Raw genomic sequence first — 72,089 nt, forward strand, 5'->3', positions numbered from 1 at the left:
GTTTCTCCACTGCTGCATCTCTGCTTCTTCATCTCTGCTTCTTCATCTGTTTCTCCATCTCTGCTTCTTCATCTGCATTCTTCAGACTATTTCCTCAAAAGGGCAGAGACTCCGCGCACATCATGGGATTGGATGAATAGAGGAGAGGTTGTCCCCGTGGTTTGCACAGAGGCTCCGCCTTTTGCAGAAGTACTCCGTAGAGCAAACAGTGAAGTGGAGCAGGAGAAGTGGTTAGACGGATTAGTGGAGAAGGAGGAGCTGAGAAGAAGCAGAGATATGGAAGCAGTTGTTGGAGAAGGCAGGGAGAGAGAGTGAGGAAAAAACAATGTTGTGTCATTGCGGCTACCTCCCGGTGGGCCGGAAGGTCCGTGGGCTGGGACCAGGGGCGGGCTGGGACCAGGGGCAATTGCCCCCCAGGCTGCCCGAAATCTAATCTGAGCGGCCGCTGGGTGCTGATGCGGCCGGCGCTACTATAATACTTTTTTCTTAATTTAATATGGCAAGCTGGTCCGGCTTGCCATATTAAATTTTAAAAATGTATTACAGTATCGCCGGCCGGCCGCATCGGCACCCAGCAGCCGTGTGCGATGGCCGCCTAGTGATGGGAGCAGCGTGAGGGGTGAAAGCTCCGCCCCCTCGCACTGACCTTTCACCCCTCACGCTGCTCCCATCACTATGCGGCTGTCAGATTGCTGGGAATGTAATCTGAACGGCCGGTGCGTGCTGATGCCGCCGGCCGGCTCTGCTTTAATACTTTTTTTTTTACTTTATATGGCGAGCCGATCCTGCTTACCATATAAATAAAAAAAAAAAGTGTTAAAGTAGCTCCGGCCGGGGGCATCAGCACGCACCGGCCGTTCAGATTACATTCCCAGCAGTCCGATGGCTGCATAGTGATGGGAGCAGCGTGAGGTGGAAGCTCCGCCCCCTCGCACTCAGACTGCTGCAGCACCGGATGTCAGGTCAGTGAAGAGAAGTAGAAGGTGAGTAAAGTAATGTATTTTTTTGTACAAAATGTATAATATTTTTTTGAATGTGTTTTCAGCATGTGTGTGTATGTAAGTGTATCCCCCTATATGCCACTCTGCCTCCAGAAATGCCTTTTACCCCCCTATATGCCACTCTGTCCCATGACATGCCTTTTAACCCCCTATATGCCAGAGTGTCTCCAACTCTGCCCTGCACCCAGCCCTGCCCCCACATTCTGCCCTGCCCCCACACTCTGCCCTGCACCCACTCTGCCCTGCACCCACACTCACACCCTGCCCTGCATCCCCACCCCCACTCTGCCCTGCACCCAGTCTCCCACTCTGCCCTGCACCCACACTCACACCCTGCCCTGCATCCCCACCCCCACTCTGCCCTGCACCCAGTCTCCCACTCTGCCCTGCACCCAGTCTCCTGCCCTGCACCCCCACTCACACCCTGCCCTGCACCCAGTCTCCTGCCCTGCACCCCCACTCACACCCTGCATCCCCTGAAACCCCACCCCCACCCCGCCGTGGACCCCCACCCCCGCGAATCGCTCTGTGCGAATGGAGCCACTCGCACAGAGCGAACCGCTCTGTGCGAATGGAGCCACTCGCACAGAGCGGTTCGCTCTGTGCGAGTGGAGCCACTCGCACAGAGCGGTTCGCTCTGTGCGAGTGGAGCCACTCGCACAGAGCGAACCGCTCTGTGCGAATGGAGCCACTCGCACAGAGCGAACCGCTCTGTGCGAATGGAGCCACTCGCACAGAGCGAACCGCTCTGTGTGAATGGAGCCACTCGCACAGAGCGAACCGTTCTGTGCGAATGGAGCCACTCGCACAGAGCGGTTCGCTCTGTGTGAATGGAGCCACTCGCACAGAGCGAACCGCTCTGTGCGAATGGAGCCACTCGCACAGAGCGAACCGCTCTGTGCGAATGGAGCCACTCGCACAGAGCGAACCGCTCTGTGCGAATGGAGCCACTCGCACAGAGCGAACTGCTCTGTGCGAATGGAGCCACTCGCACAGAGCGAATCGCTCTGTGCGAGTGGCTCCATTCGCACAGAGCGATTCGCTCTGTGCGAGTGGCTCTGTGCGATCTGTGCACATAGACATGAAGAATACTTACCTCCGGAACGCGTCACATCCGTCACGTAGTTAAAAGAAGGCGGAGACTGCAGAGCGTGTAGCAGAAGCGGGGAACGCTCGCGGAGGTAAGTAAAAGGAGCCGAGTGCTCCAACAACGAATCGATCACTCGATTAATCGATAACGGAAATCGTCGACAACGATTTCCGTTATCGATTATTATCGATTTTATCGATTCGTTGTTTCAGCCCTAGGCCTAAGTGAAATTAATAATTTGAAAATCACTTGTAAGCAGTGTTATAGGTGAAATGAGAACAACAGATCTTCAATACTGTCCTAGTTTGTCATATTTAATATATAATCTCTCTATCTAGAAGAGCGTTAACAAGGATTCTTGGCATCGGGGGCAAAGTAAGTCCCAGGCTGATGTGACATCCGACATCAGATGACATATGATGCAGATGGAAGCACAAAAGAAACACACGGGCATTGCTGTCTGGTTGTTTGAGCGCAACCCTTGCTTTTCTGGGGGCAGCTACCTCTCTTGTTCCATGGAACTTATGGTCCTTACTGCTGGGGAGGGTCCTGTGAAGCACAATAGGCCAGGAAGCAAGAGATGAGGACCTAGAGACGAAGCAAGTGGAAGGCAAGAACCAAAATCTTCCACTGAATAGCCAAGGTCATATGTAGCCAATTCAAAACCAGAAGGACACGTTAAGCATGCCAAATCAAGAACAGCAAGTATTGTCAAAAAAGTCCGGGCACAACAGGAAAATCAACCAAAACAGCACAAGAATAATATGAGAATTTTACACCAACCAAAGGCAGTTGTATTCTGAAGGCTGCCAGGGCCAAAAACAAGTCCTTGATGCTTTTCCTCCAAGATGGCCACCAAAACTGTTGTCCCAAGAAAAAAGGAGTAAAGCCTTATTTCAGTATGTCCAGCAACCTTGGAAGTATCTCTTCCTTGGTGTCTGGAGGCATGAATAGTATACCAGCTGGGATGCAAATAATTAGAGGGGAAATCGTAGATGTTAACGTGGAAATTATACAGTTACTAGGCACTATGAATTTTTGCCATACAGGAGAGTGCATCAACCTTGGTGTTTTTAGATCCAGGGTACTAAGATATAGAATTGAACCATGACAAACAGGTTAAGTCTTTTGGTGTTACTGATATACTGGAGATTTTTGTGGTCAATAAAAATGGTAACAGGAGTGCATGACCCTTTAATAAATGTCTCCATACAGTCAAAGCCAGTATGACAGCAATTAGTTCCCAGTTCCCTATGTCTTAGTTTCTCTCTGCTGAGGACATTTTGAGAAGAACCCACAGAACCAATGTAGCGGTCCATTGTAGGTCCTCCCGCTCCTATCTCATATTCATCTACCTTAAGAACGAGGCGTTGATTGATGTCAGGATGAATTTGGAAGGGGGCATAAGCAAACAGTCCTTTCAATTTTTGAAGGCCAGGGTGGCTTCAGGAGCCATATTGTAACAATCAGATCTGTTCTTGATAAGGGCAGTCAGAGGAGCTACGACCGCCGTAATAATTAGCAAACCCTAGGAAAATACCGTAATTGTTTTAATCCATGGGGTTAAGGCCATTGTAGTACAGCCTGATTCAGGGTCCATCTCAAAACTAATGGCACTGATGACATATCCCAGAAAGGTCACTTGAATACCTCAAACTTGCATTTTTCAAGCATGGCATACAACATTTTCTCTCTTAACCCACGTAATACTTTCTTAACATGCCCCGGTGGGAAGGTAGGTGAGAAGAATAAATCAGGTTGTTGTCTATATAGACAATAACGAACTGTTGCAAATGGTTTCTGAAACAGAGATGGCGGGGGCATTGCATAATTCGAAAGAGATTACTGTATAACTATAGTGAGTGGCGCGGGTGTTAAAATCTGTCTTGCACTCATCTTCCACTTGATTTTAAGCTCCTCGTAGATCCAATTTGATGAATACCTTGGACCCCCTAAGTCTATCAAACAACTCACAAATAAGAGGAGGGTATTTTTAATTGTACTACAGTTAAGCCCCTGTAGTCAATGGCAAATTAAACCTTTTTGGAGGGTAAACATAAACTCAAGAGTTACTGTGGCAGGTCAAAGTGGGCACCCTGTAGACAGTGGCAAATTAAACCTTTTTGGAGGGTAAACATAAACTCAAGAGTTACTGTGGCAGGTCAAAGTGGGCGCCCATCGAAGGCTTCAGCATGTACTAAATTTGCTTTAGTAGTCAGGGGTATGCGGGCCTGTCCCAAGCACCCACTACCTCAGAACGTCATTTAACAGGGAGGGTCACCTCTGTGGGGTCCTGCCGCCATAGCAGCTGGCAGGTGTTGGGACAGATGCATTGTGGCAGGTAAGTTGTTACACATCTGTGTATGTCTGTGTGAGTGTGTCTGCTCAAACCTCTTATATTACTTACTAAACTTTACCATTTTTATATTAGAGAATGGATAGGTTTTAGACCTGAACAAATAGGCATACGTGTGTTTTATTTGCTTACTATAAATATGCAATGATGCTATGAATGATACTATCAAAGGATGCTTCCGGTTTATCCTCAAACATTATGATTTCTTACTGAAAAATTGTCCCAATGACACATTTTGTAAATCACATTAGGACAATCAGACCACCCCAAGGCTATTAAATGACAATGTTTCTTTTCCAATGGCTTATATGTTTTGTGGTTTAAAAGTAAATGTCTTCCTGTTTTCATATTCTGTGGAAAGGTTTTTTTCCTCTACCGTTTTTAGCAGGACAGATGGTGCTGAGTACTAAGGCTGACGCTTTTGATCTTCCCTGAAATTTAGTGGATAATCTACTTCTGGTTCCAGCTGTTGCCTTTGATTGCTCTTCAATGTTCTGGTCACTCATCATTTTTCTGTAGCAATGTGACCTTTCATGAGTTTTGTAAAGAGATGTGCCCACAGCTCTGCATCAACAGAAATAAATGCATTAACCTTCTACTACTACATGGATTTCACTTATGATATGAAAATGTGTTAGATAAATTGTGCATGTACTTATAATGACAATTTTATTAATTTGGTTCTGTGTTTTACCAGGAAGTGTTCACTGATTTCCCTTCCATTTTAAGTATTCCCTTGTGAGATTTAATACGCAGATACAAAGTTTTACATGGTTATTACCACAATTTCTATGAAAAAAAGTTATATTCTGTTTTTGTTTTGTTTTTGTTTTTTTTTTTTATGGGAACTTTGGCTTTTGTTTTTTTTATTAAAGGGAGAATTAGAGGACATCACAACACATGATTAAAGTTACCACCTTTTGAGCTTCTGTTGTAGGAAGAGCTTGGCAGAGCATGTATAATGTATAGTTGAATCGATTGAACTATATATATTATGAAAGAACAGCTCAGCACTTCTAGCTGGAGTAGCCAGATAGTTTGGGCCCTTCATAATAAAAAGTGAAGTGAGAGAATGAAAGCCACAACTTTCCTACAAACTTAGCTGACATCGTTCTCTTTAGTGAATAGTCTCTGTTATTTTAAAATAATTATATATATATATATATATATATATATATATATATATATATATATATATATATAATATTACATTGGAAGCCTGTACATCATGTTTTGAGCTTCCTACTTATGCTGATAGATGAATTTCATTGTTACATGATTATTAAATCTATCCAAGAGATCCATCCTTATTTACACTGATCCCAATGAAGGCAAAACCTGTCACATGCCAGGCTTGCTTTTGGCAATCAAAATATAATCTTCACTGGAGTATCATATGAAACTGAGAAAATGTACATGTGATTGTCTGGCTATGTCTAGGAAGGCAGATGTTTGCCAGTCTGATTAGTTTAAAAATAAAATACTGAGAAATAACCAAGTGAGAAATTATTTTTAGTGGCAGATTCAGTTATGATTTTATCTCATAAGAATTCCTCTTTTAAGGGCCATAACAATCGACAAACCTTTTTAATGCTCATTTTATTACACAGAGCACTGCATTTTATTTCAGGCTAATCTATGCAAGCATTTTTAAGATTTATTTTGAAGTATGACATTTTGGAGGCTATGTTGCTTATGGTTTGTATTATAATCAATGCAACCAATGCAATGGTCAGTCAGCAGGAACACGCTGTATAGAATGTCAGCTCAACTCACAAGCTTAGCTCCCACTGAAGTCAAAAGGAACAGGGAATAGGGGCTCAGCGTGCAACCCTGCTCGTTGCGTTCATGTAATTTGCTAGTTTGGTTCAGATTATTTTCAATGACTTCACTTCTGTAAAGACATATTTTGGGTTGTCATAACTTTGTGCTATCTGCTTTTCAAAAGTGAAGCTTAAAGTAAAAATTTGCCCCACTATTTCTTTTGCTAAACCTTATATATATATATATATATATATATATATATATATATAGTTGAAAGGCTAGTGTTGAGATATGAAAACATAACACTGATATAATGTAAAATCCATCTATTGCGTGAGGATAGTATAGAAAATCGGTTAATAACTCTGCTCCATCACGTTAGGCTACTATGTTTAGTAGACCTGGCTATCTCTTGGCATATGTACATACTATTCATGCCAGGGGAAATCAAATGAATCATTAATTCTTCTAACAGTAATGCCATTTTAACCATAAGCGGGACATTCAATGTGTTTTACTGCAGTTTGTGTTAATCTGTATTTCCCTACAGGAGTAAGCTGCTTATCACTTGCTGCATCTCTACATGGCTATATTAAATTGCAACTTCACAGTAAATTGATGATAAGGGTATTTGTGCCAATCTCTGGTTTGCTACTGTGTTTAAAGGAAACTGTTACAGGAAGACTGTCTAATATAAAAGATAAAATGTAAAACATTGTTCATATGGACCGCTGCTCTGTCATTTTTAGGCAGTGTTTGCCTAGTAACTGCTGCAAAATTCTGGGCACTCATATAGTCAAAGAGGGCATAAAGATGCTTAAAGATAAGACAGATTGGTTCCCTATGCTTGAACCTTTAACTTTAATTTAACTCTTTCATGACCAACTCTGCTTTTTGACACTTATAGACATTTTGTACCATATGTTTGTGCAATCATGGTTTCTCGTTTTGTGTTTTGTGCACCCATACAATTAATATATTGTGTGTGTGTATATGAGTAGGTTAGTGTGAGTGTCTGGGTATGTTAGTGTGAGTGTCTGGGTCCGGGTGTGTGTGTTAGTGTGGGATTCAGGGTGTGTGTGTATTAGTGTGGATCAGGCTCTGAATCTACCACTGACCTGTGCCACCAAGTTATTAAACATTAAGAAAGGGCTGCTGCTAAACATTTGTGCTATTTTGTGTTATGTGAATAAAAATAGCGTGATGGCATAAGTTTACCAATTGTTGCAATGTGTGGTATATTTTCTTTTATTATTTGAACTCGGACTATTTAAACATCTGCACAGCCGAGGTGGTGTTATATACCTACATTAATTTCTGATGGTAATAATTACATACCTTGTTTTTTTCTATGTTTTGTTAAATAAAACAGGTTTTTGGTATTTAAGTTATTAGTTTGGGCACAAGGAATTATTTTTTTTATTTTATATCTCATATGGAAGAAATAAGAGGTGTTTGAGTACCTAACATTCTTTACTTTAAATTTTTTCACTTTATTATATTTGTAATCATTGTTACTATTAGCTTCTACTTATTGTATCTTGTTACTGAAGATCCCTTTGGGGTCTTTAAAACCAAATGGAGACATCATTTAGGTCCTTTAGTTTATTTTTGTTTCTTGTCTTCAATTTGATCCCCATTGCAGCAGTGTGATCAGCAAGCAGGACTCTATAGCCCAGATATGCTGATCAGAGTACCATTGGGGATCCTAGCAGCATCTGGAAAGCCCCGCTGGGAACTATTATGAAACTATTATGTTTTACAGTGTTTCCAGAGGTGTTACCGCTGGAAGAGAGTGCTTAAATTGCATTTATACTCTATTGAAGTGTAACGGCTCACAGCTCGTGTCATTATACTTGCGATAATGACTCCACTGACAGGGAAGACTCCAGGCTGCCATAAGACTGCCTGATCTCCTATGCACTGGTGAATGCAAAATACATAGGCTGCACTATTACATCCTAATAGTTGTCTGGGCCACATTCCTTAGGTTGTGAAGCAAGTCATTTAATGACTTGGCAACCGTGGGTAGAGAAAGCATTTTCTATTTTTTTCACTAAATGGTGAGTTTCATTTGTTTAAATGAGAAGAAATTAGTTCTATGATATAAAGCAATGTTTTTCTAGCAGATTAAGGTTTCTCATTTTAAGTTGTAAAACCTACTCAGCCATAGAGAAGTTCAGGATAACCTCGTGCATCCGCGGGTGTATTTGTCATATCCTAAAATCCTGCAGTGTTGTTGGGCCCACACTGAGAAATGACATGCCAGGTGAATCTAAAATCAACAGGAATCCCAATGATTTCCACAGACCTAACAAAAAGATACTACATAGTATAGAACTGGATGACCTAGTACTTTGCATCTGTTGCTAGCATACAACTGTCGTTAACTTTGTACAATAATGAATAAAGTAAATGTTGTTGGGAGTTATCGAGAATAGAATGTTATAAAAACTTTTAATCAATGCAGGCATAATGTAATGCAATATGTGATGGGATAATTTCTGCTTGATATTCTGCACAATAATCAATAATAAAGTAAACATTTATATGAATATGTATTGACCTTTGCTCATCACAGTCACCCAATTTCACTTATCAAGGCTGAATAATCATAACTACATATTTTTTAATTCTTCTATGATTTAACCCTTTAGGTGTTAGAACAATAAATAGATGTCATTTTGGATTTTCAATAACACCAGGGACATTTATAAGAAAATAGTTTTTTGTTTTTTATTTGTTCCTGCTTATAGAAACTACTTGGTCACCATAATTTCAATGTAATCACCTGGAACCAGCTATATGTATATTAGTATCCTAAGTAGAACTCGAATTATTGTATTAGGGAAAACTTACATCAAAAGGTAATGTTGGGCATAACTCACAGGAACTTCCAAGTGGTGAGGGGTGAAAGTGCACTGCAAATTTACCATTTACAGGGCATTCCGTGGGTCTGAGGGTTGTTGCGACTTTGAAAGAAAAGTGAATGTTCCCTTTCACTTGCAGGAATGCTCCATTGGCCTTAGCAAGCAACTATGGCAAGTTTAAAGAAAGGATAAGGTGGCCATTCACAGATGTCGAGCTTTGATGTTTTAATCAACAAGAGGATTTATCGCCATAGCAAAATATGGAATGTTACTTCTGATTGGACTATTCCAATGGTTGCTATGCAGACCTCATGATTCACTTTTTATACATCACCCCCATTGTGTCATCATTTCTGTATCAAGTGGTTATTATCTCAGTTAGTAAATGGAAAAATATATATACACACATAAATATACATACATATACACATAAATATACATACATATACACATAAATATGCATACATATACATATACATACATATACATACATACTTACTGTAGGGAAAATAGGATGGCACAGGAGGAAAGTATTACCATTGGGAGAAGGCAGTAGCCCAAGACACTGGCCACACATCCATAGGAGATGCCTGGTATACTCATCAGGTTTAACAAAGCATGGATTGCTAGGCAGCCAAGTATACTCATGGTATACACATAACCAAAGTGAATCTTTCCAGCCTGCAAATATAGAGATGTCTAATTTGCAATAATAGCATAAACAACTAATTTTTAAAACACATATTACTATTCGATAAAAATTAGAAAAATTAAAAAGGAAAATGGAATTATATAACATGGGTTCTGTCTCACAACCTAATATGCTGCATATAGAGGACCTTAGTATTATGAAAATATAACCTGAGCTAGACAAAAAAGCAGTAAATCATATAGTCCTATCCTAGATTATTTGACTCAAAAAGTCTGCCAGTGTAGTAGACACTCATGTCCTTGGATTTTAAGTCAGGATAACACAAATCAGGGCTGGCCCTAGACCAAATATACCCTAATACTCTTTGGTGCGCCCCTATTTTTATTTTTTACATATTGATAGATGCCACTTTCTGGAGAGGTGGATAATGGTGTAATGTAATATACTCGGAAGGGTTTCAGATTTCAGAAGAAGAAGCCTGTTCATTTGGTGTTATAAATGAAGTGAGGGATTTCATGCACTAACGATGAATGTCTATTTTAGAATGCATCTTTTCATTACCTGAAAAAGAGAAAAATCTAGAGTGCAACGGTCTGCATTTTGAAGAATATGGGGAGAAGTTTGCACTAGAACTTTGTCTTGCATGAGGTTGACCCTGTTCAGCTAAAAATAAGACAGGTGGCAATCCTACTAGTGATCCCTTATTGCAGCGCCCTGGCAGTTGCCTAGGATGCTTGGCACGACAAAATGACCCTGAAGCAAATTCAATTATCCTTTTGGAAGCCTGATAAATGTTGGCCACACAGTTATTTGTATTAATGCTATTATCTACATGGCATATATATTAAAGAATAAACACTTAAGAAATAATGGCAGGATCTATTTTAAACATCATAAAAGTTCAAGATTAAAAAATTGACCTGCATAATCAGTGCATATAATTACACTGATCATAGGTCGGCATGAGTTCCAAGCTGTGGAACATGTTAGCATCTAATAATAATAATAATAATAATACATTCTGAAATATTCTATTTACAAAATAATAACAATGCTTAATGTAGTGTCAAAAATACCAATAATAATGTTGATCCCAGTGCAAAGCAGAAAACCATAGGTCCTGTCAGATCAGTTTCATTCATAATACCGCCATCGGCAGGTTTCCAAGGGTTTAGGACTGTTAAAGTCTTCTGCCAAATATGATCAAAATTAATGCCCAGTTCTGTAATAAAAATAGACCATACATTTTAGATAATAGTCCCTGTATTACATTTAAAAAATACAATATTTGCATTGCACGTAAACATTAAAACTACCAGGTCCTCTCTTCTTGAAATAAATAAGTGAAAAAATGATGGCACAGGGGGCATAAGCTAGAACCACACAGTGATAATTCAAAAATGGTTACAGGATAACCAAATAATGGCTTAACAAACAGTGGTGTATTCTGGCCTAAGTGCTGCTCCATGGATTGGGTGGGAAGATCCGAGACCCTAGTAACCGGCCCATATACACCGAGGAGCACTGATCTTACTCTGCACCACATGTCTTTAAAGTCAATGCGCATAGTTATGATGTCATATCCTGATGTTCAGCATAGAGGACGAGGGCCATGAAGGTAAAAGATGGCTGTGCTGTGCTGCCAAGGGCAGTTCCCAGCAAGATATGCCACTGTTCACAGTGGTAACCAAAAGAGTGTAGTAGCCAAAATCACTTTTAAGATGCTCTCGTTAGAGGTACATAAAAATTTTCACATAAATTTCAAATATTTTCATTTGGAGGACCAATTTTGTAGCATTTTTATGGTTGTGTATTTGTATACAAGTTACCTTCTAAAAGAGGAGGCTCGTTGTCAAAGTTTCCATTATGCTCTGAGGGAAATGGTGGGTTATATGGTACTTCATATAGGTGGCCTCCATAATGGAGTGGGGACATTATGATTCCAGGTTGGCTAACTTCTGCCATGCTTGATATAGTCCTGCAATTAAATAACCAATTATAATGAAATATGACATGTACAGTATATAGCCAAAGGGTTGAGAAATGCTGGGAAACTATATATTTAGTAGCCAACCTTTTTATTTGCATCTGTATTAGCATTATTTGTAATAGTAAGTGTCAGCATCCATCCATATTTTATTTAAAATACTAAATATGTAGTCACCACCATCATTAGCATTTTTAGTAGTTAAGGATCTGGGGCTTCTTGATTGTTTCCATTCAGTATACACTAGGTCATTTGTCATTAGAATCTCTGATGTAACTATATGTGTGTGCTTGCGTTACAGGTGTAATATTTAATATTGCTGTTGAAACCTCAGCCTGTCAAGCAAACTAGCATGACAGAGGGGGGTGTATTGCTCTGTTGCACTATATGTGTGCTGGTTAGCAACATGTGAAATGTATGTGTCTCCTGGAAAATATGGCCAATAAGGTTACTAAATCAGATGATTTTTGCCTGACATCAAGGGGCAGTCATCATGAAAGCTTTCGAGCAATATTTGTAAATTAAATGCTTTGCTCAGTTTGCAGCTAGTTAAATGTGATGAGATTAGATTTTTCATCTGCAACTTCCTTACAACTCCCTACTTATTAAATACTTGGATGACAAAGGAAAAATGATACATGGCCTAGACAGGCGTATTGCTTATTGAAACTGTTGTGTTTAAACTCAAAACCATTGACAATATTTAAAGTTCTGATTTTAAGCAACATTGAAAACAGGTTAGGAAGACTAAAAATGAAACCATTAGCAGGAAATCATTTTCATCTTCTCAACCTACTGTTGGCCTGTGACCAGGGCCGGCCCTATAATGGGGCAGACTGGGGCAATTGCCCCAGGCGGCACTTTAGAAGGGGCGGCACTTTGCCGCCCCAAGCGCTTTTTTTTTTTTTGGTTTTTTTTTTAAGCGGAGGAGAGAGAGAGAGGGGCACCGAGTGGTTTTCGCTTACCCGCTCGGCACCCCTCTCTCTCTCTCTCCTCTGCGGCGAGTCTCCCTGTTCGGTCCCGGTGCCGGCTTGTAATGCAGAGCGCCGGAAGTGACGTCAATTTCCGGCGCTCAGCATTACAAGCCGGCACCGTGGCAGAGCAGGGAGACTCGCCGCAGGACTGTTTAAAGGTAAGTACCGGGGGGGGGATCGTAGATTATTGTATCGGCGAAGTTTAAAATGCCCCCCCCGGCGTCGGCGGGGGGGGCGGCGTTTTAAACTTCGCCCCAGGCGGCGTTAAGTCTTCGGCCGGCCCTGCCTGTGACTATGTCCCACCAGTACATGTTCATTAATTTGTAGTGTATTTAGTCATTAATTTGTAGTGTATTTAGTCAAGTGCAAGAGAAAAGATGTTGGTTAGAATCATCTTGCAGGAAAAAGTCAATGAGGTTAGTCATTAATGAAACACATCTCAGTGGATGATTCCATAAACAAAGCAGATCATGTTCATGAATTAAGAGGTTCTTGTTACCACAAAATCAGCACTCACCTACGCCTTTCATATAGCTTGTTTGTTCTGATTTCATCGGCAACCGGTTCCGTATCAATTGTATAGTCTGACTGATAAAAATCGACATCAACTTGATCCATTTCCCACACTTTTTTCACCTGAAAAGATCATATTATTGTCATGTATTGTTTCATTCACTAGCATCTGCTTCATTGATTAATATGATAAGTACAGGTGTAAGTACAGTAGAAATACTCTGATAAGTGAAGACAAAATCTATAGTAACGGATGATCATAGGATTTATGTAGTATGGATTCAAGTTATTGGAAGTAGTGTCCAGGGTCACCTGGGGGCACTGTTATTATGAATGCATGAGAATGCTGGTGTTGTTAGGTAGATTATATAAGCCATTCCTAAATTAATGCTAAGACCACTCTATTTTTTGTTGTTATAAAATTAATTTTGTTTCACAATATTCAATATGTTTATGATAATATGTTTGTTTCTATAAACTAACAGGTAAAGGAGAGCAGTAGAACCCTCCTAGTCTGTCATTCTACAAACAGGTACCATGCTAGTCAATGATGGAACTAATAAAACAAGATTTTAGAACTGAACAAGATTCTTAATACACACGTTTCATATTTCCCCTGATGAAAGGACTAGCGTATGCCTAGGAATATATATATATATATATATATATATATATATATATATATATATATATATATATGCATATATATATATATATACTGTATATATTGTGAGAAGAAATGAATATGGGTTTTTTCTTGGTGGAGACTAAAAATTTTATTTCTAAAACTGCTTAATATCCACCAATCACATAGGGGGCTGACAATTTCCCACTTGGCTGTTTTGATGTGATAATGAGCGCGCATTGGATATGATATGTGCTGTTATATTAATTTGGCTTGGTTTGCATCCTTCACAGAATAACTCCAGTCATTTGTCACAATAGAGTCCCCAGGGAAACCAAGTATAAAGATGTCTGAGGTCCTAGGCCATAGGATAAGCCTTTCAATGTAAATATTGCAGGGCAGCAGCAACCTTTGTGAGGCCGAACTACAGGTACTGCTGAATTAGGATAGCCTTAAGATGTAAGGAGATATACTGTAAGTCCCTAAGAAAGCATACAGGGAGTGAATTGTTTTATTGTTTTTTTCCGGGTTTTTTTTTATAGACACATAACAGCGTGAGCACAGGTAAAAGGCCTAATCGGGAAGTGATTAGAAGTGATAGGAACATTAGTAATGTGTAATACCACAGTGTCTGGTATAAGCCTAACAATGACAAAGCTGACATAAAGCAAATTGGGCAACCTCAGCATTCTGATTAGACAGTGGTAGGTAATAGGTAAATAGATGAGCACTCTCCTCTCAGACACCTGGCTTAATTCTGATCTAAAGATTGTTTGACCAGAAAGCAATCAGACTATCGATCATAATTTTCAATACTCAGATTACCATAAAAGTTACAAAGAAACTTAAAAATATTCAAATCAAATAAGCATCTTAAATAAAAAATAAAGATTGATATGGAGCAGAAGGACAATATATTACCAAAACAGAGGGACTATATAATTTATTTCTGCTGGCATTTTTCAGATTCCAAGGAACTACAAGGTGTGGCTGACATTATCAGAAGCAGTCGAGCCTTTGATTTTAAAAAGGAGATGGAATAGTATTCTTAATGACACAGAATAGAACTGTATAACAATCAGGGTGAAAAACCATAAATGTATCAAGTCGGAAGTATCTTATAATATATTTCAAAACATTGCATTCCAGAGGGGAGTGGAACAAATTGTGAACTATGAAACTAGTTATATTAAGTGTCATATATCAAAAGCTATACAAACTCATTTTTCACAACATGGCACAACATGGCACACATCACATAATAAGGACAATAGGACACCGTGGCTCAAGTATATGGAATTATGGAAGTTATTTTTGTCAAAAACATATGATCACCTGAACTATTCACTAAGATGCCAACCGAAATGCCTCAAAGGTAAGTTTGAGTCTGAGAGGAGGACCATGACGGATTCATGGAGAGACTCCTTGCCTGCCTGCCCAGTCCCATCATGTCTAAGTCACCCCTGTGCTAATTGGGGGCATATGGAAAAAAAAAAAAGGATGGTTTGAGTGGCCAAAAAATCTTTCAGGATCACAGCTGGAGAACTGCAGAAGTAAGTAGCGTCTGAAATTCTCCAAAACTACAATCCCTCATCGCCTCTATCACCATAAGTTGTTTGTATGGGTTTCAATAAAAAAAAAAACTTCTATCCTCATCCAAAAACAAACTTAACCGTCTTTGGTTTGCCAGACACTACTGGAATTTAAAATAGCACCAGCTTCTATGGTCAGATGAAACCAAAGTAGAGCTTGATGCCAATAAACACCAGAGGTGAGTTTGGTGCACACAGAGAGGTAGTCAAAATGAAAGTACGTCATGCCCACGGCTAAATATGGCCATGGCTCTTTCATTTTTGAGGTGTTTCTGTGGATGTGGACATTTTGATAGGATACAAGGCATCATGGACTCTATATCAACAGATATGAATGCCTGACTATCTCTGCCAGAAAACTTAAAATGGGCCGTGGTTGGATCTTGCAGCAGGCCAATGATCCAAAATATACATTATTGTACCAAAAAGGCCAATAATTGTGCTACAGACATATTTCACATTTTTGTGTTTTGTGTATGAACCTGTGTTGTGTTTGTAATTGTTTAATATACATAAGAGCAGAGAATTTTTGTGTATTTGTTTTAAGAAAACATCAAAGGGTTAAACAATACATTTTTTACAGCTTTCTTTGCTCAGATTTACCAAAGGTGCCAATATTAGCACTGTATTTTCACAGAAGCTGATAATAATACAGAAAAAATGTATTCTACAACATGGCCACTTGTCACCAAAGTAGACTTGCTGTAATTTGGGGATTTTAAACTGAGTTCATTCCATTTTTTTAACAAAAGTTTGAAAAATAGTTAAAATCCATGTTGTGTATCTGAGGTCCAATGTAAGTTGACTAGCAGCTCAGATTTGATTAAATCAACAGGATTGTTTTGTCAAACGAACCCACTGACACAGTGTGGAATGTGGAAGTATAAACATTTTAATTTAAACCATACACGCTTTATTATCCAATGAATGAGTAAAGATCCATTTATAGACCTGGCACAATGAAAACTTTCAATAGAAAAACCTTCCTAGTGGGTAGGATCAGACAATACACAATAAAGCAGCCATGCACCTGTTTCTTTTAGTATATGTACCAACACAAGAATATTGCCCACTCAGGAAATGACACTAATTGGGGCATCAGACCAGTGGTACCTTTGGGTCAGGACTGTCCTTTCTCAACCGGTACAGTTAGCAAGTATGAATTATGATGCGTGGTTTGTGCATTTCAGAAAGCTGAAGGTATGCAGAGTAAAAAGATTATTATTTAATAGAGATGTAGCTGCGTATAACAGTTTGAATAAAATATAGTCGAAAGCTGTCGCATATTTCAGAGTAATATACTATACTTGCATTTCCTTGGCTTTTGAGATAGAGCCAGGGAGGAAAAAAAAAAACAGCACGCATATTCTTTAATAATTCAATAAGCTTGTAGCTTTCAAGCATGTCCTCGGGTAACCTGTATCTCTTCAGGATTTAGAACCATCCCTGATTGAATAAAGATAAATCAGATGCTCATTTTATATGACTTGACTCACCCTTACGCAAGAATATCCCTAAATCCTGGTCTCCTAAGAGTTTACTGCAGACAGATTGGGAGAACAATTCCATTGCTCCAAAGTGAACATATATTTGGATTCAATTCAGTCAGTACGTACCTTTAATATTTGCTAGGGTTCACGGGCATCATCACTTAGTGGAAAAACAAAGATGTACAAAAATCAATATTCTGCGCTTACAATGATGAGTCCAGTTCTATTTTTACTGTTCTAATTTTGGTTGCTGAGCACATGTTTAAGCCACAGAGCTCATCTAGTTACACTGCTTGTTTGTACGTCTGACCTTCATAGCAAAGATGGTCTGCTGAGATAGAAACCTGTCACAGAGTGAGTTACTCTTAAACAGGGTAGGGCTGGAAGCAGCTATCAGCCCAGGAAGGGGCAAGTTCAGATAAAGTGACCCTGTATTTAAGCAGCTCCGAAATAATATGTGTCAGATAAAAGGCTTAATATTTTTTATACAGCCTTGTGGAAAACATATTTACAGAAAGGCAGTAATTAAAAAGCCAATAAAAGGATCACAGGAAGGATCTAGTCAGGATTTAAATGCTGCCTTAATTCCTCTTTACCATAGGCATCACTGCAGAAACATGTGAAATTACAAGAGGAACACAAAAGAACATCAAGTATTGGCCCCGGATGTTTAAATCAGAGCAGGCCCAATTGCACCCCTAACCGGTTGTCAACCCTCCCCTATATACAAATTAATTATGTCACAATATACATTGAGGAAGATTAAAAAATAAGCTTTCAAAAGCTATATACTCCCCCTTATTACTTGTATTTTTGAATACAAGAAGTAAGCTGTAAACATACTGTATGTCCCCCATCATAATGGAAAAATATGTTATGTTATCTACTTGATACATGCCAAGCACATCCTTGTTAAGGATCGGACCCGCCTTTTGCATTACAGTTCTAGTGCTTAAAAGCTGTTTATGAAATATGCCACTTTCATACTTTTTTTTATTATATCAATGTTCCTAATTTGCTACAGCTATCGTGTACTTATGTGCTAATTCTGGCATTTGTTTAAACATTGTCTCTTGCCACTTATAACACAAGTTTATTTTTTTAGGTTTGACTACTTTTACCTATGGAAAAAGTTTAAACCTAAGTATAAAACTGTAACTCAATTGCATACACATACATACATATATATACAGATACAACAAAACTAAAATTCAACTCTTTATTAAATAGGTAGTAGACTTTAGTAGAAATTTACAGAATTTTGGTAAATTTGGTACAAAATTTGTCGGTCCACATTCACTCACATTCTCCCTCACTAACTCTCTCACACTCACTTTCTCTTTCATGCTCTCTCTCATGCTCTCTGAATGTTTCCCAGACTTCTCTGTCAATTTGAGCACAGTGCTGTATACAGTGATATCGGTTGGTATCAACAAATCTGTAGACCTGGAGGTTGCCATTCTTGCCATGTGATATTGTGGGTGACTTTCCATGCTCAAAATGCACACTGGACTGATTTTGTATGGCAATGCAAACAGAGTCTGCTCCTCCATAGACTCTCATTAGTCAAAGTGTCAGAATGGCTGATCAAGACTGATCCATTCTATTGTGTAGCACAGGCAGTATGCTAAGGAGTAAAGGTTTGTCTCTAGGAGATTGGGATAAGGTAATACAGGTAGAACACATACAAGTAGCGAATATTTAGCTGCTTGAACATATTGTTCTATACAAAAGTTAGAAAAGTTTTAAAAAAGAAAATGGGAGTTCTTCTTTCAGTTACAATGGAAGGCAACACAGGATAAAAATTTGCCTGCGGTAATTGTGAATAACGATTAAACTCATACATTTTAACATTGAAGGAAATTAAAAAAAAACTGGAAACATGAATTAGAAAGTGTAAGTGTTATCCCAGCATCTTCTTTTACTAGATTTATTTTATGACTCTTCACCTTTGATTTGTGCGTACATTTGAACCTATGGGCTCCCTGCACATTTTTCATATAAAAATCTTCTCTTTGGTTCTTTCATTTCCACTCTTTCTTTTTCATGTTACTTTCATTTTGTCAATTTCTACCTCTAGGTACAAAAAATGACATGGCACAGAAAATGTGTATTGCACGATTTTTAATTTATAGTTTTACTCCTTTTTAACCCAATACAGTGACAGCCAAAATTACACTTTTTATTATCCCTTTTGCATCTTAGGAAATCCATGCTGATGATCCACATGATTATGATATATAAGGGCATTTCTACATTCTACCTTAAAATTTCACCTATTACTGCTAGGTTGGAGAGGAAGGTTATTTTGTGATATTCTGGAGTGATTCATGGCAATCCAAAGAGTTAACATTAAATCTTCCTCACCCATTAGGAATTGCCTGGGCATTTTTTTTTAAGAGATTAAATATTTATAAAGCCTTGTGAAAGGTGATGGTTTATGTGGTCACAAAATTGCTTTCCTTAAATAATAACCTGTAATAATTCAGTCACCCGTCATATTACTCTGGCTCTTGCTGTATGATGCCCTGATTTATCGCCAGCTCCTCTGCTTGTTTGAGAAGTAATTCAGTCACCACCACCTTCGAATATTGATGGCTTCATCATATATACTGTACATATATGTAGGTAATATTTTAAAAATGTAATCTATAGCCTGCCTAACGGATTCAGGTTGTAAGAGTATATTATATTTTACCTCCATGGTGATACGGCGAAAAGTAACTTTTAGAACACAAAGATGTATGAACCTTTTATAAATATTTCAAAAGATAAAATACCAGAGACTTTGATGGACCCAAGAATTTGTGGCTTTTATATTAAGCACATGTAGACAAACATTTGAACCCAACAGGTCCTTAATTAACAAGTTTTTTTAGCATCAAATGTCAAATACTATTATAAACATCTTAAATATTTAAATATCAAAGTGCTGAAAGTACAGTAAGTAGATAATAACTTGAATTTGTTTAAACAATATTCTTTTAAGGGTTAGTAACCGATAACATGAAAAAAGAGAAGAATCATATCATGGTATCTATACACTGTGTTACAAATAAGCAGGGGCGTAACTAGAAACCTCAGGGCCCCGGTGCGAGAATCTGTTAAGTGCCCCCCCATCTATCCCTTTCTCACTAGCTCCCCTCTCCCTCCCTACCCCCTCTTCTCACTATCTCCCCTCTCCCTCCCTACCCGCTTCTCACGATCTCCCCTCTCCCTCTCTACCCCCCCTTCTCACGATCTACCCTCTCTACCCCCTCGTCTCACGATCTACCCTCTCCCCCCCAACCCCCCTTCTCACGATCTACCCTCTCTCTCCCTACCCCCCCTTCTCACGATCTACCCTCTTCCTCCCTACCCCCTTCTTACGATCTACCCTTTCCCTCCCTACCCCCCTTCTCACGATCTACCATCTACCCCCCTACCCCCCCTTCTCACGATCTACCATCTACCCCCCTACCCCCCTTTGTAGGTCACTTACGTCAACTCCTGTGTTGGGAACGTGAGGCGTTTGTCTCGGGTGCCGGCGCTTCACTGCTGAGCGCCGGCATATGACGTCATATGCCGGCGCTCAACGTGAAGCGCCGGCACCCGAGACAAACGCCTCACGCTCCCAACACTGCACTCTGGGCAGCGCGGGGGCGGAGGCGGCAGGAGGCGTCAAGCGGCGGTGGCGGCAGGCGAAGGCGGCCTGGATTTCTGTCAGTCAGGGGGCCCAAGAGGTGCCGAGCACCAGCAACCGCTCGGCACCCCTTGGGCCCCCCTGACTGGCAAAACTCCAGGGCCCGGTCGCAGTCACGACCCCTGCGACCCCGGTAGTTCCGCCACTGCAAATAAGTATGGATTTTGTGTTTATGGTGTTGCTCTCGCATGCAAACTAGATATAAAAGACCCATCAATTAATATCTCTAAATGGCAAAACAGCGGCAACCTTACCCTAAGAAAGTTAGCCCATGGAACAGCGCAGCTAAGTGGAAGGGTCCTTGACTGAGTGAGGAGGTGGCTTAGGATAATGGGACATAAGGGACATTGGTTAAGGGCCTTTGGGAGGTCCTGTATAAATAGGTTCCTCCATTTTGTAACCGTTTTTAGTATCGTGAACAGGTTTTTTTCTCACCAGTGTCACAGTGGCAGGGCTGGTCAGTGTAAGGTGGGGTGGAATTTCGGTTGGTTAATAGGAAATAGTGTGTCTTTTTGTTTGATTGGTGTTGGTGGTTTAGAGCTGGTCTGTGCTCTTTCCCGATTGGTTTTGTTGTTGGGGTTAATTGAGGTGTTATATGTATGGGAAGGGGGTGTCATTGTAAGGGTGTGAATGGAAAACAATAGGGGGATGTATTTATTGTTTTATATAGCGCCATCAAATTCCATAGCGCTGTACAATGGGTAGACAGGACATAACAAGTAGCATGTAACATAACAAACTGACCTTATTCTGACAGTGGCTTTATCATGTTAACAATTTGTTGTGGATATGTTTCCCATACATATTAAATATGCGACCAATTTGTACCCAAAAAGTTTGTGTCTGTGTGTTTATTATGTTGGAGTGTTGGGTATCCGGGTGCTATGTTAGTGCTAGGTTTCACTTGAAAGTACTGATGCAAGGAGTGTGTCCTTATATGAAGTCATAGCTGGTATTCTCCATTGCATGTGGGTCAAAAGAAATGGCCTCCCACTTGGTATTCATTGTCTCAAAGGTCATGTGACAAGAAATCAAAGCCAGGTTATGTAGCCAGGTTATGTAGCCTTAATACAATATGTGACTGAATTAAAACCCAATATAACAGCCAAAAATAGGAAAAAATACATTGCAACACTCATGCTTCCCTCAGGCTGCCACTTCCACAAGCTAACAAACATAAATCCAGACAAGTTGCTGGTTTTTTTTTATTAACATTTACAGTCAATATATTCAGACATGAAATTACAAGATAGATCAATAGATACATAAAATCCAAGATATACCTGAAAAAAGAGAATCATACTATATATCAATAAAAATTAAAATTACAACTTTATCACATTTGCTTTAAAGAAAAAAATGAAAAGTTCCTGAAAAGAAACCTAACAACTTAACCAGAGGACTCATCAATATGAATTCACTGCTTGAAAGCAGGGATTTTTAAAAACTCATTCTACGACGGATGAACGGACCTACCTGCCAGGATGCTGTTCCACTTATTTACTACACATGAAATAAAACATCCGTATTCCATATGAACCTACTACACACAAGTGCTTTTGAGGACCATAAGGAGGTTTTATTCAACAGCTGAGTGTGTTTCACAATACAGAAGATATGTTAGATAACAACATACCGAAACAATATTTCAAACTGTACAATCTAACCCATCCTTGTCATTTAACAGTAGCTCTAATCCTAAAACCTAAAAGTCTTTGCGGTGGAGAAACATAATCTTGGAGCTGTCCATCGGAAATAGGCTGTGAGTGACATTTAATAAACACAAAATATCAATTGTGTTACATTTGTTTTCCCCTTTTTATGAATTCTACTTGCAATATCTCTAAAGGCAATGGATACGTCGCTACATCTTGGCTACACTGACTAGTTTAAGTGTGATAGTTGTGATACAGCGTTTGAAAGCATTGCTTTCTATTAAGCATTATATCGTTATATCATAGCATTATATATATATATATATATATATATATATATATATATATATATATGTATATATATATATATATATATATATATATATATATATATATAAGGACAATAATGAAATGAAGTAATACCTACAAACATTAGAAAAAATACAGGTGAAAATAAATAATCCTAAAACAATGCAAAACCTGGTGAAACCTTTGGTGTACTCAAGCACTGATTTGAAGAGCATTGACATACATTACCTTAAATGAAAACTATTCAAGGTGTCACTGAAAATATAGAAACCTAAACCTAATACCATGTGACAATTGAAAGATACCAAAGATAATTATTTAGTATATAAGAATGAGACCCAACAAATTCATTACAAAAGTAATATTACTCTGATTTTATATATATATATATATATATATATATATATATATATATATATATATATATATATATATAATATATTTATCTATATATATATATATAGATATATATCTGTACAAATAGATTTAGAGGAAAATACTAAGATATCCCACAGGGTGGCGCTAAATCTATCCTTATGACTGCAAGGGCTTGTGCGGTGGTTACTTGATGGGCGATCAAACGCTACACTTTCTTTTCCGCCATCCAAAACATGGCGATTGCGTTTGTTTGACGCGTAGAAGGGGCGGGATACGCTCACGCACGATGAATGACAGTGAATTCTGACAAGTAGCGGAGCGTGTGACAGTTGTCACGTGATCTATGTAGCCGCTGCGGTCGGCGTGAATTGGTGTTATTTGCGCTGAATAAGTTGGTGGGTTCGTGCGTTCTGCATTTACGTCGGTGTGTTATTCCGAATGCGTCCGCTTTATTTATGTATAACCTGCATTATCCGAAATTCGCAATTATTCTATATGTAAAACGACGCATTTGGTGCTTTCGTTTATGTGAGGTTATACGCTGAGGAGTGCATGGCCCTTTAAATGTATATTCCCTTATATTGGGAAAGCATTACAATAACTCTGCATGTATATAACTAACACCGCGATCCATCGCTTCCCCCATTCATCTGTCTCACTGCTGTGTTTGACAAACCTGCCTCATTGGCATAGCTATTTTTGGATGTTGCCTAAACTCCCTGTTGATGTTCGATGACTTATTAGGCAAAGTCACAAACCTATTTAGGTGCTTCCAATAAAGGTTGGCAATATATTAAAATACTACATTGAAATAGATTATATTATTAAATAATTACCTTTTTTTATAAATATATACTTTTTAAAATGTCTAATTCATTGGTGTTTTACCTCCCTATGGCGGTTACATAAATAACTGGATCGGAAATATACTAATCAATAAGTGATTCTTTAGGAACGTCCGTGTATAGTATTTAAATCCTACCAAATGTACCTTTTTCTTTTAAAATGTATTTACAGTTCCTGAGACGTATGTTGACCAACCTAGACTTTTCAAGAGAAAAATGAGACTTGTTATTCTCGATGACTATGCCCTGGCCAGCGAGTGGGCTGCAAAGTACATTTGTAATCATATCGTTCAGTTTAATCCTGGACCAGACAAGTTTTTCACATTAGGTTTACCTACAGGTAAGAGATTGTTTAAACTCAGCTTTGTAAATTTTTTATTTATCTATACAAGCCTAAGAAATACGTTAAATGTTACTGTTGAGCGGTAACAAATGTTGTGAGTTTTATGTATATATTTTTTTGTTTTTCTCTTTCTTCTTTTTTTCTTTCCTTTCGTCTCCCGTGACACCTCAGAGAAACTGACATTGTAAGGCTAGGTTTCCACTTGGGTTTTTGTCCTGCGTTTTTTTCTTGATGAAAAACACCAGGAAAAACGCCAAGAAAACTGCCACTGCATTCTCCTGCTTTTTGGTGTTTTTTCTGGAGTTTTTTCTGGCGTTTTAGCCTTTCTGTGGAAATTGCTTTTTTTGACTTTAGGCAGTTTTTCCAGCCTTTACAAGTTAGAAGTTTCACCCAGCTAAAATGGATTAGGATAAATGGCAAGTATCTGCCCCCTCCTGATGTAATTTCCTTGGTAGCGGACCAGCGGACCCTTTTGTCTCTTTTCTGTGGTTTGTAAGGCATGCATTATTCCGAATGTCTGCTCCTCTAGGAAGATTGGCCCCAAATGATGGTGCAAATTGTTTGCTGTTGCTTTTGGCACGCAGGATCCAGTTGATGCGTCGGGTATGTTTGTTTGTAATGGCATGTTTGTTCCCAATGGTGTAAAATTCAATATGAACTTTGTTTTGTGTGAAACTGTTTGTTTCCAGCCTATTTCTCGTAGGAAACACAGATACTGGGTCCATCCTCTGCATTGTAACTGTGGAAAAAAACGCCAAGGCAAAAAACCCACATGGCTTTTTCATGGCGTCTTTTCTCTCCCATAGACTTCTATTGGAGAAAAACGCCAAGATTTCCTTGCAAAAAACGCCAGAGTGTCAACATGCTGCGATTTTGAAAAACTGCCACAGAGCCCAAAAAAGCAAAAAAACGCCAAAGAGGACTGAAAAAAACGCCAAACAGAAAAACGCCAAGTGGATATGGCATTGTGCGATTTCCTATTGAAGAACAGCTAACATCTGGCTGCAGCGTTTTTTCATTAAAAAAACGCCGTGTGGCTCAATTGGCATTTTTATGGGCGTTTTTAGCAAAAAAAACCCAAGTGGAAACCTAGCCTTAATACTGTTATCGGCTACTTCACTATACAGTATGACGGATCAACCCCATTGAGCTTTTACTAAAGGAAGAGCTTATTTGGTCCTGTGTTTTAAATCAGTGAGATTTCTTCTTATTCATTGAATTACCGTATTGGCTAGATTATAGGCTGCACCCTTAAAGTTTGGTGCTATTTTAAAGAAAAAATACACATTAGTGGAATAGTAAAACAGCATTTTACCTAATAAACAGGAATACATGTATTGTAACATTTTTGGTATCTATTATGCAGTTAGTCAGCATATGTTATATATATAAACAGACATTTGGAAAACCAATAGCCATTTTACCCCCCCCCAATTGATTATGCACCTTACTTATAGATTTCCCCCTCTGCTCCCCTGATATGCCACTCTACCCCCCCCCCCGACTTACCAATGCACCCCCACACTCCCTAAAGTAGAACAACTCTATGGGATTGCTTCATGGTGACCTCTTGTGCAACTCATCTATGAATCAGAATTATCTTACTGTGAGACGCCACTCTAAACCATGTGATGCGACAGCAAATCGCAGCTCCCATATACATCTTAATAGAAAATACAGAGCCAGTTTTGCATCATTACTTAATATGTACTTTTATTAAGTGTAAAAATGTGGAGTATGACAGTTCATCTTTAAATGATGCACCAACCCAGCAAGTGCCTGCTCCGTAGGAGTCATTTTTGCAGAAGTAGCTGAAAATATCTTCATTTCTTGCCATATTTTTCCTTTACAGGAAGCACACCACTGGGCTGCTATAAAAAGCTGATAGAGTATCACAAGAAGGGTGACCTGTCGTTTAAATATGTAAAGACCTTTAATATGGATGAATATGTGGGTAAGTAGCTGATAACTGATAAAATTGAAAAAAAAAAACAACTAAACAAACCATGCACATAGGGAAATACATATTTACTTATGTTTATTTGTGTATATTCGTATTATTCATTTAATCATCCTGTCCACTCTGCCTCACGCCCAGAACACTTGTGTCCTGATATATACACCTTAAACGTTGACGTCTATTGATAATACCATGTACCGTATTTACTGATGTTGCCACTGGGAATCATTTCTGCTGCAGTTTTGCTCAATTTTTCTCTAAATATTTATTCTCATGAATTGAACCGAATTCTCTGAATTTGTCTTACATTTGAGTGAATAGCCTTTAACTCCTGCAAAGATTGTTTTCTGCAATATACTCAAGCCATCCTCATATAGGCATATACCTAATGTAGTCCTCCTAAATAGTGTTTAAAAAACACTAATTACGCTGTCAAATTTGTTAAGCAACTAAACCTTACCCACTCTGTCATTTTAATCTTTCCCATGAAGATTTAATCGCATCTTTAAAATGTTTTAAAATTGTTTCTGTAGTAACAACCTATCAGTGCCCATTTTTGTGTCAGATGGTAATCACTTAGTCAAGTGTCCCAGCAAAAATATTTTTTAGAAATCTTTTTTCTGTTTTTCTTTTTTTTTCTTTTTGTAAGCTTGTAATCTTAGGGAGATTAAAATGTTGTAGGTATAATTTTTTATGTTTCTAATGGGTGCATTTAGTTACATTTTTTTTAAATGCTGCAGAGTAGATGGAACAGCACCTTTAGCTTGTAAGGCATGCGTGGATTTTGGTTCCCAGAATGCATAACCTTACATTTATCTATGTTAATTTTCCTCTACCACTGGCTTGCCAGTTTCCTATTAAGAGAACAAATATCAAAAGTGTAATGCCTTCTACAGCTTTGTATCCACAAACAGACCTAGCTTTTAAGAGCCCACTACAAGATCAAACATTAAAAAGATGTGGACCCGTTACAGAATCCCTATGGACTCTCTTTACCATTTTTGTCTTATTTGATAAGTTTTCAACAACGATAGCCAGCTCATAATTTACACAGTGATCTTTATTGTAGCAGTGGATCAAAAACATTGGCAAAACCAGAGGAGACCACATCTACTGCAGCTCTGCAACCCATACCTTCACTCTTTTTTTTAATAGAACCCAATTAACTGTATTCACACAACTTATCTTGCATCAATCTAATGCTGGTTATGACTATATTGTTGTACAAAGTAAGTCTTAAATATTTTCTCCTAATAATTCCTGAAACATTTCCCCCACAAATGTTAAATGTATCAGCCTGTATCTCTGGGACCATAGTTTCAACCTTTTTAAATATGTGCACTGCTTGGGCTCTCGGCTCCGTACCAGAAATAGAGAAACTCTTTTCAGATTAGTAACCGTGTTTTACTAAAGTCCATTAAGTATCCATTGGTGTATACTAGTATTGCAGAGGCTTTATCGATTATAATTTGTGATTCCTCTGTTGTTTTATTTTTGTTTACAGATAACATGTTTTAGTCATTTCTAACTTTACTTATATTAACATTTGTTTTGTCTGTTTTCTTTTTGTGAATCATTTAATATGTGCCTATATACTAACTTTAGAAATAAAATATCTAGTAAGTTCCTTAGAGGCAGCTGTATGGTATAAAAGTCCTAGAATATGAAACACACCAGGCGTTTAGCAATTACTTGTTTCCCTTTTTACTGAACAGAAGTGATTTCCCCCCCACCATTCCCCCCCACCTTTTTTTTTTGTATAATAAGCTCCAATTTCCTTATAGGACTTCCCAGGGACCATCCTGAAAGCTACCATTCATATATGTGGAACAATTTCTTTAAACACATAGACATTGACCCTAATAATGCTCATATCCTGGATGGGAATGCTTCCGACCTGCAGGCAGAGTGTGAGGAGTTTGAACGGAAAATCCAAGAAGCCGGAGGAATTGAGTTATTCGTCGGAGGTATGGCACGTGTTCAGCCTTTTAGATAAAAGCTGCTGAATTTTTAGCATTGGGTACTTCTGGTAGATGCCCTTTTGGTTATTAAAAAAAAAAAAAAAAAGTTATATCCTATCCTATATTTGATGGTACATGACTTGAATATGCTGTCATATATGCATGTATTGTCTGTTCGTATGATGACAATATTTAAAGGTATTGTGCAATGGCGCACTCCAACTTCCATCGCAACCACTGTGGCAATAGTGCCCGCTTTTGTGTCACATGACACTTAAACATTCCCTGAAAAATATGAATAAGGTAACCTTTTACATGATGTATTTAAATGCTGTATTTAGTTATCAAAATGTTTAACTTATTTGATTTTTATAAGGATTACCATAATTTTAATAGTTATTTTTTGTTTCCATAATTTGTAGGTATTGGTCCAGATGGTCATATTGCCTTTAATGAGCCTGGTTCAAGTTTGGTTTCAAGGACAAGGCTAAAGACTTTAGCCATGGATACCATTTTAGCAAATGCTAAATATTTTGAAGGCAACCTTTCTAAAGTACCCACCATGGCACTGACCGTGGGAGTGGGAACAGTAATGGATGCCCGAGAGGTAGTGATTTACTTGAGGTAGAATACATATGTGGGTGACGCTATTGTGAGATTGGCCACATTTGTTCCTAATAATGCCAAAATGTTCGTATATTAAGGCACAGCGGCAGTTTTACTAAAACTAATGCAATTTTCTAGTTTGTCTTTATTATTTATTAATTGTCTTTGGAAGTAAAGTTGATTTCCCATTGTCCCAATCCAACATTCTTCAGTTAAATCTAGTAAATATATGCAACAAATCAGAGAAGAAGTGTGCATTTATATACATAACACACTGTACATGGCCAAAAGTACACTGTCACTCCTATCAAATAAGCGGGTTTAGCACCCTTTAACAGGAGTATAAATTGAAGACCACAGCCGTGCAGCCATCATAACACAACACTGCATGAGCCTCTACCGCATTAAATGCCACCTTTCCATAAAGTTAATGTATTTCCACTGTGCTAGAAATGCTAGTCCTCTGTAAATCTGTTCTTATGGAATGGAAATGGCTAGAAGCAATACCGGCTCATAGAACAGGCTCACCCGAGGATGCTGAGTCTGCCTCAAGCTTCTACTGATCCTCAGCTTGTTCGGAATACCAAATATCTCCAAACAATTTTTACAGATTGACAAACAGAAGCTCAGTCTATAGACAGTTATAATAAATGAATTTAGCTGTTAAAGGCTACAGCTCCCCTTTAGTAATAATACCCTTTAGTTTGGGGCTGTTTAGCACTACCATACCTGATGCAGTATGAATTCTATACACAGGTGATGATCCTTATAACGGGTGCACATAAAGCGTTTGCACTGTACAAGGCGATAGAGGAAGGAGTAAACCACATGTGGACTGTATCGGCTTTCCAGCAGCACCCACGTACAATATTTGTCTGTGATGAAGATGCAACTCTAGAGCTGAGAGTTAAAACAGTGAAATACTTTAAAGGTAAGAAGGCAATGCATAAGAAGCGAAGAAAAAAAATTATATATATATTCTCAATGCTTAATTGTTTTACTCATTTTTTATGTATGTAATACCTTGCAACTGCTCTTTTTTTATATATTGTTAAACATAAGTTGGTGAAGGAGAATGAATGTAAGGATCTCGTTGGTCGAACGAAGAGAGAGGGGAGATTAAAACATTTAAAATCATAAAGAGATTTAACAAAGCACAGGAGTGACGTTAATAAAAAAGGGAGGGAGAATATTAGAACAAGAGGTCATAATCTAAAACTAGAGGGGCTGAGTCTTAGATGTAATGAAAGAAAGTTTTATTTTACTGAAAGGGTGGTAGTTACATAGAACAGCCCCCCTGCAGAATTTGTAAATTACTAATCAAGATCTGAGTCTTTAGATCATGAAAAATGGGCAGACTAGATGGGTTCTTATCTGCCATCACATTCTATGTTTCTAAAGTGTTTGCACAGCACCTCTTAAAGGGACTTGTTTAAAAAGTCCCAATAGCAGTGAGCTTTAGATAAAGCTGAATGACTGAAAGCACCAAACCTGTAGCTCCCTAGAGTAAAAAAAAGTTTATCCATGGATCTCCAGTTGTCTCTCTGTCTCTGTATGTCCTACCATGTATTGCAGGCTCAATGCATTGTTGGAGCACCTGCAGTGTTTGGCCGACATGTATGGATTCAGAGAGGTCATCCTCGGAAAACACCTGGTATGGTTCAGGCTGAAAGTGACTGCAGGTCTGAAAAATGATATTGACCCCAGAGGATGTCTTCAGGGGGTATATATTGTCACTTACCTTGGTGCAGTATTATTTAGAAAACCAAAAGTTCAAAAAAGCTCTTATTTTGTCATGTTATGTTTTATTTATTGCGTTATTTGCTATTTTTTTTCTATGCAAACAACAAAGTGAGAAACTAATTGTTTTCCTCCTTTCAGGCTTAATGCATGTTCACAACAAACTTGTGGAACCCTTGCGCAGTATGAAAAAAAATTGATGTGAAGTCAATAGCGGAATGCTTTGGAAACACCGCAATCTCATTAGTGGCTATGCAATATTATAGTTAATCAACACAACTTTAAAAGTACTGTATTCTTAAGGTCCAAAATCGAAACTGGTCAATTCAACATTCCAAATCAAGTTTACCTACAGCATATCTGCTTTGCTTATATTTATCTTTAAGCACATGGTACTAATGTCTTAACAACAGGACACCACCATAGTGCGCACGCAGTGGTGTATATATATATAATGAATCTGTGACCCAGCCTTATTGCTTACAGCCCAGCAACACACATCCACCTGCAACTGGTGGTCTAGTAGAGGAGCTGGAAGATATTTCTCTTTTTTTGTCCTTTTACCCATTGGTCTGTATTTTCATATAGACTCCAGTACCTTGGTTATAATGTAATAACTTTGGGGTCAGGAGAGTTGTAGTTTCAATTCCCCCCATTAAGGAGGACCAGTGATAAGGATTGGGTTGGGTCAGCATAATGTACAATTCAGTGGCAGCCTGACATTGAAGTTGATTTTGTAGGCATGTCACTGATTTAACTGGATTATGCGGGGACAGACACGTTCTTCCTGCAACAGAAGATTACTGAGATTAAAACTTGATTTTGTAAGTGAAGTCAAGGAACTCAAACCTCATCCTGCCAATACCCGCTTTAGGGACTAGAGTCCGTTAAGATTCAGTGTGTCTGGGTCCTATGAAAGGCACAGATCTATCCCTTCCTATACTACACCAGAATAAAAGCAGTCCCTGAACACTCCACTCTTCCATACCCGACGATAAAATGCTGAGAGGAATCCTATAATACTAAGAACTTGGGTCCCCACCACGCAGTTTTGCCTGAGTGTTAAGAGTTCAATCATTTTTTTGCAACAAAAAACAGCATATTGCCTGAAATTTGTCTTTGAATGTATATCTTTAAAGATAAAATGCTTCCTTGCGAGAACTCGGTAGTGGTCTGCGCATATTGACTTAGGCTCATAAATGTTTAAAGTAGTATCCATAACCCATGGAATTGCTGCACACATACGCTGCCTTCAATTTTCAATATTTGTTCTTTGGCAAATTTAGCTGTCGCTTGCCTGTTACATTTGTATTATTTATATATTAAGTGCACTTTGAAACATGTTATATCCTACTCTGTATTTAGGAATGATAGTTTTCTTAATATTATTGCATACCAATAAACCAGTTGATTTAATGGTTTGTTGTTCTTCATTTCATATTATTATTTCTAAGTATATTCACAATACATAGGTGAATAACAGATCAGTATATTGATTTCACACTACTATTTGACAATCAGACACTCTTGTTATGTATCCAAAATAGTGACCCCCCCCCATATGTGTCCTGCGACTGGGAAAGGCATCAAACCGTTCAAGTTTTCACTTTCTCCTGCAAGAATAGTTTGTGTGATTTCATGAAAGCCTTTATACTGATGCAGCATGTTCATGTTAAGAAAACTCCATACAAATAAGAAGGTTCTAGCTGAAAATATTGTTGCTTCTCTGAAGAAGTGAGTTTCCAGGTTTTTCTTAAATATTGAGAGGGAGGGTTAAAGGGGTATGCAGCAGCACAAGTGAAGTTGTGTGTGCAAAGGAATAGGTGATGAAAGTGTAGAAGAGCCTTAGTCCATGGGAAAAAGAAAACTATAGAGTATGGGAGTATTTTGATGTGAGGCCAGAAATGTACTGGGAGAACGGTACCATGGAGTGCTTTGTATGTTGGTTTGAGGATTTTAATTCTTAAGATAATAAGGAGCCAGTGGAGGGCTTTACAACGTGGAGAAGCAGAGGAGGAGTCTCATATAAAGAGCCTAGCCTAGCAGCTAGCCAAGACAAAGGAATACCAACCAAAACAGTGTTGCAATAGTCGAGGCAGGAGATACAAAAGGGAACAAACTACCGTATTTGCTCGATTTTAAGACGACCCTGATTATAAGACGACCCCCCAAATCTTAATATTAATTTAGGAAAAAAACAAAAAGCCTGAATATAAGACGACCCTATAGGAAAAAAAGTTTTACTAGTAAATGTTAATTCATGTAAACAATATTTTCATATTTAATAAAAGCTATGATTGAGAAAAATATATATTTTTTATTTCCTTTTATTTGCCAACCTGCCCCCCCAGTTATGCACATCTGTCCCCAGGGTTGCCACTCTTCCCCCAGAAATGCCTTATACCCCCTATTTGCCACTCTGCCCCATGATGTGCCTTTTAATCCCCTATATGCCAGAGTGGCATATAGGGGGTTAAAAGGCATTTCTGGAGGTGTGTGCTAACAACCTCCCTATGCCATGAGAATACCTGAACTGCAGATCTCTCACTCCAAGACTTCTGCAGGGGTCCGGCTGTGCGAGCAACTTCTCTGGCCCCGCCCCCAGAGGAAGGAGGGGGGAGGCAGAGTTATTTGATACTCTTCTAGCTTCCTGTTCTCCTGCTGCTCCCGACCGAAGCCTGGTAAGCAGCATGGCCCCAGCAGACATTTTGAGGTCTGATTAGAAGACGACCTCGATTATAAGACGAGGGGTATTTTTCAGAGCATTTGCTCTGAAAAAAAACCTCGTCTTATAATCGAGCAAATACGGTAGATCTTTTTGTGGCTTCTTAGGTGAGAAACAGGCGGATGCATTGTTTTCTAGGGGCAAGAGGCAGGATCTGGTGAGGGATGAAGGAAAATACTGAATCAAAAATTATCTCAAAGCATCAGGTGTGGTAGGGGAGATAGTTGTGTTGTAGATGGAGATGAAGAATTCAGGTATTGGAAATGGAGGGAGGGAAGATAATGCAATCACTCTTTATTAGAATTATGTTAGGTATCTGCAAATACAAAGTAGCTGAAACAAATGATTAAATTATCAGCTTGACAAGCTGATGGTTGGCTCTGCAGGGTGAGGGATTGCATCTTGCCAGTCAATCTTTGTGACACAAGGACCTGGGTCTCCTATGCCCTGACTAATTAGATCTGATTTATTCAGCCTCCTTACACATTCAATTATGCATTATAGAGGGCTAGATCAGCCCTTCTTGCTGGCAAAACATTAAGTGTGGGCCTTTCATGATGAATAGTGAAGTATGAGAGTTAAAACCACAGACACTGCCTATAGTAAATAAACTCCACTGAATTTCAGAATAAAATAAGGTATCTTCTATTTAGTACAGCTAGACTTGGTGTGTATAGTTATGCAAAAAAAAATAATCCCCCAGAGTAAGGAAGGGCATTGAGGCACATGGCAAGGGCACAGGCTAGGCACTGGCAGACACAAACATCCAGCCACAAGACCGATCCCACCCCCATACCAACTGAATTTCCCAGAGTAAGGAAGGTGAGAGAGGAAGAGCAGCAGTCGCAGTAGGGCACTAGGCCTGGGCGGGCGGGCAGGCAGGCACAAGCAGATGGCACATGGAGCCCCTTGGAGTAGGACTGAATTTCACCAATATTATAGAAATGGGGGGGGGGTTACCCAGAGGACAAAGGAGGAGGGTGGTGCCGGGTCTGGGGAGGCAGACACTGGAAGATATGCAGCAGGACTCAATTTCCCCAATATTATACACATAATGCCTGGTTTTGTCCCCAATATTTATTAACGAAGAATAATATATATGATAGAAGGACAATAAAAAAAAAACAATTAGTGGGTTGTCTGGTAGTGTTAATGGGCAACTGTCAATCAACTAAACTCCACTCAGGAACTCTACTCACCAAAAACTGGTTTTGCCATAGAATAAATTGGGAAAAATGTCTGATGAACTCCCTGTAGAAGTAATATATATATATAAATTCTATACGTACACTACAGCTTCTCAAATCCACCCCACACCACTAAATGTTCTGCACCAAAATTAAACTATTACTTTATTAATTAATCTACAGTATTATGTATGATCAATGAGCATCAAACACAGCATCTGCTTAGCTAACTGTTGCTGTTTCACACCCCAACTCTCCTCGGTCTATAACTGCTGATGACACGTTAAAATGGCGTGAGCTTGTCCCTTCCCCTTGTAAATGGCGATTGGCCAGAGTGACCCATCAATCACAGCCATAACCATCAATGAGACCACCTCTTTTTTTTTTTTGGCTACTTCTACCGATCAGTCATTGATACGTGCCCTCCTATACACAGCCCCTCCCACTTTACCTCATCATGGAGCGTCAAAACGGCTTGGAATGGTGGCGGCTACATGTTTCAATTAATGGACAAATCGTAACAAACTTTCTGCGCTTTTGCAATTTGTTTTTGGCGGTTTCATCTGGGATCTCCTTCATTATCAGAGATTTGTACGAATGCACAGGCAATTTCCGTTACAAAAAAAGAGTTTACATAAATGCACAAGACTATTGTCAAATTTTAGATTATGACATCTTGTTCTAAGATTTCTCCTTCTTTGTTTAATCCCTTGATTTATTTCTATCACATCCCCCCCCCCTCTTCGTTCCTATACAAAGGATCTTTCCTAAAAAATAGAAACAGTGCCAAATACAAACACTACACTTACCAAAGACAAGTTGAGAGACGACTACTATTAAAACAGTTTAACTTACAAAAATAAAATAAATTGACATGAGCATTTCTTAAAGGATAGGCAAGATCATTATTTACACAATGAAAACTGGGAAAATGATATTTCACACTGTATTTTATTATCCATTGAAAAAAATATTTTATCCAAAGAAATTTTAATTGCTGTTTTGACTGCAGAATGCTTTCCAAACCGATTCAGGGAGTAAACAAATTTATAACTGACAGTTTACTATGGACACTGGTTACCAATCTGGAATCCATCCCATGATCATCAGCAGAAGACAATCATTTTGACTGGTGTTATTCTGTATAAGAACAAGGTTACTTTGTGTTGAAAGTAGTAAGTCTATGGAAAATAGGATCCATGATGGGTCATGATGGGAATCTTCAACAAAGTGCAACAGTTTGGATAGTCTCTGAGAATGAAGCTCAAGTAGTAAGACACAGAACGGTTTCTTTCCTAAAAAGAGACGCAGTCTAATCTTACTCAGCCATCCACGGCTGCCCTTGTTTTTTTTACATGCTGCCTGAACATTGTGGGTGTTGTACATCGGCTTTTTGGCCATACTGCATGCCAAAGTTCAAGTCACTGGTTCTGTTCCAAATTGAACAAATATGTGGCTAGTTAATTCATTTTCATTTGTCGGTAGTCCTTTTTAATACGCTTATAAATGCATCTTTTGGCACCTCCACATTCCCAATTCTCCTCATTTTTTTCTTGCCTTCAGCTTGCTTCTTTAGCAACTTCATTTTTCTTGTAATGTCACCTCCATACTGCAAAACAAGAATACCAATCTCACATGCTAGAGCTAGTGGGAATGCAACATTATTTTAAAATAGAAAAAAAAAAACGGCAAAAAAGGTATATTCAGGACTGCAACTACATGTCCTCTTACTGGGGTGAATGAAGTTTCTCAAATTGTTCATCTCTCTAAATATTAACATTCAAACATGAAAGTATAGTTGTATTTCGAAACAATACTCTTGGCCATCAGTGGCGCTACAGAGATGCAGAAGTAGATTGTGGAGATTGTGGATACTAACATCGCTTAACACATTTTCTTTGTGGTCCACAGTAGCCTTGCTGAAATTGAAGTTATGGAATCCACAGGATAACACTTGATACTTATGTTCTTGATTTAACTAAACTTTTATATGAATCCTACACTCAGTCAGGTCCAATGATCCGCCAAGGAATTTACCACATGTGGTTGTTTTTGTTGAAGATTACATACCCTTCATTCACTTTGGTCAGGTCGGTAAGTGCACCATTGACTACACAGACCTTTCCCTACCCTTGCATGTTTTATTGCCTTCATTTGTTCAACATATTAGGTGTTTCCTACTGTTGTCAGAGCTCTGGCAGCCTTTGTGATGCCAAGCTAAGGTGAGAAGAGAATATGTTCAATGGCAGAACCAAAGAGCTTACAATAGTAAAAAGCTATACTTACACATTTTGCCAGGACATTTTTCCTGTAGGCTTTAATCCTGATAAAAAGAGTAAATGTTAGGTAGATAATACATGATCTATGTATCAAAGTACAAATAACTTTTTGGATAGTTCACCCATGTCTATGGTGGAATTACAAAAATTGAACTCTTCTGCAAGTGGGCTGGGTTTATCCTTGGTTACCTAAGGGGTAGCAGTAGGACCCCACATCCATGTCACAGCACAGGATTACAAGAGGTAACAGTAAAGTTTATCTTCCAAGGAAGTATAGCTTTTTCGGTCAATTTGCTTTATGTTTAGTGCTTATGTCATAAATACGTTTGAATTATCTAAGAGGACTTTTTAAGATGTGATATAAACATTGTCAGTGCCAAGAATATTTGTTAAGTTACTGTTATTAGGTGTTCAAAGCTTCTATTTTTATGCATTGTCATTTAAAAAAAAAAAGCTTTTGGTACCAAACTGAATGGTTCAGAGGACCTGCATTTTGAAAAGGACCGATTCATGCCTGCCTCCAGTGGAGAACAGATCAACATCTATGCACCATTCATTACACGCTAGCATGGATAGATACATTAAACATAGTAGCAGGTAAGAACAGCATCATAGCTGCGTTAGGTGTTCATATTTTCATACGTACGTTTCTCTTGCTATGATCCTGCTGCCAATAGCTGCCTGCACCGCTATTTCAAACAACTGCCTGGGTATCGCATCACGAAGCCTTTCACAAATTGCTTTCCCAACCGCATAAGCTTTATCTCTAAGACAAGTGGAAGGGAGATTGTTGTAGACCTTGCATAACAGTTGTATATTTGATCAAGCCATTAATCTATATAAAAAAAAGCTTAATTTATATTTTATATAAAAAAAATATAAAATATCTTACGCAAGCTTACTTGTGTGCAATGGTCACCAACTCTTCTACAGGACGTCCATTTAGCAAAATATCCAATTTGACAAGTTCTGCCGCCTGATAACCAGCATCTTCATAGTCAAAACTAAAAAAAAACACAATTACTCATAAATTGCTCTAGCAATTTATAGTTGTACGTGAGAATTAAATAGGTGTAGATATTTTGGGTTATCCATATAAAAACTAGGTTTTTTCCAATGTCGTAATAAACACCTTTTAATATAATATCTTATATATTAGTTGTATTACATACACGTCATATTTGAGTGCATTTGTTATGTATGTAATGGAGAGATATGTTAAAAAAAGACAACTAAAAGTACCTTGCATATCCAGAAGAAAGTGATTTTAGATTATCATAAAAATCCAGAACAATTTCATTTAGAGGGAATAGGTATGTCATCATAATTCTGTGATCATCGATGTACACCATGCTCTTCTGAATCGCTCGTCGTGACTAAGAAAAACAATTATAATTATTTTATGTTTACACTTTAACGTATAGTGTTTTTCTTTTTACAGCATTGCTTTAAATAAGGTACACATTTGTCTTTTCTTGAATCTTATGAGCTTGTGCAATACGTTCTATGAGGCTTTCAGGTAGCATCACGAACATCCAAAAAGCCATTGAGATTTGAACCACAAGAGGGCAAATAAACATCAGTGGACATCCAGAAACAATCTTAAATTCATAGACAAACACATAACGAAACACAAAGGGATCCTAACCTGGCATAATGTAATTATCTTTCCCATATAGTCATCTGGTGAAATGATGGTGCCTAACACCATAGGCTCAAGGAATTCTGATACTTGATATTTATCAGGAAAATCAGATGGGTTTACTATAGTTATCTCTTCTTCACCATATTCCTGTAATTTAAAATAAAAAGATAACATGTTACATAAAAATATTTGGAATATACTTCCAATTATTTGGATCCATTATCATATAGGGGCTCATGGAAACACTGCAAGCACATACCGCAGTACTGACAAAGGACCCCTTAGTAATTTTTTTCCAGAATAAAATGGTATGCAAATTTAACATAGGAGGATATCTGTATAAGGAATAGGCACTGATTGTTCAACAGACCTTTCGGTTGAAACAGGCATACAAATTTCCAGTGTGTCCTTCGCATTATCAGGATTGTAAATGCAGAAAATAATAAATTAGTCCTCCTACAAAGTGAAGATTTAACTTCCCCTGCCTACAAGGGATGAGGCCCCCACTAACCCAGATCCACGATGCCAACTGGTACCTCAACACTTGTTGGCAATTAGAGAGTATAAATGTATTCTACTTTTTTTATTAAATATTTTACAGAGACATAATCGCCTGAAGAACAACATACCTTTATCAGTTTCGGCGAGGACAGTCTAGCCTTGTATGGTACAGTTGGCGCAGTCATAATTACTGAAGCATTATACTCCTGTTCCAAGCGCTGGTTAAAAACTTCAAGGTGCAGAAGCCCAAGGAAACCTAACCTGTTTAAAACATTAAGCCCAATTAATCATGCATGATATGTTGTTTTCAGAAAAAGAATGGACATGTCCCAAGAGAGTTATATGGTGATATTATTAAATTGTGACTTGTTATATAACAAAAGTTAGATGGATTTTTGCAACAGGAAACATTTAATCTATATATTATATTAAAAACAAATAAGTAATCTGGTAAATGACCTATGCAAATCCTCACAATGACCATCGTCATTCTACCTTTTGGGTGAAAGGTCTACTTTAAAAGTTGTTTTTCCATTGATATATTCTTATATGTAAAATAAGGACGGCACAGTTTTGAAGCAATGCTTTAGGTTTGGCCTAAGACAGCACAACTATTAAAAATACCTACTCACTCTGCAAAACGTAATCATTTTATAGCCAAATTCAGAATTGAACCACCATTATTCTTATGCATGGCCAAAAGCTACCTAAATATAACGACGTATTATTGCGTCTCATTTATGATGAAATAATTCTCAGGTGACACACATGCAGTCACTAGTTGCTACCATAACATTGAAAAGGGTTCTCGTGGTTTGCTGTGTTGTTTTATGCAATTCACATAAAATACGAGCTCTGGTAAGGTTTAAGGCTTAACATGCCAGAGAGCACAATTATTGCTTTGCCTAGATGGAACACCACCTATAAGAGTTTATATCGCCACTGAAAAACATTCCATCAGCTGTGTGCATCAAGGCTATAGAGTTACCTTTGATGAATAAAATACATAAAACAACTACTAAGCAGGTACACAGAAACAAAGTACAAGAACCATGTGAAGTGTACACGGTAAACATAAATAATTTCAACATTTAAGGAGCTGATTGATGTGAACGATTAACAAACTCACCTCCATCCAGCTCCGAGCGCTGGACTGCTGTCCCGATTTACAGTTACACTAGAGTCATTCAATGTCAGCTTTTCTAAAGCACTCTTGAGGTTGTTATATTCAGACTGATCGACTGGATACATGCCTTTAATTAAATATATAGACAGATGGCAGTTCATTTATAATACTTTTTTTTTGTTGTTGCATGTAACCTATATTGGCATAAATATAGCTAAACAAAATAAAAATACCCACGGACAAAATGAAAGACGACATGTCATGTATTATTTAGTTTTGTTTCAAGGCACTGATGCGCTTTTAAGCTCAGGCATTTAACAACTTCTGACAAGCTGGCAAAAAGCTGCCAGCCTCCAGATGCTGAATAGTTCTTTTCTGAACAGTTAATTCAGCCCATCTACTTGAGTTAACTTTCTATTGGTATTTGGAGTGCAAACAAGAAACTAAATACAATGTTAACAAAAAACACAGAAACCAGTCAGCATTTTTAATATTTAAAAATTGAAACAAAACATGCTTTTATAATACATTTGCTTCATGTTTATAAACAAACAAACAAACAAACAAACCTTTACTTCATTTGAACATGAATTGCATATCAAATCAAGGATGTGCACTTCGTTACTTGGGGTATTATATATATACACCAATAACATAAGTTATGGTGGTAAAGGTGATTGAAAACTCTTCCAGACATGCCAGAAGGCCTTTTTTGCCCCCAGAAATCTCATGGTGCTGCCACAACCATAAGGGATTCTGGGTAGGCACATGCAAATAAGGTCAATAATGATCACCATTGTTGACCTTATTTGCATGCGCCTACCCAGACGGAACAAAACAAGCCTTCTTGGCTTGTCTGGTGTCTGTAGATGAGTGTTTAATAGTAATTCTACTACCCCCTTAATTCTATATTAATATATAATATTTATATATATATACAAAAAGTGCAAAAAGTCTTCTTCACAGGTTACCTCACCTCCTCTCCCTTTTTGTCCCCAATACCAAGGCACTATACATGCTAAACTTCTGGTAGTCCCAATAAAAGTTTTGAAATTTGTCACCAAGACTGTCCTGTCCTGGCAAACTCACGGCACCTATACAAACCGCCAAATGAATCTGACATGTTATTGCGGTCTGGCTCACAGACATACCTTGTGGTGACTACAAAAAAATGTAAATACTGCTGGAGGAGGTCTACTATTTTTCCTCAGGTTAAATAACGCGATACAAAATAAATTATGCGTCAGTCTTACCTGCAAATACCATGGGTTTGGCAGATTTGAATCCAGGAAGTGGCTCCACAGGATGCTTTTGCAGATACAGAGTGTCACCTATTTGAGCTTCATTCACCTCTTTCATTCCAGCAACTAAATAACCTACCTGTCCGGCATACCTAAATAAAATACAATATTTGTAAGCAACGTTTCCAGTTCTTCTCGTTCCTACATGTGGTTTCAAAACTCATAGCAACATCTAGTGGTCACAATAAAAAAAGAACCTCTACCCAGTAATTCTACAAGGTGAGAATGCAGACTTTCTTACACTGTATGCACACATACAGCGGCAAGAAAAACACGTAAGTGAACCCTGTGGAATTACCTGGTTTTCTGCATGGATTGTTCATAAAATGTTATCCGATCTATATCTAAATCACAAGTATAAACAAATACAATGTGCTTACACTAATAACACACAAATAATGATAATGTTTTTATTGAACACACTCATTAAACATTCAAAGTGGTGGTGGGAAAAGTGAACCCTTGGAGAACTGCTTAAGCTCAGCCAAATCCCTGGGATGTGTGGTGTGAAAGGCTCTCTTAAAGGTCATTCCACATCATCTCTAATGGGTTATGGTCTGCGTTCTGAATGGGCCACTCCAAAAACCATTTTTAGAGGCATTGTCCTGCTGCATCACCCAACCTCTACTGAGCTTCAGCTAGCAGACACCAAGTGCCAAACTCCAAAGGTGCCACGCGGACCACCAGATGCTAAATCATGTTCTGGTGCCCCACTCTTTTAAGGGGTACGCAAACCATGCCTTCTTGGTACTGAAGGCTTCAACAAGAGGCGGTAGCCAAAAGGCCAGACAATCTCCTTCACCAAAACCACTGTGGCATTTTCATTTTCATTTTCTGAGCAACCACATTCAACACTATGTTATCTTGGCCAGTACACCAGACAAATACTGTAGTTATTCCTGTTGTACTGCCTTGTGGGAAACAATAGGATGCTTCAATCTTAATATCCCACAATGCAGTGTAAGTATGAGAGAAACTCTCATAGGCCTTTGGGGAATTTACAACAAAATGAATTTACAATTTATAAGTTTTAAACAACCTTAGAAAATGCATTTTGTCTCATTTTGCTGAATGTGAGGTGGTAACACTGTTATAGCCAAGAGCATCAAAAAGCACATTTCTGGACATGATCCTTGCCTCCTTATCAGATTGCCTTTATCCACCAAGTGTGGACCTCTTTTGCTTTCATGGTGTATGAAGGGTCACTGGGCAATCCCGCCATCACTACTTCATATGCTTGGGCTCTCATTTCATCTTAAAGGGACAGTTTAATGTTCTTGACACCCCCAATGCATATTAAAGTACTCTGTAAGTACTTTAATATGTATTCTTCCAAAACAGGAGAGAAAAAAAATGAACCTGACACAGAAGAGTCCTGCTGCAGTAGTTACCCTCCTTATCCATGAATCGACTGTTTTTGCCACTGATTGGCTGCTTGAAGCAGTCAATGAGTGACAGTAAAGTGCTTCCATTAAAATCAATGCTTTCCATACCTGCTCATAGGAGTCTGAACAGAACCCCAACAGAAGCTTTCCCTGAGCCAGTGCTGGAGGGAGAAGGGGCATAAGTATGGGCAATCTGGCTACCATACGCAATAAAGTGAATATGATGGCTGAAGTGTCCCTTTAATACAGTTAGATGTGGTTGATTTTAGTATATATATATTTTTTGTGTGCTTGTAATAGATCTTAGTGTCCAATCATATGTTTATAAAGTAAATAAATAATGAAGTACTTACAACTTATCAGTCGGTACTTCTTCAGGTGTTAAGATGCCAACCTCATTGACCTCATAGCTCTTTCCAGTATAAGCAGACACGATTTTGTGGCCTTTGGAAACCTGTCCCCCAAAAAGTGCAATATTAGCCACAACGCCTCTGTAATGATCAAATGTTGAATCAAACAACAGAGCTTTCAAGGGGCTTTTTGGGTCAATGTTTGGTCTGAAACAAAAATGTACAAAATGTCAATAATTATTTTGTGAAAGGTGTGTTATAGCTTAAAATAAACTACTAGCTCAAAGGACCCCACAGTCATAGAGCCCTGTATATATATTACACACACACACATACAAGAAAATTGCCCGTAGCCTCTTACATTAAGTTATATTTGCAAAATCACATTTAACACTGGGAACTAATGCAAATGGAAGGTAACTACAAGTTATGAGCTAAATGGGGCCTGTGGTTACGTTGAATTCCATAATCACACACTGGAAAGGGCAGGCAATAAAAACATTAAAAATGATTAATTCAAGAATGGAGAACACTGTTATATGTCTATACAAAGCGTTAGCTGGGCATAAACTACATCATGCGGCTCATTTTGGACACCAAATATGTTGCTTTATTAGAAAGAGTAAAAGAATGGCAAAAGTAAACAGATTTCAATTATGGAAACTGGATAAAAGTGGACAAGTAAAAGTTTTCAGTTACACTGGATTTATTCAAAACAAAGCGAGAATTCAGTGCATATCCTGTGAATACCATTCAAAAAAGACCTGAGGCATAAATATTGGGGGATCAGTCACAGTATATGGCCAAATATTACTTAGCCAACCACTACGTAAGTACCCCAAATTTGGCGAGTCTGATATCTCACGGCTATATCGCTTATCAAGGAGCTGAATCAGCGGGACTGCATTGCAATTTACCCCAAAAGAGAAAAAGCCTTCTCTGGACAATTAATGAGGTACCTGTGTGGCAGGAGGGCATTCTCAAGTGGATTTATTTACTTTAGAAACCATCTATTTACAAAAAGATTACAAGTCTATATGAGACCAATGCAAGATAAAGCTTTGCCTCGAGGACAGCAGAAATAGCAACAGGCTGTTTAACAATTAGAGGAGCTGCCATTATAAACATAGAAGGGCAGTCTTCATAGCAAGGGTTATAAAGCACCGGAATGCACTTACGGTGGGAGTTTTGTTATAACCTCTTCAAGAACTCGTTCAACATTTGTTCCAAGCTTGGCAGAGATCTATAGCAAGAAGTATATTAGAAAAATACACCCATTTTATGCCATAACACAATTAAAATAATGCCATTTATTCAATAGTTTGCCAGTTTCATGCTTAAGGTTTAGAGAAACAAATTATGTTACTCAAGTAATAAATATGAACTTGTAGCTAAATATACATATAAATGTTATCAGCTTATGTTTTAGTTTTTTCTTCAAGTTACATGAACAAGGTTCATCGGATAAGCATTTTTATGGTCTTAGGTCTTTGCATGTCTTACTGATGGCCGCTTAACACTTTCAACCAATAAAAACTCAGCTTTAATTTCAAAATAATTTTTCCTTATGTGTTTCTCTTCTACAAACTGCACCAGTTTTTCCAAAACTCAGGTCAAGTCAACATCCATATAGCAAAATGTGAGCTATTTTTTTTATAAAAGATACGTATTTTAAAGAATTGCGGACATATACACTTAATCACAATAACTAAATACAAACCCTAATGCAGTCGCTCCTCGGAATATCAAACATTTTTTCAATTTGCTTCTCTACTCTCTCTGGTTCTGCGTTCTTCAAATCTATCTGGAAAAAAAGAAACAACTATAACATGACAGGTAAAACATTTTGTTTTTAATAACCATTATGTTAAAATAATAAGACATTACTCAAATAGTGAACTACAATGAAAATTCCTGACATTTGCTGATGTCTGATCATATGATATGGAAAATGTTTATGACCATACATGTCAGATCTACATAAGCTAATAATAGTAACAAAAAAAAGAGCAAAAAAGTATATATTTGTATGTCACCACATCTTGTTACGCAGACACTTTGCATGCCTTCCTAGAATAGAAGACACATTACTCAACTGTTAAAGTACTCTTGTAAAAATTTACTGCGGGCATACACAAGATGAAGCACCGCAGGCTTATGAAATATTTGTTTCTGTGTCTTCTAAATACTACATGAGTAAGTCAACGTTTCAGGACACAAGTGTGACAGCATGGAATAACAGGAACAGACTACAAGATCAATCTAATAATTCTATGTACAAAGGAGAATCTTTGCATAGCGTTACACATTTATAGATGCATAGAAGCCTCAAGAATGTAAAATTCAAAATGAGTGTCTATTAGTTTTATGTAATGTAAGTGATTAATATAGATCTGGTAGCTGACTGGTAGGGTACTAGCAGATGTTTACAGAATGGTAAGAGCAGAAAAATATTCTAGCCTAGAGAAGCAGGTAGCCGGCAGTACTCTAGCCTGTTGGGCGATCAGGTCACCGCCATGCCGGTTACTATGGAGATTTATGATCTCCAAAGCCAGCACATTTACAATATGAAGAACATACAATGCCTCCATACGATCCATCAAAAGGCAATGCCCTAGGGCTACATCAAGTTTAAGGTAGCACCCAAAGTAAATAAAACCCCTGGGTAAGAGCTGACTCACTAAACACCCACGTATTTAGTGAAGCATGCATCCACGTAAGAACCACTGCATACATCCTGAGAGAAACCATCTGTTCTTCACTTTCAGAAGAAAGTCACTGACATATCCATTTCACTCAGGTTACAACCAAGTCATCTTCACCCAAGCAATAATTACACAGTACATTCATATGTATTGATTGTTGAAGGGGGCTCCCTGGGGCACTGGAGTGTCCCTTTAACCTCTGAAGCAAGTCCTTTAAATTAAGGAACTCTTGCAACCCTACTCAAAATCAGCGACTATAAAATGGTTACACAACTGAATGCTAACACATAAAACAGAAGTTCCATTTATGCCACAAGCTGAAATTAATGGTGCCTTCATCTTGCACACAGCAGTTTACTGATTAAGGCTTCCTTATGGTACAGAGATCGAGAAGCTGTTCACCATTCCATCATGCGCTGGACTGTAGATTTGGTTTGATCATGGAAACAGATGTGTACGAGCCTCACCTTGTTTATAACAGGGATTATTGCAAGTTGTGCTTCAAAGGCTAAAAAGAAGTTTGCCACAGTCTGCGCCTGAATACCCTTAAGAGGAAAAACAAATGAAAACATGCATCAAAATATCTAAATGCACACCTACATAAGACAAAACAAGGATATAATTAGTTATAAAGGACAGGATTATAGCTTGTTGATCCAGTTAGAAACCAGACTGTCATTTTAGAGTCAAGAAGGAATGCTTTCCCTTTTTGAGAGATAATTGGAGATCGCTACAATGTGGGTTGTTTGGCATCTTCTGGATCAACAGCAAATTTTAACTTTTTTAAACCTAAACTACTATGTAATACATTGTTGTGTCGTATGTGAGAGCTGTCTAATTACCTGGTATAAGGTGGTGCTTCTCCCCAACATATTTGTGTTGGAAGAGAAATATTGGACAGTTTTAAACTCCCTTAGAGGCTTATGCATAGTCTGCTAAAACAACGCAGGCATATTCCAGGTAGAGTGCTACAACAACATGCTGCATGGCTGGCGCTAGAATACAAAGGTAAATTGCAGTAAAGGGTCATTGAAAATTAAAGGGAATCTGCAATTTGGGGGAAAAAAATAATTCTCAATAACAAAGCAAGACTTCAACCACCACATGCACTTTAATGCATTTGATAGCCGAGTGGTCCCTTTACAGGTCTGTGATGTACCCATTACAAATGCACGGAGGGGATTCTGTAAAATCCCCCATATGCATTTGCTCCATTCTCCTCCCCTGCCCGCTATTAAATGCGGCAGGAGATGCATTCAGTATATGTAGAGCTGAACTTAATTGGTCCATTTAGAAAACATAAAAGGGCTTATAAAAAGTCTAATGTCCCCTAAAGAGCACTGACACACATTCTTCTCCCTTTATACTGTGTTTATCAGTATTATGTTTTACCTACAGACTAAAAAAGTAAAAAGGCAACTGGGGTAATCCAACCAATGTGACACTGGGGGGTTACAAAACCCACAGTGAGAAATAGCAGAAATAAGAATGATTGGTTTTATGTGAAAAAGTATAGAAACAGAACTATGGTTTAAATGAATACAATGGAATTACCTCATTTGCATCAACTACTAGCAGGACACCTTGGCAAGCAGAGAGGGATCTAGAGACTTCATAGTTAAAATCCACATGTCCCTGAAATATACAAAGAGAAATAATATGAGAGGTATATCATGGTGAATTGCCATAAAAATAATAGAGGGCTATGTATACTGTTCAGCATTTTAAAGACCAAAGAGGAACACTTTATAAATGCATGGTAGAGGCATGGGTGAGAGCTGGGCTTTACATAGACATTTTAAGTGACTTTGTGATTAATTTTTTTGTAACAGAATAACGTATTTTATTTACGCAACTAAATCAATTAACCCATTTTTCCGAAGTTTCTATACATATTGTCTATCAGCTGAAGAAACAGGTCCACGGTATTTTTTTAGCAAAAAGCTACATGGTAACGAGCGACTGTACAAACTATGGAAAGGAAATTTGATGAGTAAACTTACTGGGGTGTCTATCAGGTTTAAAAGATATTTTTTGCCTTTGAACGTATAAAACAGAGATGCAGTCTGTGCTTTTACTGTGATTCCTCTCTCTCGTTCCACTTGTAGTTTATCCAGGACTTGCTTGTTAGAAACTGCTTTCGGAATACGCCCTAAGAAGTCGGTCAAAAACATTTAAAGTGTCAATAGATTGAACAGTAATAAGATGCAAACGCCCAAAAGCCTTGCAACGCTAATGAGTGCTAACACAGGCCTTGGACGTGTCAATTTTAATGTTGCTAACTTGTTGGACTAATCCATCTGAACACATACATGCCATTCACACATCTGAAAAAGTAAAAATTTATGAAAAACGCCTATAAAAGTAGACAACCTGGAATATTATGTTTATGTATATTACAACTGCATGAAATCACAAAACACATTAGAAAGTAGAATGAAAATAACTCTTAAGTACTAATAACCCACCCAATGGAAGATCTACAGAGGAGCCCTTCTGGAGCTGGAGGTTGCAACCACTAAGTACAACCATGTCCATATTTCCATACCTGTAATTTCAAGCAATCTGTCGGCCAGAGTACTTTTCCCATGGTCCACATGAGCTATTATACTGAAATTTCTAATACATTCTACAGAGTATTCAGACATGTCCATCTTCTCCTGCAATAAAGAACACACACAGATTTATAGCAGGAATGATTGTGAAAAAAAGACATGGATTTTGGTGGCAAGGAAGCATCATCCTGTCCTCAAATCTTACAGTATACCTGGCCTTGCCTTCAGTCCTTAATAGCCTTCTTTCTTTATTCCTTCACTATATTAACATTTACCACTTCTGCTGGAAGAATTTTTTTTAAAAAAGGACTGACCTGTGATAAATGGAGCATTTAACTATGTACCATCAGAGTTGTATAAATACAATCCCACCATTTTCAGCTTCACAAATTATTATTATTAACACTTTAAACACAGAAAATCTCTAGCCAAGTTGGTGACTGGTAATCCCCATGTAAAGACAACATGTGTTGTGACATCACCTTTTGAGAACTATAAAGCTTTTGGTGATCCATAGATATCTGGACTGTTTCCAAGAAACCATGATGTCGATAAAAACACGAGCCATATAAATTCCATGTCAACAATTGACCAAAGCGGGCATAAATTGTGCGCTTCCACAGGTGCAGGCATTTTGTGCTGTGGTTAGGGACAAACATGTCTTCAGAAGATTTGGTCCTGTGGAGTGATACCTAAGTTTTAAGTATCATTAAAATCCATATTTCTTTTCTTCACAAGTGACGTGCGATCCGGTAGGGGAAAGGGTTCTTTGAGCCATACGCACTTACAAGTTCCATTTTCTCCAAAGCTCTGCAAATGAAAAAACAATTTTTTTTATGAGACTGAAATAAGGTTTCAAGCAGCCAGTCAGCGGCTGGTAACGTTGGACCACAGAGAGGGAAGCTGCAGCAGGTATGTACATTTTCTTACATTCTTCAATTAAACAACGCATATGTAAAGTCCTTGCAAAACACTCCTACTTGCATTGGTTGTTTAGGGGCCACCTGAGACACAATAACAAATGCTATTGTCAATTTTAACCCTTTCAGACTCCTTAGGACGTACATGTACGTCCTTAAAACTTGTGGCAAGAAGCTCTTTAGGATGTGCTGGTACGTCCTGAATTTGTTGCAGCTGCCTCAAGGGAGACATTGCTCGCTTCCTATCGACTGATCGTCTAATAGAGTGCTGGTACACTATCATTCAAGGAATGAGCTGACAACCACCGGACGTTTACTTCAGGAAAGGAGAGCCTCAGCAGGGTCTTTCTAAACACTACTGGGCTCTCCCACTGCCACCTGATGGCTGTGAAGGGCTATGGTGGCCAGTTTGTGACCAGATATGGTGGAGGTGAGGTAGTTTACCCCTTCCAAAAAGGAAAAAGTGAAATATAAATCAAATGAATTAATTATAATTATGTTTTACATTTTTCTATTATTTAAAATGTGGCCCTACTTCTCCTGAACAAAATTATGTATAATTTGTGCAAGTTTAACGGAAAACGGGACTCCTTATTCATCAAATACACAATAAAAAAAAAAATAATAATATCTTGGTCCTTTGGTTATGGAAACCCACGAGACTGAGGGGTTAATGTTACTGTTTATTTTCAGTATTGGGCTAAAACACCAACTTTCAAGGGTTAATTAAAGCGAAGCAAAAACAGAGCAAACACATTGACAAAAGTTGTTGACTTTCAGGAAGATGATCCTTTTGGGCAGTAATAACCAGTGTAAACAAAAATGTAAACAATTTACTCTTCCCTATACATCCAGGAATGAGTGTCTACGTCAAATAGTACGGTGGTAATGGGCACTTCACGTTTTATAAAGTATTTTTAATTTTTTGGGTGCTTTTTCATCGAGTGTATAAAGTTATTTAGTCTCATAAATACTTCATGAAGTTACTCTCTCTGAAGATGCTGTAGATTTCTGTTAACTTAAAATACGCACATATTTTAAACACGGGGTACAAAAAAAAACTTTGCTGAATTTATTTACATTTTTTTCCTATCAGTAAACTGGATACTTTGTGTAAAACCTGATCCACAGACGGGTAGAAGCCGTTAAAGTGTAACTGGGTCTAAATCACCGGTTTCTTTTAAATCAAAATTCACCACCAGTGTGCAGACGTTTCGGATTTAGACCCATTAGTTGCTGGACCATTACCTGATCAAACAGCTCCTTGCTACTCACCTTCCAGCATGTCTGCTCAGGCTGAATGTGAAAGTGACCCTCCTCCCAGAATGCACTGCTTCGCTCCAGCCTTAAAGTGGCAACGATGAGTTCTTAAAAGGGAAACTGCACATGCCCCCACCAAATTAATAAAACGGAGCTCATCTTCGTTCTTAGAGTCTTCTACAAGCAGTAAATGCTAATAATGAATACAGAACAGTCTGATTACACCAGGGGCGTACCTAGAGTATTTGGCACCCGGGGCGGATCCTGTAAGTGGCACCCCTCCCCAAATGTAAAGACATCTACAAAATTATGTTGGCAAGAATATTTATTGCACCAATTTGTAAACTGTATGTCAACCGTAAACAACAAGAAATCTGAAAAAATAAATTAATAACTTATAAGTAAAATAAATATATTTAAATAACATATAATAGTGCTTTCTTTAATAACCCCCCCCCCAAAAAAACAACAAACACAACAAGTTTCTAAGAAGCCCTAACAAATGAGTGACAAACATTACAAATTAAGTACTGGCTAAGCAGCTAAAGACACTATAAACTAAAAAAAATTCTGATATTATAATCAGGAGTCACCATAACATTGTTATAGTGGTATAGCATGACACCTATCACTATATACTGAGCCAGGCAGTGACGGTGGTACAGCATAATGCCTATCACTCTATACTGAGACAGACATTGACGGTGGTGCAGCTTAAGTAATTTCATTATATATTGAGGCAAACATTACAGTGAAACAGCATAACTCCTATCACTATACACTGAGCCAGATACTACAGTGGAACAGCATAACACCTATCGCTATAACTGAGCCAGATATTGATGGTGGTACAGCATAACCGCTATCTTTATATACTGAGCTAGACACTTATAGTAGTACAACATAACTATCATTATACACTGAGGCAGACATTGACAGTTGTGCAGCACAACTGCTATCATTATATACTGAGACACGCGCTGACAGTAGTACAACATAACTGTTAATATATACTGAGGCCCACATTGCCGGTGATACAGGATAACACCTATCACTTTATACTGAGCACACATTGACGGTGGGGCAGCGTAATCCATATCACTATACATTGAGCCTGACATTTACAATAATGCAGCATAACCCATATCACTATATACAAAGCCATTGATGTGGTGTAGGCCTACCACTTCAGTGTCTGGCTTAGTATATAGTGGTAGGGGTTATGCCGCATTATTGTAAATGTCTAGATCGATGTATAGTGATAGGGATTATGTTGTACTGCCCTCAACTGCAGATCAGGGGAAGACTGTGAGAGTCAGTACAGCCTTCCCTTTTTCTGACTGCATTGGGAGGTCCTCTCCCCGTAATCATCCCCAAAGTCCATTTGTCCCCTACGTCACTAAACCACAACTCTCTTTTAATTACTCCCTGTAGTTCAGGTATAGATCAAATAAACAACACATGGAAACAGCACGTGCAACTGAATAAGACATAAATATCCTGTATTTACAGGTATACATAAATAATGTATGGAAACATAGCATTGCAGGTATAAATCAACAGAACACACAAACCCAGCATTGCAGGTATAGATCAACTGGAAATCACTCAGCACTGAAGGTATAGATCAAATAAACAACACATGGAAACAGCACCCCAGTTATTGATCAATTGAATAAGACGTACAAATCCTGTATTTGCTGGTAAACATAAATAATGTATAGAAACATAGCATAGCAGATATAGACCAACACATTAACACACAAACCCAGCTTTTCAGGTATTGATCAATTGGAATTCACATAAAAACTCAGCATTAAAGTTATAGATAAAACACCCTAAATTACAGGCATAGATCACAGATTGCACACCCCAAAGCCAGCGTCCACATTGCCCACATAGAACCTGACCAGCACCCTGCGGTGGGGGTGCAAGGCCTCTGTCTCCCAGCTCTGCCACTGTACGGAACAGTATAGAGTGATGGGAGTTATGATGTACTTTAGAGCATAATTATAATGAAAAAGACATTGGAAATGGTACAGCATAACACCCATCACTCTCACACATTTACCAATCAACACTTACCAATCCACAGATTCCACACATACCAATCCACAGATTCCACACATACCACACATACCAATCCACAGATTCCACACATACCAATCCACAGATTCCACACATACCACACATACCAATCCACAGATTCCACACATACCAATCCACTCTCACTGTCACTCAGTCTTAATGAATGATTTCCTACCTTCTTTTCTACTTCTTTTCTTCTTACAGCAGTCTTTTCTTTTTACAGCAGTCTTCCTGTTCGCTCCTCTTCTTCTTTCTTCTTCCGGGTCAGAGGGCACTGTGGGCGCGGCTTCAGTGCCGCCGGGGTTTGTTGTCAGATCCCGGCGGCACTGAAGCCGCGCCCACAGTGCCCTCGGCACAGCAGCAGTTGCCGCGCGGATCGCAAGGGAGCAGAATCGGAGGTCTTTAACAGACCTCCGGCTCCCTTGAGTGATTTTAAGCCGGTTCAAGGGAACCGGCTTAAAATCACTCAAGGGAGCCGGAGGTCTGTTAAAGACCTCCGATACCGCTCTCTTGCGAGCCTGCTCCTCAGGCCCGGACTGGGACAAAAAATAGGCCCGGGCATTTAAGCCTGAGCAGCCCATATTTATTTATTTATTTATTGTTAAAGCCCACCCGTACCATCTTTGCATTTAATCATTCACACAAATCATTAACACATTCATTAATGCAGTCTCACAAATCATTCAAGCAATTCATCCTCACATGAATTCATTGTCATACGCATTCACACAATTCATCCACACATTTATTCATTCATTCTCATACGCATTCACACTACCCCCTCTCTTCATCTTATCTGCCCCTTCTCACTATGTTCCCCCTTTTCACTATGTAACCCCCTTCCCCACTTCTCAATATGTACCGCCTCTATCTATCCCCTCTCCCCCTTTCTCACTATCTAACCCCCCTCTCACTGCACCCCCCTCCCTCACCCTACTTACCTTGTTGCCGGAGCAAGCAGCAACTGCGACCGCACCTGTGCCAGGGCAGGATTGACTTAGGGGCTGATGGAGCTGCAGCTCCAGGCCCCCACCTTAAAATAGGTCCAGTCAGGACTGGACTGACTGGTCCTATATGGCCGCATTAACGCAGAGCCCCTTAAGCCTGCCGCAACTACCCCCTCCTAACTATCTACCCTCTCCCTCTTTAAAGTTCACTTACCTTTCAGGAGTCCTGTGGTGGGGGTGCAAGGCCTCTGCCTCCCAGCTCTGCCACTGTATGGAACAGTATAGAGTGATGGGAGTTATGATGTACTTTTAGAGCATAATTAGATCATGAAAAAGACATTGGAAATGGTACAGCATAACACCCATCACTCTCACACACTTACCAATCCACACGTATACCAATCCACACATATACCAATCCACACATACACCAATCCACACATATATACCAATCCACACATATATACCAATCCACACATATATACACTAATCCACACATATACACCAATCCACACATATACACCAATCCCAGGGGCGTACCTAGAGTATTTGGCACCCGGGGCGGATCCTGTAAGTGGCACCCCCCCCCCAAATGTAAAGACATCTACAAAATTATGTTGGCAAGAATATTTATTGCACCAATTTGTAAACTGTATGTCAACTGTAAACAACAAGAAATCTGAAAAAAATAAATTAATAACTTATAAGTAAAATAAATATGTTTAAATAACATTTACTGAACATATAATAGTGCTTTCTTTAATAACCGCCCCAAAAAAATAACAAACACAACAAGTTTCTAAGAAGACCTAACAAATGAGTGACAAACATTACAAATTAAGTACTGGCTAAGCAGCTAAAGACACTATAAACTAAAAAAAATTCTGATATTATAATCAGGAGTCACCATAACATTGTTCTCTTTTTATTTAAGCATTTGCATATATAGTGGTGTTGCCATGTCGACTCATGATTATATATACCATATGAACCAGACACTGACTGTGGTATAGCATGACACCTATCACTATATACTGAGCCAGGCAGTGACGGTGGTACAGCATAATGCCTATCACTCTATACTGAGACAGACATTGACGGTGGTGCAGCTTAAGTAATTTCATTATATATTGAGGCAAACATTACAGTGAAACAGCATAACTCCTATCACTATACACTGAGCCAGATACTACAGTGGAACAGCATAACACCTATCACTATAACTGAGCCAGATATTGATGGTGGTACAGCATAACCGCTATCTTTATATACTGAGCTAGACACTTATAGTAGTACAACATAACTATCATTATACACTGAGGCAGACATTGACAGTTGTGCAGCACAACTGCTATCATTATATACTGAGACACGCGCTGACAGTAGTACAACATAACTGTTTCCATTATATACTGAGGCACGCGCTGCCGGTGGTACAACATAACTGTTAATATATACTGAGGCCCACATTGCCGGTGATACAGGATAACTCCTATCACTTTATACTGAGCACACATTGACGGTGCGGCAGCGTAATCCATATCACTATACATTGAGCCTGACATTTACAATAATGCAGCATAACCCATATCACTATATACAAAGCCATTGATGTGGTGTAGGCCTACCACTTCAGTGTCTGGCTTAGTATATAGTGGTAGGGGTTATGCTGCATTATTGTAAATGTCTAGATCGATGTATATTGATAGGGATTATGTTGTACTGCCCTCAACTGCAGATCAGGGGAAGACTGTGAGAGTCAGTACAGCCTTCCCTTCTTCTGACTGCACCGTGACATTGGGAGGTCCTCTCCCCGTAATCATCCCCAAAGTCCATTTGTCCCCTACGTCACTAAACCACAACTCTCTTTTAATTACTCCCTGTAGTTCAGGTATAGATCAAATAAACAACACATGGAAACAGCACGTGCAACTGAATAAGACATAAATATCCTGTATTTACAGGTATACATAAATAATGTATGGAAACATAGCATTGCAGGTATAAATCAACAGAACACACAAACCCAGCATTGCAGGTATAGATCAACTGGAAATCACTCGGCACTGAAGGTATAGATCAAATAAACAACACATGGAAACAGCACCCCAGGTATTGATCAACTGAATAAGACATACAAATCCTGTATTTGGTGGTAAACATAAATAATGTATAGAAACATAGCATAGCAGATATAGACCAACACATTAACATACAAACCCAGCTTTTCAGGTATTGATCAATTGGAATTCACATAAAAACTCAGCATTAAAGTTATAGATAAAACACCCTAAATTACAGGCATAGATCACAGATTGCACACCCCAAAGCCAGCGTCCACATTGCCCACATAGAACCTGACCAGCACCCTGCGGTGGGGGTGCAAGGCCTCTGTCTCCCAGCTCTGCCACTGTACGGAACAGTATAGAGTGATGGGAGTTATGATGTACTTTAGAGCATAATTATAATGAAAAAGACATTGGAAATGGTACAGCATAACACCCATCACTCTCACACATTTACCAATCAACACTTACCAATCCACAGATTCCACACATACCAATCCACAGATTCCACACATACCACACAAACCAATCCACAGATTCCACACATACCAATCCACACATACCAATCCACACATACCAATCCACACATACCAATCCACAGATTCCACACATACCAATCCACAGATTCCACACATACCAATCCACAGATTCCACACATACTAATCCACACATATACTAATCCACACATATACCAATCCACACATATACCAATCCACAGATTCCACACATATACCAATCCACACATATACCAATCCACACATATACCAATCCACACATATACCAATCCACAGATTCCACAGATTCCACAGATTCCACACATACCAATCCACTCTCACTGTCACTCAGTCTTAATGAATGATTTCCTACCTTCTTTTCTACTTCTTTTCTTCTTACAGCAGTCTTTTCTTTTTACAGCAGTCTTCCTCTTCTTCTGTCTTCTTCCGGGTCAGAGGGCACTGTGGGCGCGGCTTCAGTGCCGCCGGGGTTTGTTGTCAGATCCCGGCGGCACTGAAGCCGCGCCCACAGTGCCCTCTGCACAGCAGCAGTTGCCGCGCGGATCGCAAGGGAGCAGAATCGGAGGTCTTTAACAGACCTCCGGCTCCCTTGAGTGATTTTAAGCCGGTTCAAGGGAACCGGCTTAAAATCACTCAAGGGAGCCGGAGGTCTGTTAAAGACCTCCGATACCGCTCTCTTGCGAGCCTGCTCCTCCAGCGGCGGACATTACTGTCCGTCTCTGGAGGGGTGCCGGCAAGTTGGCACCCCCCTGATGAGCGGCACCCGGTGCGGACCGCCCCCCCCGCCCCCCGCTAGGTACGCTACTGACCAATCCACACATATATACCGAACCACACATATATACCAAACCACACATATATACCAAACCACACATATATACCAATCCACACATATATACACCAATCCACACATATATACACCAATCCACACATATATACACCAATCCACACATATATACACCAATCCACACATATATACACCAATCCACACATATATACACCAATCCACTCTCACTGAATGTTTTCCTACCTTTCCTCTTTTCTCCTTACAGCTCCTTTTCCTCCTCTTCTTCAGTTCTTCTGTCTTCTCTGTCTTCTTCCGGGTCACCGGGTCGGTGGGCGCGGCTTCAGTGTTGTGCGCCGGGATCTGACAGCAAACCCCGGCGCACAACAGCTGTTGCCGCGCAGATCACAAGGGACCGGTATCGGAGGTCTTTAACAGACCTCCGGCTCCCTTGAGTGATTTTAAGCCGGGTTGAACCCGGCTTAAAATCACTCAAGGGAACCAGAGGTCTGTTAAAGACCTCCGATACCGCTCCCTTGCGAGCCTGCTCCTCCAGCGGCGGACATTACTGTCCGTCTCTGGAGGAGTGCCGGGTGCCGCAAGTTGGCACCCCCTGATGAGCGGCACCCGGTGCGGACCGCCCCCCGTCGCGCCCCCTGGAGTGTGGCGCCCTGCTCTAAGAGGCCGGGAAGCCCCCACCAGGGCCGGCCTTAGGGGTCTGCGGCCGCACAGGGTTTAAATTAAAACATCGGGGTTTTTTTTCTCAACTTTATTTAACATCCTCCATGTTAAATAAAGTTAAAAAAAACTTTATTTAACATGGAGGATGTTAAATAAAGTTAAAAAAAAACCTGATGTTTTAATTTAAACCCTGTGCGGCCGCAGACCCGTAAGGCCGGCCTTGGTGGGGACTTCCCGGCCCCTTAGAGTGGCGGACCCGGTCGCAGTTGCGGCGAGCTTAAGGGGCAGGTGCCCCTTATGCCCTGCGTTACTGAGGCCGTAGGTAGGTTAGGGGCCTGGAGCTGCAGCTCCATCAGCCCCTAAAGTCAATGCGGCCCTGCCGTGGCCCGGCCCACCGGGCAAATGCCCGGTGTGCCCGATGGCCAGTCCGGGCCTGCTGCTCCTCCAGCGGCGGACATTACTGTCCGTCTCTGGAGGGGTGCCGGGTGCCGGCAAGTTGGCACCCCCCTGATGAGCGGCACCCGGTGCGGACCGCCCCCCCCGCCCCCCGCTAGGTACGCTACTGGATTACACTAATTACACTCATTTTTATTTCTTATGGCCATATAGTGTGACAGAATCCCCAATATTGAATTTTTTGAATGACATTTGCTGGGTATACACAGAATTGTTTCTTTGTTTTATTATTTGATACTTGATTGATAATTTTATGCTTTTTAGGTTGTGCGCTGCTGTGTTTTTGTATAGTTTTTGTGCCGCACATATTTGCAGGTTCTGACCAAACCTTTTGGGTTTAGCACTGTTGACAAGCAAACGCAGCTTGTGAGTTTATCGACCTAATGTATACAATTGAAACATAAATGCCTCGGTTTTCTTTCAGGTTAATATTCTCCTGCAGGGCCGGCCCTATAATGGGGCAGACTGGGGCAATTGCCCCAGGCGGCACTTTAGAAGGGGCGGCAAAGTGCTTTTATTTTATTTTTTTTTGAAGCGGAGGAGAGAGGGGCACCGAGTGGTTTTCGCTTACCCGCTCAGCGCCCCTCTCTCTCTCTCCTCTGCGGCGAGTCTCCCTGTTCGGTCCCGGTGCCGGCTTGTAATGCAGAGCGCCGGAAGTGACGTCAATTTCCGGCGCTCAGCATTACAAGCCAGCACCGTGGCAGAGCAGGGAGACTCGCCGCAGGACTGTTTAAAGGTAAGTACCGGGGGGGGATCGTAGATTATGGCGTCGGCGAAGTTTAAAATGAAGTTTAAAATGTTGGCGCTACTTTTATTCTTTTGGCGTATAGCCCAAAATAAATAATATATTTTATACTGGAATATAGTGTGGACTTACCTCTATTCCATCTCAAAGTACCAGTGCACATCCACGGAATACTGAGAAACGTCCAGCAGCACGGAAGAAGAATATAAGGAATATACATCTGATGGGTGTCATACCCTCTCAGTAAGTGTAAGTGTCTCTCTACATTTGCCGGTTACACTGTTGCTAGATACAACACCATTGTGGTTTCAACTTGTCTTCTGTTTCGTTGCATATTCCTACAATATATCCACCCGGAGGATTGGATGTTTTATGAAGCCTGAGAATTTATACAGATTGTGAGTGCATTATATAGACGTATAGCGCTACCTTTTGCACATAATACTACACAATCATTTGTTTTCTGTTTTATTTTTCGATTTTCCAAACCGGTATACACGAGCGCCCCCTAGTGTCCTTTGAACATGAGAATTGGGGCAGAAGATTGGCCTGGATTTTGAAAACATAGCAGCAACTACATGCAACCAACAAAATGGTAGAAAGCTATGCGAGTCTGGGTCCAAGATTCCCTGGATCACATGTTAGATAGTATGTGAATAGTGTAGAACTTAAAAGGAATTTTACTAAAAATAGTAATATGCTACTTGTACTTATTGCCCTATAACTTGCAAAAATACAAAAACATTGTGTATTTCTAAACTCAGGGCAAATTTTAAAATCTATTTAGCAGGTATTTTCATTAGTTATTGTAGTAAAAAGCATTTTCAATTTTTACTATATATATATTTTTTAATACATTATATGATATGATCAAAATAATGGACTCTTTTATTTTCTTGTCCTGAACCCCCCCAATATATAGTGTGAGTGGTTACAGTACATGAGAAAAACGAAAATCATAGCTAAGCACAAACACAGCAAAAATGTTAAAACAGCCATTATCGCGAAGGTTACTTTAATATGCATTCATCAAAACTAAAATGCAATAGAGCACTTATATGACCTAGAAGTTGTAGCCCTGTTGCTGCAGCTTTCCTCCTTGTCTGTGGTCACTGTTTGCCACTGATTCACTCAAATCAATGGGAATGCTTGTCGTGCTTGTGCATGGGGGTCTGAATAGACCCTCTCCTGCAGTGTTCACCGATCCAGCGCTAGAGCTGACTTGCTGTAAGTATATCACACTTTCCCCCTACATCTCTCATCTATATACATCTCTTCCCCTTTCTCCACCTCCTCTTTCTGTATACCTCACCCTTTGTCCACATCTCTCTCCCCCTTTCAGTTTATCTCTCCTGCTCTCTCTTCTCCCTTTTATCTCTCTTCCTCTTTAACCCTCTTCTTCCTGTTTACCTCTCTATTATCTGTCTGTTATCTATTATCTGTCTTAATTCATTATCTCCTTTTTTTGTTATTTCTATAACTTTTCTCCATCTCATATCTTTCCCATTATCTCTCCCCTTTCTTCTCTCTTTTCTCATTATCTCTCCCTTCTCTCCCCTTTCTTTCTTCTCCTCATTATCCATATCTTTATTCCTATCTCTACATGTTCCTACTACCCCTTTCTTACTCACTTACCTTGCAGAAATCCTGTGTGTGATCCTGAGGCGACTGTCCCACTGCTTCACACAAAGATATGACATCATAATATGTATATACATAATATATATACATATATATATAATCATTATATGTATCTATGTCCCAAGCAAATTATAAAAAAAAATAAAAGGTATAGGCCTTGGGCTAAAAATAGATATAGTGGTTTTGACAAAATATGTTACTCAATTATATCCTTAATAAAACCACATAAAATCAATGTATAAGTAGGTCCAGTGGCTATTAATCATTCACTACGCTCAGCCTATTGTGGTTTCTATTTTATTGCTTCAAACATAGTAATGTGTAACTAATCAAAGCAAATGGCAGGACCCATAAATCTGTTTGAAACGGAATGTTCTTCCTCGATTCCTTTAGTAATGCACATGCCAGACCTGACACAGGGCAGCACATTACCCACATCCTGCACCGATGCAGCTGCCATCCTCTCTGCAGGGCACTGTAATATAATAGTGTTGGTCTCTTAAGGACCTGTAGTGTTGTGGAAGCTTGCCATAGGGGGTTATTCCATCCAGATGTAATTGGGCTGGTTACAATCGAGATCATTGATTTCCCCAATCAACCCATAATGCTGTAGTGCATAGGGGATCTGGATTGCTCAGTAGGGTAATCTCTCGGTTGTGTTAAAAGGTCTAATGCCTCATGACCTGCTGCCCTGGGCATATTCAGCCAAGGCTAGAACAAGTCACTGGTATATGTTGTGGAAGAATACCATATTATTTTATGTGACCTTTGTATTCATACTTTGTATTCATATTTTATTTACTGCACTGTGTCATGCATTATTTACCGTATGTTGTGTTGCTTAGGTGCTACATCAAATGGTCTGTAAACCATGTGTTGTGTGTTTGACACCCCAGCGGGGTCATGTAATGCATGTTATGCGACCCTGCTGTGCGCCTCATGGCACCTGCTTCACTACAACCCCCCCCCGAAAAGCATATGTTGCCAGATTCACAATGGACAGCAGCATTGCAGTTCTCTACGAAGGCGTATGTGTGTGTGCGGGTTTGGGTAATGCATGAATGTGTATACTGTAGTGTCAGTCAGTGTGTATCTGTATAGTTACTGGGGTCAGTCTGAGTGTGTGTTTACATTGTTATGTCAGAGTCAGTGTGTATGTGTGTGTATATGTATAGTGCCAGTCAGTATGTCCACCATGTTGGCATTATGTCAGCATATGATGTGTGTATTAGTGTATAGTGTTAGCATGTGTGTACATGAGTGTAGCACACACGTGTCAGTTACTGTATGTGTTAGTGTGTGTAAGTGTAAGAATAATGGTTAAACATACAAGCTTGAGTTTTTTGGTGTAAAATAACCCTTTGTCATAATGGGGTTAACTGCAGTACTGTACAAAGTGATACAGCAGACCAGGAGGTAATAAATGAAAAGAAAAACATGTTTGGGGAAGAAAAAAACGTTGGCTCCTAAATTTTTGGTTGGCTCCTAGATTCAAACCAAATTTGCCAACTCCTGCTTTAGGTAATTCACTGAAGCTTTTTTGTGTTCGTTTTGCAATCCCCCACACATCCATTGTGATGCCTAGTGTAAAAAGGACTAAACGCAGCAGTTCCATCACAACTGGATCCTTTCTATGTGACTTGTATTAGTTTTCTATGTACCCCCCTTCTGTAAATGTGTTCCAGCTCCCTTTAAGAAATAGACCTAGGCCTGGACTGGTCATCTGGCATTCGAGGCAAATTCCCAGAGGGCCACTGGTTTACAAAGCCACACACTCACCATCCTGTGCAATAGGAAGTTTTTATGGGTGTTTTTTTGATCCAGTTAATTTGGGGAGATATAGTCAGTAAAAGTTGGAGTCTGTGACCTTAGCAAAGGCAAGATGGCCAAAATCCTGACTAAAGCCCCAAATTTCCTTTTAGCATCACTTTAACAATACAAATCCCTGATTTGTGACACTTGAAATAATCTCACCAATAGAATGAGATTAGGATACCCCCGGGGCATACATTTCTCTGACACTTTACACTTACACACAGGAAGAACACATGCATTGCAGGGGAGTTGTTATGTATTGACCATACAAAAATAACTCCAGAGCTGAACAGTGCAGCCAATGGCAGCTAACATTTTATTTGTACCCAGGAAGAGAACCTCGTATGTGCGCATTGTTCAGCCCGTGCTGCGAAGAAGGAGAGAGATGCGATGTGTCAGGCCTTTCTGCCCGCTTTGGAAATAGTTGTGTGGATATGTGGAAATCTATAACCCTTTACTGGGCGGTCTGGACTCCTCTTGCAGGTAACGCTTGAGGGCAGAAGAGTATTTACATACAATTTTAGCAAGCTTTATTGCCTATATATATATATCCGCACAACATACATAGAGCATACATATCACACAGCAAAGAGTTCTAATGCTGTCCCTAAGCCGTGCAATAAGTTTAATGTAGTCATTTTAATCATGGAGTTGGATTATGACATCAGATTTGCGATTCAGTTTATGAATATCACTTGTTTAAATGGTTCTTTGTCCTTCGCACAGGCGTTTGGGTGGCTGCGACTCCTCTTACAAAGAGTACGCAGAAGTACTCAAGTATCAACATGAATCGGAACACACATGACAACATCTCCACAACTGACTTCAAAGGCCCCGTGCATGTAACTTATGTTACAGAGAAGGAGAAACCACGCTCGGAGATTCCCATTAGTAGGGTGAAGCTATCCAGAGATGCTCTTCTCTATATTTCTCTGATAACCTGTATGAACCTTCCCGATGACATTGATTCAGAAGAAACTGTTTAAAGATGACAATGCATAAACATGATTCTAAGAATCGTTCCTAGAGTCCTGACTTGGTATGGCCACTTTCACGTTCCCATGAAACCACCAAACTGTTTAAGGACACTGGGACGGCGTGCACTGTATATATGTCTAGAGGAACTCTTAAATTATCCGGTACCTAGTTACCACTTACCACGTCTTACCATGTCGAAAACATAGTAAAAATAATGAATTATATCATTAATTAGAGAGAAAGAAAACAATTGAAAAAAGTGAAATAAGTGCATTGATATTCAATAAATGAATAAGAAACAGTTGAATTAAGAGTTCACACTAGAAAACTTGTTCAAGGCTCCACAATATAATATCTCCATTTGTCAGGCTTTTGTATTGGACCCACTTGCCAGATAAAATTGAAGATCTGTAACCAATGTGATGAAAACCAGGAATACATCGCTCATAATGGGATTCAGATTGAATGAATGAATTTTTATTTATGTATATTTTGAAGAAGCCAGGTGTTGTATCTTTAAAACAATATCAACATGTTGTCAGTTCCATTGTACAGTTGTGTCTATGTTAAGTATCCATCGTGTATTTAAAATATTTGAAATGAAATTAAAAGTGTAGCAAAGTCTTGGTATTGTTCTTACTGAGCTCCACAAGCAAAATGGACACTTAACTGCATAAGTTGTATGATTTGTATTGAAAGGTGTATGTTTGGACTCTCCTACAGAAGAAGAAATGGTGAGGTCTAGAAAGCTTATGTGCTTATAGCATGGACCAGGTTAAAAAAGTATAAAGATCAGTGGGTGCAGGGTTATGTAGCAAGAAGAAAAAATAGGAAACTAGAAATGTACATACCTTTGGTATCCAGGTAGATAATTCCGATACCAGCCTGGAGTTGTTTAATTTTTTTTATATATATGACACCCCAGCCTAAAAAGCTTCCATCCAACAATCGGTGTACCCAAAACAAAAGTGCTCTGTGAAGACATGTAGAGTATGTTCTCTCCTCCATACACAATGAAAGTTTGGTACTGGTACATGTCAGAGGTAAGGGTGATGCACAGTTCCCAAAACCACAGTGCATTATCAATAACAATAAAACATGGTGGGGTATACCTTTCCGATCAAAGTCAACAGCCCTACCTAGTGTTAGGCAAGACCACAACACGGTATACAAAAGTTGTGATCTACCTGACCCAAATTTCCGTGTTTAATGCATAGGTGCTTTAAGATAAATGTGGAACTGGAAAAAAATTACACTTTTCTACAGTTTCAGCTAAAGATTTTGAGAAACATCCTCTCATCCAAAGACAAAAATTGTATTTTCCTTGTACAATCCCCCCACCAAACGCACAAAAAGTCTGCTATAAAAAAGGTATTGGGATAGACTCCTTAGGTACCACTGCCCTTCCTGTCCCTCTCTACCAGGTCTCTGTATCATACAATAGGGAATTGGAAATGTTTTCAATAATATATATATCGTTCTGCTTTTGCTTTAACAGTAGGATTGCAATGACATCCTGGAGTGTTTTGATTCTGTTTTAGTTATGTTTATTTTTTATTAATACTGCTGTATTTTTGTAATACTGTATTTTCTGACATGATCACAGTATGTTGATCTCCTCTCCGTATCTGGTGTTGTTCACTCTCCACTGTTCATTCTAGAGTCTTTCGGACCCTGGTATGCTTACCGATTTGTTTTAGCAGACCGTTGTTTTACTGTGCAAATGCGGGAGGTGTCTCTCATTCCTCTAATGCACACACTATAACTTGTCTTTACGCATACCTTGAATAAACGGAGATTTGAATTGAGATTAAAAAAAAAAAAAAAAAAAAAAAAAAAAAACAGACCGTAGGATTGCTGCAACTTAGTAAAACAAGATGAAAATGTAGGGTATTTTGATGGCACATGACCTATATAAAAACTCTGCGCAGCTATCAAAAAGTTTGTTCCAGGCAAATTAAAAAAAAATAATAATGTAAAAAAAACCTATGCATGTAGGGCATTTCCATAATCTAAAAAACATATACTGGATTTCTCTGCCATAACTCATAACCTGTGCCAAAAAATTCTTAAAAAATAAAAAAAAAAAAGAACAAAAAAAAAGAAAAAAAAAACAAAAAAAAACACAGAAGCGTTGGTAGAAAAAAAGTTCAACAAAGTATTTCTATAGCTAACCTATGGCCAAATGTCCTGAAGCCACTAGTGACATATCCTAGATTGGGTGGTGTTCATGGCTTCTTTGTTTAAAGATTCCATTTACAAACCCAACATACTAAATTTAAAAAAATAAAATAAAAAAAAAAAGTTCCAAAAACAGCAATATACACCTTATAAGCCCAATTAAAATGCTCGAAATGCATATACAATCTGGACACCTGAATTGTTGTTGGGGGTATGTTCTGTCAATTTAACTGATTTAGTGAGGGTTTAGATATATATGAAAAATATGGGGTTTTAGTATTTTGTATAACATTACTCATTCTAAATGTTTAACTATGATGTGTGTGAAGATGTAAGTGACGTCTAAACATGAGACCCACTGATGCAAATTTGTAACCTTTTAAATTCAAACATTGTCCGTTTTGTACACCTGTGCATTGATGTTTTTTAATAAAGCATGAAATGCCTGGCAAAGGGCCCTGAGGAAGCCAGCCCTGCAGCTCTTTAGCGTACACACTGGTTGGGCCCGATCCATTGGTCTGGATAAACTCCATTCATTTTTGTTATTACATATGGTTACAGCTACTTTTAGTCAATAGTATAAAAAAAAACACAACAGAAACTGATGGTCATTTAATTTATTTATTATTAATTACAAAATTAATTAATAGTTCAATTAATTAGGCCGGAAAGCGATGATCATGGTGACAGCTACCTCGAGACTCACGAAGAGTCACCTTTCAGCACGCAGGAGAGGAAAAACCCCCTAAGGGGGGGAAACCTCTGGGGAACCATGGCTTGAAAGATTGTCCTTCCCTCTGGACACTAAGAGGTTAACTGTGTATTTATACCTGTAGAGAAGAAAAGGCAAAACGTAATTGACAACACGGAAGCACAAAGCTTCTGCGGATGATTATGTCTCCACCGCAACCTCTTTCCCTTTAATAGACTGCCTTAACATCATCAGTTCAATATAAATGGACATAGCATTAAAGAGGGAGATGGCTTTACACATGGACATTGCATTAAACATGGCAGAGCATTTCACAAGAAGATAGCATTAAACATGGATGTAGACCTACTCACGGACATAGCATTAAGCATGGATATAGCATTTGTCACGGAGCCAGCTAGTCCAGATCCTGGCTGTCTGCTGGAGATAATCCCCTCAGCCAGTGATGAGATGATACTGCTGGGGGTAACCACAGAAGTCTTTACAAACCCAGGGCCCATAGTCAATAGGGAGGAGGCTGGCAGTTAGGCCTCTCCGGTGGTCCCAGTGATGAAGGGTTCCGTCACAGCATTACACACAGAGATGACATTAAACATGGACATAGCATTAAACATGGACATAACATTACAAGTAGATATAACATGGACATATCATTACATAAGTATATAGCTGTCCAGACTCGGGTGATCAGGTCGGGTAGGAGCCCATGCGCAGGGGATACTTGGGGTTCAGTCTGTAACCCACGGTGCATGATTATGCGAACAAAGACACCACAAACAGAAATCCATGTAATGCAGTATATTTTATGTATAACAGGACCAGCAAATAAGGGTAATACAGGCTAAGCAAGAAACCGGACGTATGGCAAAATAAAATACCGGTAATAAGTCTTTTGGCAGGGAGCCCGCTTGGAAGGACACAAAAGGCACACCGCTCGCTTGGAAGGACACAAAGCAGGGAGTCCACTTGATAAGGACACAAAGCAGGGAACCAGGAACAATACAGGTGCAGAGCCACAGCAGGAAGATCCATAGACTTCAATACAAAGGCACTTACTGAAAGGCAGGGCAGGTTCATAAAGGCAGGGTAATCCCAGGTAACAAGGCCCAGCTGGATGTATTGGCTAGGGCTCAACCCAGGTAACAAGGCACACCTGAGTTCTGAGTGCTCCAGAGGGCGGCCACTAGTGGTAGCAGATTTAAACAACACAGGTATAAGAAAAGCCATGGTTCAGGCAGCGAAAAAGTGGTTCCTCCCCAAGGAGCGGTCACTGAACGCGAACAGTCTGAACAAAATCTGTACACCTTTAATAAACTGAGCAGAAGGGTGTACTTAAAGTGATTTCTTCTTCTTCTTCTTCTTTTTCGGTAAAGCTTGTTCACAGATCTCCAGGTCTTCATTTCTGATTACATTGTCATTAGAGGTAATAACACAATCAAAGGAAAGGTTATCTGTGGTGCAATCATAGGTCAAATTAGGACTGGATGCTGAAGAAGTTGATGAGAAGGTATGATTCAATGTTTTCTCTTTCCATGTACCAGGGGTCACATAGCTGTCCTGTACCCAGGGCACTACTGGGGGCAGGGGGATAGTACCAGAACTGCACTGGTTCAAAACAGGAGAAGCAGACTTGGTATGGGAAGTACTGATGGAAGGCCCCTTCCTCCTCAGAGATGGAATAGGGTCATGTATCTTTGCCATCAGTCCAGAGGAGATATTAGGGGCTATGGTAGTCTCTGGTGTATCACACTTTGCTGAGGTAAGAGTGATAGGACTTGCAATCATGGCTGAACAGAAAGCAATAGGAAGTTCATCCATATGGGAGAAACCCACACTGCCACAGACTGTAGAATCACAGAAGCTGCATTCCATCACAGAACAGTCATCAGCTGGACATCCACTACAGTTTGAGAAGCATTAGGAATCACCAGGGGTGGTATATACTCCATGGGTTCACTGTCCTGGGGAATAAAGCTACTTCCCCTTTTAGGAGAGCTCTGTGCTTGTGACGTAGACTATTCAATCGGTACAGAGGGTTTGGGAGGTTTCAGAGGACATTGGGTGATCCAGTGTCCCTTTTTGCCACAGTAAAAGCAAGCCTGATCATCACGCCTTTGTTGCAATTTGGTTGTGGTAAGGGGTTCACGTATCCTAGAAGATTCCTTTTTCATACTGGTAACAGGCTTGTTGGATTTCTCAGGTGACGGAACAGGTGTAGGTGAATGGTCTTCATGAGAGTGATTGGAGTTGGAGTCCCAGATTTGCACAGTTCAAGTAAACATTCTCCTATCACTTTGATGACTGAAAGTAACCCCGCGGGCTCCTTGTAATGGCCTTTGTATTCTGTCCGGACTCCGGTGATCGGGTCGGGTAGGAGCCCATGCGCAGGGGATACTTGGGGTTCAGTCTGTAACCCACGGTGCATGATTATGCAAACAAAGACACCACAAGCAGAAATCCAGGTAATGCAGTGTATTTTATGTATAACAGGACCAGCAAATAAGGGTAATACAGTCTAAGCAAGAAACCAGACGTATGGCAAAATAAAATACCGGTAATGAGTCTTTTGGCAGGGAGCCCGCTTGGAAGGGTCCGAAAGGCACACCGCCCGCTTGGAAGGGTCCAAAAGGCACACCGCCCGCTTGGAAGGGTCCAAAAGGCACACCGCCCACTTGGAAGGGTCCAAAAGGCACACCGCCCGCTTGGAAGGACACAAAGCAGGGAGTCCACTTGATCAGGATACAAAGCAGGGAGTCCACTTGATCAGGATACAAAGCAGGGAGTCCACTTGATCAGGATACAAAGCAGGGAGTCCACTTGATCAGGACACAAAGCAGGGAGTCCACTTGATCAGGACACAAAGCAGGGAGTCCACTTGATCAGGACACAAAGCAGGGAACCAGGAACAGTACAAGTGCAGAGCCACAGTAGGAAGATCCATAGACTTCAATACAAAGGCCCTGACTGAAAGGCAGGGTAATCCCAGGTAACAAGGCCCAGCTGGGTGTATTGGCTAGGGCTCAACCCAGGTAAAAAGGCACACCTGAGTTCTGAGTGCTCCAGAGGGTGGCCACTAGTGGTAGTAGATTTAAACACCACAGGTATAAAAAAAAAAAAAAAGCCATGGTTCAGGCAGCGAAAAAGTGATTCCTGACAATAGCATTAAACATGGACATAGCATTGCACATAGAGATAACATTAAACATGGAGATAGCATTAAACATTGACACAGCCTTACACATGGATTAAGCATTAAACATGGACATAGCATTTGTGACAGTGTAAACCCCAGGGAGATGCTTAGTGTGGCATTTGGGTACAGGTGCTATCCAGATCATAAATATGGGTCCCTGGGGTGGAGCAATTGGAGAGCAGAGTGGGCCAATGCTCCGTTTCCCCATGCTGTGGAAATTCCATGCCGGGTTTTCCAGGAGGCAAGAAATCTGCAGGATCCGGTCCGGGATTCCTATGGGGCCGGCGTCAGGCACAGGTGCTGGACATTAAAAACCCCTGGAGCTTGACAATCAGAGAGACTGTTGGGGGAAGAGGAAGTTCCCTGTGCTCCCAGGGCAGGGAGAGGCCCTAAAGAAGACAATCCCTGAGCCAAGTGAGGCAATACCTGCCTGGACGTTTTGTGTGTTGTCTGGGGGAGGTTTTCCAGAGCCTGGCGTAGCTGGGTCTGGCTGGGAGGTTGAGGTAGTGGGTGATTAGGCTGGTCAGTCTGGACCAGTATAGTTCAGTTAGAGAGGGCTCCAATTGGGAGCTAGGTTTTCTTTTGCAGGTTTCACAGATATGCAATACTTTTATCCAGCAAAAAGAAACTTCACGTCCGGATCATCAATAATTCGTCACAAACACATCAAGGCCATCCTCCATAAGCATATGTATTTCAGCCAGCAATACACAAGGGTACATACCATGCAACAGTCAAACAGTGTTTTTGGGTGTTTAAGCGGTTAAAATAAAGCGAAATTCTTTTTTTTTTTTTTTTTTTTGGGTTCCTGCTTTCTGCCCACAGACCATAGCAGTGCTTTGCCTGCATTCTCCACCATATGTGACAAACCCTATAGCATAAGGGCCATACATGTCACTTTTAGGGGTCCTTAGCACCTAAGTCCTCTAGGGCAATCAGAGCTAGGAACAGCAGCTTTGAACAAAACAGCGCTTTATTTTTTTTTTTTTTCGGTTGCTGCTTTCAGCCCACAGACCATAGCAGTGCTTTGCCCGAATCCTCCACCGTATGTGACAAACCCTATAGCATGAGGGCCATACATGTCACTTTTAGGGGTCCTAAGCACCTAAGTCCTCTAGGGCAATCAGAGCCAGGAACAGCAGCTTTGAACAAAACAGCGCTTTATTTTCTTTTTCTATTTTTTTCGTTTTTTTTTTTCGCTTTATTTTAACCGCTTAAACCCCAAAAACCACTCTTTGACTGTTGCATGGTATGTGCCCTTGCGTATTGCTGGCTGAAATACATATGCTTATGGAGGATGGCCTTGATGTGTTTGTGACGACTTATTGATGATCCAGACGTGAAGTTTCTTTTTGCTGGATAAAAGTATTACGTATCTGTGAAACCTGCAAAAGAAAACCTAGTTCCAATTGGAGCCCGCTCTAACTGAACTATGCTGGTCCAGACCAACCAGCCTAATCACCCACTACCTCAACCTCCCAGCCAGACCCAGCTACGCCAGGCTCTGGAAAACCTCCCCCAGACAACACACAAAATGTCCAGGCAGGCATTGCCTCACTTGGCTCAGGGATTGTCCTCTTCAGGGCCTCTCCTTGCCCTGGAACCATAGGGAACTTCCTCTTCCCCCAACAGTCTCTCTGAGTATCAGGCTCCAGGGGTTTTTAATGTCCAGCACATGTGCCTGACGCCGGCCCCAAAGGGATCCCGGACCGGATCCTGCAGATTTCTTGCCTCCTGGAAAACCCGGCATGGAATTTCCACAGCATGGGAAAACAGAGCATTGGCATTGTTGCAATTTGGTTGTGGTAAGGGGTTCACGTTTCCTAGAAGATTCCTTTTTCATACTGGTAACAGGCTTGTTGGATTTCTCAGGTGACGGAACAGGTGTAGGCGAATGGTCTTCATGAGAGTGATTGGAGTTGGAGTCCCAGATTTGCACAGTTCAAGTAAACATTCTCCTATCACTTTGATGACTGAAAGTAACCCCGCGGGCTCCTTGTAATGGCCTTTGTATTCTGTCCGGACTCCGGTGATCGGGTCGGGTAGGAGCCCATGCGCAGGGGATACTTGGGGTTCAGTCTGTAACCCACGGTGCATGATTATGCAAACAAAGACACCACAAGCAGAAATCCAGGTAATGCAGTGTATTTTATGTATAACAGGACCAGCAAATAAGGGTAATACAGTCTAAGCAAGAAACCAGACGTATGGCAAAATAAAATACCAGTAATGAGTCTTTTGGCAGGGAGCCCGCTTGGAAGGGCACGAAAGGCACACAGCCCGCTTGGAAGGGCACGAAAGGCACACAGCCCGCTTGGAAGGGTCCGAAAGGCACACCGCCCGCTTGGAAGGGTCCAAAAGGCACACCGCCCGCTTGGAAGGGTCCGAAAGGCACACCGCCCGCTTGGAAGGACACAAAGCAGGGAGTCCACTTGATCAGGATACAAAGCAGGGAGTCCACTTGATCAGGATACAAAGCAGGGAGTCCACTTGATCAGGATACAAAGCAGGGAGTCCACTTGATCAGGACACAAAGCAGGGAGTCCACTTGATCAGGACACAAAGCAGGGAACCAGGAACAGTACAAGTGCAGAGCCACAGTAGGAAGATCCATAGACTTCAATACAAAGGCCCTGACTGAAAGGCAGGGTAATCCCAGGTAACAAGGCCCAGCTGGATGTATTGGCTAGGGCTCAACCCAGGTAAAAAGGCACACCTGAGTTCTGAGTGCTCCAGAGGGTGGCCACTAGTGGTAGTAGATTTAAACACCACAGGTATAAAAAAAAAAAAAAAAAAAAAAAGCCATGGTTCAGGCAGCAAAAAAGTGATTCCTGACAATAGCATTAAACATGGACATAGCATTGCACATAGAGATAACATTAAACATGGAGATAGCATTAAACATTGACACAGCCTTACACATGGATAAAGCATTAAACATGGACATAGCATTTG

At 39.7% G+C, this 72,089-nt stretch overlaps 3 protein-coding genes across 6 annotated transcripts in view; 1 reads left to right on the forward strand and 2 right to left on the reverse strand.

Annotated features, from left to right (window-relative positions):
• Window positions 1–17,240, reverse strand: part of YIPF7 (Yip1 domain family member 7) — a 24,795-nt gene extending 7,555 nt beyond the window's left edge. Inside the window, exons 1-5 of the mRNA XM_053455025.1 lie at window positions 17,041–17,240; window positions 13,212–13,330; window positions 11,563–11,711; window positions 10,810–10,955; window positions 9,581–9,762 (exon numbers count right to left, since the gene is read on the reverse strand). Of these exons, the coding sequence (XP_053311000.1) occupies window positions 9,581–9,762; window positions 10,810–10,955; window positions 11,563–11,711; window positions 13,212–13,312 (578 nt within the window). The 5' untranslated portion in view covers window positions 13,313–13,330; window positions 17,041–17,240. The remainder of the gene's footprint in view (window positions 1–9,580; window positions 9,763–10,809; window positions 10,956–11,562; window positions 11,712–13,211; window positions 13,331–17,040) is intronic.
• Window positions 17,241–23,229: 5,989 nt separating this feature from the next.
• GNPDA2 (glucosamine-6-phosphate deaminase 2) lies at window positions 23,230–30,738 on the forward strand. Of its 3 annotated transcripts, none has more exons than XR_008346237.1 (8): window positions 23,230–23,333; window positions 23,956–24,123; window positions 25,979–26,080; window positions 27,871–28,053; window positions 28,470–28,654; window positions 29,410–29,584; window positions 30,229–30,376; window positions 30,535–30,610. XR_008346237.1 is itself a non-coding variant. In XM_053455037.1 (8 exons), the coding sequence occupies exons 2-8, from the start codon at window positions 24,000–24,002 to the stop codon at window positions 30,596–30,598; spliced, it is 912 nt and encodes a 303-aa protein (XP_053311012.1). In that variant the 5' UTR covers window positions 23,230–23,333; window positions 23,956–23,999; the 3' UTR covers window positions 30,599–30,738. The 3 variants fall into 3 exon arrangements, 2 of the variants coding, with proteins under 2 accessions (XP_053311012.1, XP_053311023.1); XM_053455037.1 differs by having other exon boundaries at window positions 30,229–30,307; window positions 30,535–30,738; XM_053455048.1 differs by lacking the exon at window positions 30,229–30,376 and having other exon boundaries at window positions 30,535–30,738.
• A 4,499-nt stretch (window positions 30,739–35,237) lies between these two features.
• On the reverse strand, window positions 35,238–50,414 carry GUF1 (GTP binding elongation factor GUF1). Of its 2 annotated transcripts, none has more exons than XM_053458419.1 (18): window positions 50,348–50,414; window positions 48,635–48,962; window positions 48,146–48,257; window positions 47,601–47,749; window positions 47,152–47,232; window positions 46,065–46,142; window positions 44,613–44,696; window positions 44,071–44,135; window positions 42,896–43,099; window positions 41,110–41,249; window positions 39,860–39,983; window positions 38,859–38,991; window positions 38,233–38,376; window positions 37,827–37,960; window positions 37,487–37,588; window positions 37,231–37,350; window positions 36,592–36,628; window positions 35,238–35,914 (listed from the first exon to the last, which is right to left on the reverse strand). In XM_053458419.1, exons 2-18 carry the CDS (start codon window positions 48,809–48,811, stop codon window positions 35,777–35,779), a joined length of 2,022 nt encoding a protein of 673 aa, XP_053314394.1. In that variant the 5' UTR covers window positions 48,812–48,962; window positions 50,348–50,414; the 3' UTR covers window positions 35,238–35,776. The 2 variants fall into 2 exon arrangements, with proteins under 2 accessions (XP_053314394.1, XP_053314393.1); XM_053458418.1 differs by having other exon boundaries at window positions 50,321–50,395.
• Window positions 50,415–72,089: the final 21,675 nt, after the last annotated feature.

This window comes from Spea bombifrons, chromosome 1 (genome assembly GCF_027358695.1).
Source record: "Spea bombifrons isolate aSpeBom1 chromosome 1, aSpeBom1.2.pri, whole genome shotgun sequence".
Taxonomy (NCBI): domain Eukaryota; kingdom Metazoa; phylum Chordata; class Amphibia; order Anura; family Pelobatidae; genus Spea; species Spea bombifrons.

Excerpts from the sequence above, each read along its gene's own strand:
- GUF1 (XM_053458419.1), bottom strand. The coding sequence starts at position 48,811 with ATGTTTGTCCCTAACCACAGCACAAAATGCCTGCACCTGTGGAAGCGC. Across the intron at positions 38,377-38,858 it reads CCTCGCCGAAACTGATAAAG|GAATATGGTGAAGAAGAGAT; the intron begins GTATGTTGTTCT and ends TTTAAATTACAG. Across the intron at positions 36,629-37,230 it reads AGGATCATAGCAAGAGAAAC|GATTAAAGCCTACAGGAAAA; the intron begins GTACGTATGAAA and ends TCTTTTTATCAG.
- GNPDA2 (XM_053455037.1), top strand. The coding sequence starts at position 24,000 with ATGAGACTTGTTATTCTCGATGACTATGCCCTGGCCAGCGAGTGGGCT. Across the intron at positions 29,585-30,228 it reads AACAGTGAAATACTTTAAAG|GCTCAATGCATTGTTGGAGC; the intron begins GTAAGAAGGCAA and ends CATGTATTGCAG. Across the intron at positions 30,308-30,534 it reads TCATCCTCGGAAAACACCTG|GCTTAATGCATGTTCACAAC; the intron begins GTATGGTTCAGG and ends TCCTCCTTTCAG.